The 56,144-nt window shown below is 33.6% G+C and overlaps 7 protein-coding genes across 12 annotated transcripts; 5 read left to right on the top strand and 2 right to left on the bottom strand.

The window, feature by feature from the left end:
- The first annotated feature begins 13,150 nt into the window (after window positions 1-13,150).
- Window positions 13,151-17,919, top strand: LOC105774783 (cyclin-A1-4). 3 transcript variants are annotated; one of them, XM_052632214.1, is made up of 12 exons: window positions 13,151-13,284; window positions 13,408-13,623; window positions 14,360-14,702; window positions 14,913-14,971; window positions 15,692-15,784; window positions 16,037-16,170; window positions 16,316-16,391; window positions 16,477-16,553; window positions 16,629-16,662; window positions 16,921-17,070; window positions 17,221-17,355; window positions 17,617-17,919. In XM_052632214.1, exons 2-12 carry the CDS (start codon window positions 13,420-13,422, stop codon window positions 17,680-17,682), a joined length of 1,371 nt encoding a protein of 456 aa, XP_052488174.1. In that variant the 5' UTR covers window positions 13,151-13,284; window positions 13,408-13,419; the 3' UTR covers window positions 17,683-17,919. The 3 variants fall into 3 exon arrangements, with proteins under 3 accessions (XP_052488174.1, XP_012452812.1, XP_012452811.1); XM_012597358.2 differs by having other exon boundaries at window positions 14,835-14,971; XM_012597357.2 differs by having other exon boundaries at window positions 13,157-13,284; window positions 13,413-13,623; window positions 14,835-14,971.
- Window positions 17,920-18,498: 579 nt separating this feature from the next.
- On the top strand, window positions 18,499-22,099 carry LOC105774257 (replication factor C subunit 4). 2 transcript variants are annotated; one of them, XM_052632136.1, is made up of 12 exons: window positions 18,499-18,668; window positions 18,749-18,827; window positions 18,948-19,027; window positions 19,376-19,498; window positions 19,607-19,671; window positions 19,762-19,840; window positions 20,010-20,130; window positions 20,215-20,277; window positions 20,681-20,740; window positions 21,073-21,198; window positions 21,278-21,380; window positions 21,800-22,099. In XM_052632136.1, exons 1-11 carry the CDS (start codon window positions 18,625-18,627, stop codon window positions 21,377-21,379), a joined length of 942 nt encoding a protein of 313 aa, XP_052488096.1. In that variant the 5' UTR covers window positions 18,499-18,624; the 3' UTR covers window position 21,380; window positions 21,800-22,099. The 2 variants fall into 2 exon arrangements, with proteins under 2 accessions (XP_052488096.1, XP_052488095.1); XM_052632135.1 differs by having other exon boundaries at window positions 18,502-18,668; window positions 21,278-21,361.
- Window positions 22,100-22,331: 232 nt separating this feature from the next.
- Window positions 22,332-23,765, top strand: LOC105774258 (uncharacterized). Its single transcript, XM_012596682.2, has one exon. It carries the CDS (start codon window positions 22,851-22,853, stop codon window positions 23,373-23,375), a length of 525 nt encoding a protein of 174 aa, XP_012452136.1. The 5' UTR covers window positions 22,332-22,850; the 3' UTR covers window positions 23,376-23,765.
- A 7,456-nt stretch (window positions 23,766-31,221) lies between these two features.
- Window positions 31,222-33,788, top strand: LOC105774570 (pentatricopeptide repeat-containing protein At1g77405). Of its 2 annotated transcripts, none has more exons than XM_012597104.2 (2): window positions 31,222-32,831; window positions 33,345-33,788. In XM_012597104.2, the coding sequence occupies exon 1, from the start codon at window positions 31,405-31,407 to the stop codon at window positions 32,749-32,751; it is 1,347 nt and encodes a 448-aa protein (XP_012452558.1). In that variant the 5' UTR covers window positions 31,222-31,404; the 3' UTR covers window positions 32,752-32,831; window positions 33,345-33,788. The 2 variants fall into 2 exon arrangements, with proteins under 2 accessions (XP_012452558.1, XP_012452559.1); XM_012597105.2 differs by having other exon boundaries at window positions 31,222-33,251.
- A 554-nt stretch (window positions 33,789-34,342) lies between these two features.
- Window positions 34,343-34,800, bottom strand: LOC128041671 (uncharacterized). The gene is made up of 2 exons (XM_052631955.1): window positions 34,786-34,800; window positions 34,343-34,666 (listed from the first exon to the last, which is right to left on the bottom strand). The coding sequence occupies exons 1-2, from the start codon at window positions 34,798-34,800 to the stop codon at window positions 34,343-34,345; spliced, it is 339 nt and encodes a 112-aa protein (XP_052487915.1).
- A 1,395-nt stretch (window positions 34,801-36,195) lies between these two features.
- LOC105771580 (metal transporter Nramp1) lies at window positions 36,196-41,737 on the top strand. Of its 2 annotated transcripts, XM_012593016.2 has the most exons (14): window positions 36,196-36,429; window positions 36,519-36,597; window positions 36,676-36,716; window positions 36,797-36,875; window positions 36,962-37,066; window positions 37,166-37,275; window positions 37,374-37,555; window positions 38,086-38,155; window positions 38,255-38,428; window positions 38,517-38,621; window positions 38,720-38,851; window positions 39,715-39,810; window positions 40,236-40,515; window positions 41,064-41,737. In XM_012593016.2, exons 1-13 carry the CDS (start codon window positions 36,250-36,252, stop codon window positions 40,485-40,487), a joined length of 1,605 nt encoding a protein of 534 aa, XP_012448470.1. In that variant the 5' UTR covers window positions 36,196-36,249; the 3' UTR covers window positions 40,488-40,515; window positions 41,064-41,737. The 2 variants fall into 2 exon arrangements, with proteins under 2 accessions (XP_012448470.1, XP_012448469.1); XM_012593015.2 differs by lacking the exon at window positions 41,064-41,737 and having other exon boundaries at window positions 40,236-40,754.
- A 1,246-nt stretch (window positions 41,738-42,983) lies between these two features.
- Window positions 42,984-50,908, bottom strand: LOC105771575 (beta-galactosidase 16). Its single transcript, XM_052631954.1, has 18 exons — window positions 50,747-50,908; window positions 49,540-49,635; window positions 48,652-48,764; window positions 48,505-48,571; window positions 48,322-48,414; window positions 48,091-48,234; window positions 47,772-47,866; window positions 45,912-46,017; window positions 45,650-45,734; window positions 45,119-45,237; window positions 44,852-45,016; window positions 44,582-44,763; window positions 44,435-44,523; window positions 44,234-44,337; window positions 44,055-44,147; window positions 43,869-43,973; window positions 43,256-43,401; window positions 42,984-43,168 (listed from the first exon to the last, which is right to left on the bottom strand). The coding sequence occupies exons 1-18, from the start codon at window positions 50,906-50,908 to the stop codon at window positions 43,042-43,044; spliced, it is 2,091 nt and encodes a 696-aa protein (XP_052487914.1). The 3' UTR covers window positions 42,984-43,041.
- Between the last annotated feature and the right edge of the window lie 5,236 nt (window positions 50,909-56,144).

Raw genomic sequence — 56,144 nt, 5'->3', positions numbered from 1 at the left:
AAACAGGTACAATGTGAATCGATTTCTGATTCAGAATTTCAGATTGGACCTGATGATTATTTGTTATTCCGACGCAGAATCTGTGTACTAAAGAATTCAGAGCTTCCACAGAAAATTTTACACGAAGCTCATTATGGTACTATGCTTGTTTATCTGGTGAGTAATAAAATGTACAATGATTTGAAAAAGATGTACTGGTGGTTAGGAATGAAGCGTGATATTTATAAATTCATATCTAAATGTTAGATATGTCAGTAAGTCAATGTTGAACATCAGGTACCTTCGGGACTCTTACAGCCATTCACAATACCATAATAGAAATGGGGAAAAATTACCATGGACTTTGTATCGAGGTTGCCCCTATCTTCGAAAAAGAAAGATGCTATTTGGGTAATCGTCGATCGTTTAACGAAGTCTGCACATTTTATTTTGGTACATACGAATGTCTCCCTAGATAGATTGGCTAAATTATATATTTTTCTAAGATTGTTAGACTACATAGAGTGCAAGTTTCTATTATTTCTGATAGAGATCCTCGGTTCACATCCCGATTCTGGAATAAGTTGCAAGAGTCTTTGGGTACGCAATTACATTTCAGTACTTAATTTCATCCTCAGACAGATAGCCAATCTGAATATGTGATTCAGATTCTTGAAAATATGCTCTGATCTTGTGTTCTAGAATTTGAAGGCAATTGGGAAAAATATCTATCTTTAGTCGAATTTGCCTATAATAATAGCTATCAGTCAAGCATAAAGATGGCACGGTACGAAGCTCTATATGGTCGTAAATGTAGAACTCCGTTGTACTGGAATGAGCTCATTGAGAAAAAGATACATGGAGTTGATATGATCTGTGAAACTGAAGAAAAAGTGAAAGTAATCCGAGATAGTCTAAAAGCAGCTTATGATCGTCAGAAATCCTATGCAGATCTTAAATGAAAAGAAATAGAATTCCAAGTTGATGACAACGTATTCTTGAAAGTTTCGCATTGGAAGAAAGTTCTTTGGGTTTGGCTGTAAAGGCAAATTGAGTCCACGGTTTATTGGGTCGTATAAGGTTATTGAAAGAATTGGACCTATTGCGTACCGATTGGCCCTACCGCCAGAGCTTGACAGAATTCACAATGTTTTTCAGGTGTCTATATTGCGACGGTATCGATTAGATGCTTCACATGTTATCTCCCCAACAGAGGTTGAGATTCAACCTGACATGACTTACAGTGAGGAATCGATCAGAATTCTGGCACATGAGACAAAAGAACTAAGAAATAAAAAAGTAGTTATAGTAAAAGCACTCTGGCAACGACATAGAATAAAAGAAGCTACTTGAGAATCGGAGGAAACTATGAGAAAGCAATACCTGATCCTCTTTACTGGTAAGATTTTAGGGGACGAAAATTCTTTAAGGGGTAGAGTTGTAACAGCCCGTTTTCAGTGAAATCAGAACAGTGGTTTTGAGACCACAAATTCGAGTTTGAAGGAAAGTTTATTTTAATTTTATTTCATGGTCTGCATTATGATTGAAATATCGTATGAAAATTTCGTAAAAAAATTTTACTGATTATATGTCTAATTAGATGGAAATGACCAAATTGTATAAAATGTAAAAGTTGAGTTCTAGTAGCTATAAGTATCAAATAACTATGGAATTCAAAATTTGATGTCTTTATATGTCAAATAGATCATTAAGAGGAGTTAGTAGATAAGTATGATGATTCATCAATGGAAAATTAAATAAAGAAAAGGATTAAATTGGAAAGATGAAATAATAAAAGATGATATTTTAATTAAATAAGAAATATCATCATTTTACATCATCTTTCCCAAATTAAAGACATAGAAACCCTAGTTATGGGTATTGAACTCAAGCAAACTATTTTGGCTTAATTAGGTATGTTTTCTTGTCTCGCTTTTTAATAATTTCATATTTTGATATCGTAATAGCTTAATTTAGCTATCTCGGAGATTAATTTGTGATGTTATCAATGTGTTAGGATTTTGGTATGGATGAATATAGTTGAATTATGAAATTTTTATGGTAGAAAATGAAAGGTTGTTGATAGATAAACAACTTCAGAAAGGGAATTTTGATGAAATTATGATTTATGGACTAAATTGAAAAGTTGTAAAATTCATGAAAAATTATGAATTTTATGAAATACATGAGTTGTTATTGAGATATGTAAAAATCAGCTAGGCTTGGAATAATGATTAAATTGCATGGATTTCATTTTTCGAGACTAGGGACGAAATTGTCATTAATTAAAAGTACAGGGGCAAAATGGTAATTTTTCTTAAGATGTGAATTGAATTGAATTCAATATGAATTGTATTAAATTGAGTTAAATTTATTCGTATAGATTCGGATAGACAAAACAAGGAATTAGATCGAGGAAAAAGGAAAGCGTCGGATTAGTAGACAACAAATCAACGAACACTTGTTAAGGTAAGTTCATGTAACTAAATTGTGTATATTTATATGTTTGAATTGAATTTGGTATATGTGAATTGTGTAGTTGCTAATTATATGAAATTGATTACATATCCGACAAAACTCGATAAATGTTAAATCTCGTTCGAATAAATGAAATTCGATGGACAAAGGATTTCCCATATTGGTTGTGGTCCTGCATATGTTGCGAACACACCACAGCTCGAAAGATCGTCCCGTTATTAGCCCTTTTGAGATTTCTGTTATATGGTTCTTGTGAGCATCCCATTAATAACTCCTCGAAGCATCCCGATTGGTTGTAATCCTGCATGTGTTATGGACACATCGCAGCTCTTATGAGCGTCCCGGTTAAAGGTTCTTCATGAGCTTCTTGATTAATGGCTTTTCGGAGCTTTCCGATATGACTCGCTTGAACTTCCCGATATATGGCTATCTGGAGCTTCCTAATTAATAGTTATTCAAAGCTACCTGTTATTGGCTCGCTTGAGCTTCCTGAATATGGCTCTTATGAGCTTCCGGTTATACAGCCCAGATAAGCTTCCCGTTATATGGCTCACATGGGCTTCCCGTTATATGGCTTAAGAGAGAGCTTTCTGATAATATGCTCTAATGAGCATTCTCGAATATGAATTGACGAATTACAATTTTGTACACTTCGAGTGTACTACTATGTATCCATCAATATTTCAAGTAAATTCAACGGCAAAAGTTCCATCATGGGATAATCTGAACTTGAGATGAATTATTATGGAAATTTACATGTTATATGAATATTTGATATGGAAAGCATATATATATGAAAATTGTTACATGATGAGCTTATCATTGTTTCTTGATATTCACATGAAGTACATGACTAACATGTTTCTTAAGATTATATGTGTTTAGGCAAGTTGCCAAATTTCTTTGGATAAATATTTGTATGCTTACCTTATGTGTGAAATAATAGTAAGTTAAATTTCATGTTATACGAACTTGCTAAGTATTAAACGCTTACTCTGTTTTATTTCCTCTGTTTGATAGTAATTCAGAAGCTCAATTTGGATGGAAGCTAGTCGGAACAACATCACATTATCCCTCGACTCATTTCGATATAATTAGTAAATTACTTTTGGTTATAATGGCATGTATATGTTGAATTAGGCCATTAATGGCATGTATGTGATTTTGGTTGTAACTAGGCATTGGAATGGCTTGTGATAGATATGTTTTGAAGAGTATATATGAGTCTATACATGGTTGATATGTGTTTGAAATGGAAGAGTGATAGAAATCATATGGATAAATTGATCAATGGATGAAATGGCATATTTAGATGAAGATGTTTTTATAGGTAATAGGTTAACTCGATGAAAATGAAGACTTGGTCATATGTATTAATATGTCATATATGATATTTGGTATTGGCTTGATTTGGATGTATTATATTGGCTTGTGAAAGTGTTAAAGTGTTTATGTAGGTGGAATACAAATTGGGTGAGAAATAAGCTTGGAAATGGTCTTATTTTGTCCATATAGGCAGAGACACAGGCGTGTGTCTCAGCCGTGTGTAACATACGGCCTAGCACATGGGCGTGTGACTTGGCCGTACGTCCCCTACATATTCAAAATTTCAAAACAGAATGCTCAGAATTGATCACACGGCCTGACACTCAGGTGTGTAGCTTGGCCGTGTGACCCCTGCACCTACACACGGCCTAGCAAACGGGCGTGTGACTTGACCGTGTGACCTAAGTCAGAGAATTACACGGGTATGGACATGAGCTAGGACACGGCTATGTGAGACATATGAGGGTGTCTCTTGGCCGTGTGAGATACACGGACGTGTCTCTTGGTCGTGTGAGACACACGGCTTTGACTACATGGGAGTGTGTCCCCTGCACCTAGGAAAATTTTTAGATTTTGTGAAAAATTCTCTGAGTACCCGGTTTAATCTTGACTTGTTTCTAATGTATATTTTGGGCCTCGAGGGCTCATAATAGGGGCAATATGATTGGTTATGAATAGATTTTGATATGATTGATAAATTATATGAAATGTCTGTTATACATTCTGTAAATTTCGATAATGCTCCGTAACCCTGTTCCGGCGATGGTTACGGGTTAAGGGTGTTACAGGATAATGGACTATGTATGCGTGACTCACATACTTTTACGTAAATAAAAGTTTGAGTTCAAATAGATAAGGAATTGAAAGCTGATGCATTAGGTATACGACTTTTATAGTACGTAGCATCAGTCACAATAACAGAATTCATAGCCTAATAAATGGGTAAATGATATCCTCTCATTGACATTGCATGATAGATAAAAAACAAACATTGCCACAGACCGTTTTATCTTTATGATGAATGTCTTAATTACTTTTTGATAATAATTGATTTTTCATAAAGGAAGAGATAGAAGCACCAAGATAGCGGACTTGATTAAAGCTACTTGAAGAAATAGAAGTACCCAAAGAAGTCAAGCCTCGGCGAGACCAGGCAAATTTGGTCTTTCTTAGTCTTTGCTCTGTTCTCGTTACGCGAAAACGAGCAAAGAAGGGCAGTTGTAGAAGCCCAAATTTGCTGGGCCCATTGTCCAAATAAAATAAAATACAACAAACCCAAAATTCAATCCCAACTACCCAAACCTTAAGCCCAAACCTAATAGCCCATAACAAACTTTCAGCAGCAGCAAGCCCTAGGGGGCCACCCTAGCCCCGCATGCCTCTGCCAGCCTCCCTCGCATGCTGCTGCCGCCATCATCGCCCCTCCACACGTGTCAGAAACCTGCAAAAACCCATAACACGCAAGTAGAAAACAACAAAGAAAAAAGTGACAGTAAAAAGAACGAAAAAAATGAAAAAGAAAAAAGGAAATAGCTTTAGATCGGCTATAAAAGCCGAAAACGAAACTCCTTGTACTCCTTCCGATTTTCACGCACATTAGAAATAAAAAGAGAGCAGAAACTTTTCAAAGGTTAAATGTTTTTACTATTTTTTTATCTTATTTAGTTATTTATTTGTTTTTTTAACTTGATTTTAACAAAAATCATAGAAATAAAGGAGAAGAAGGGTGACCTAAATCGCCGCAAGCCCTGTCGCCGGAAGTCCCTCCTTTGTCGCCGGAATCGGGCTAAAACGGGTGTGAGGAATCTTTTTTTCGGGTTTTCTTTGGATAAGAAGGCTTGGCCTTTGAGCGCGCCGTAAAACGGGGCTGAAACACCCTCTTGCGCAACGCCGGCCACGGCGGCGCTTCGGCAGCTCATGGCCGGAAGCCTTAATTGGATTTTGGGGGGGTTGAGAGAGAGTGAGAGACTCAGTTTTTTTGTTAAAAGAAAATGAAGCTAACGATTTTTTTTGTTTAAATTTTGATATTTATACGGTGTTCAAAACGACGCCGTTTTGATTGTAAGAAACAATAGCCAAAACGACGTCGTTTTACATCTGACCCGAATACCCAACCCGTTTAGCAGAGGATCCGCGCGTTTTGAAGGCCGAATGGGCTATTTGCGCTTTCGGTCCCTCCGCTTTGATGCTTGGTTTCAATTCGGTCATTTTGCCCTTTTAGCATTTTCAATTTTACCCCACTTCTTTCGCATTTGTTTCATTTTGGTCCGCGCAGAACGGTGTGTTTTAATATTGGGGAATATTTCCCGATCAGTCCCTTATTCTTTAAGCGCATCCCATTTTGGTCCCTGGCGACCCTTTTATTTATTTGCAATTTATACCCCGAATTTTAAATTCCATTTCAATTTCATCATCAGTCCATTTAATTTATTTATTTATTAAAAAATGTTCTTTCATCATTATTTATTTTAAGTTTTTATATTTACTATTTATTTGAAACAGTTTTACATATGATTTATTTAAATTTCTTTTATATATTGTTTATTGTAAGCTTATGTATATATTTTTCCAATTGTTATATATATATATATATATATATATATATATATATATATATCTTTAAAAATTGTTTTCTACGTTTATATATATTTTTATTTTAATTAGCTTCATTGTTATTTTAGTTTTTTATTCATTATTTGGATCATTTATTATTTATTTTAATTGTCTCTATAAATTATTTATTTTGAGTTATTATTTTCTTTAAATTGATTTATATATTATTTTGTCTCGTTTGCTTTGATTATTAATATTTGTATTTGATGTGTTGTGTAATTATTACCATCATGTGTATTATTTCGTTTACTCGTATCTACATGCTATAGTGATTCATTCGTTTAATATTTTGGTCGTAAACAATTTCTCCATGTTGTATATTATCATCCCATCGATATAACCCTTCATCTGCATATTGTTTTTAACATTACATCAATTTTTACCCAAATTCGTAAAAAAGAGAAATTTTGGAAATAAAGGCAATACTCGATACTTGGTATCTTCGAGAGAATTGGGCCCTAACGTGCTGGGTTCTAATTTTTTCGTTGAATCTAAATAATCGAGAATGCTCTCTAATAAAAAATAAATAAAAGCTCATTATCGGGATTTCAATATGTTGTGTCCTAACACATTGGATATGACACGTTGTTTTCTCGATACGAGGATTTTTCGAAAATAAAGGCAATATTCCATATTTAGAAAATTCGAGAAATTGTGCCCTAACTTACTGAGCTTCGACTTTTCTCGTGTTGATCCTAAATAACCGAATATCCTTTAAAAATTAAAATAAATGAGGTTTAAATAACAAAAAATAAAAGGCAAGCTTACCCTCAAAAAATACGATGTGTCGTGTCCTAACTTACTGGATGTGACATCTTGTTACTTCGAGATAAGGAAGCATTTTCCATTTTTATTTATTCGAGTAATTTTAAAATAGCAATATAGAGAGGTATCGTATTTTTTTATTTTCGATTTTTTAATTTTCGACACCAAGACATCAAGTAATCAACTAGGTACCAATTTTGGGCGTATCGAGGGTGCTAATCCTTCCTCGTGCATAACCGACTCCCGAACCCATTTTTCTAAATTTCGTAGACCAAAATTGTTGTTTTAACAAAAATTAAATCGTTTATTAAAAACAACCACCTTTCGTTGACCCGATCACACCTCATCAAAAAATATTGGTGGCGACTCCCATGTTCGTTTTTATTTTCAAAATCCAAGTCGACCCCGTTTTATCAAAAAAATGGTGTCAACAGACGTTTCTGAGTAAATAGTGTCAAAAACGCTTTAAGCAGGATGCTTTGTCAGCAGAAATACTGAAAGAAGCTCCCACGTGAACGCGCTTTTGCTACAGTAGCGCATGTTTGGCTGAGGCTATAAATGATGCAAAATTTTTTCTTAGATTGCATAACTTACAACAAAAAAAATTTAAAGAGGCTAAGAAGGATAGAAATTGAAGACGAGTGAATGTATTAGTGCTGTTATTTACTATGATGGTGAGGTTTGCCACACCGAGAACGGTGTTGTTCTTTTATCGGAGAATACAGTGCGACTAATTTTTAACTAGAACATAGATTTGACAGAATTTCGTAAAAAAATTAGGCGTAAAATATTTAGAACGACGCAAATGAAAGTTCTGTCTATTACGTATCGATTTTGTTCTTCTATTGATCCAGTGACATATGACTTGTTCGACATAAAAGGTGCTCGTAGCTTGGAGGCAATGGTGCAGACTCATCTCGTTAGTGGAGCACCCTATATTGAGTTATATGTACAATTTACATTGCCAAATGATGCACTTACGACTGGTGTTCGAGAGGTATACGTGACCCTTACCCGACACTCGGTTAGTGGGTTACAAAACACAAAACAGCCCGTGTTTGGTAATGGTGTAGAATACACAACCCCTGCACAACACTCTGTCGGTGGATGGGACATGTACCTCGGTGGGTCGATGTTTGATACTGGAAATACATATGAGAGACATCCACCGGTGAGGGGACCTCGTACGTTGCAGATGATGGTGGATTAGAAGATGACTCCGATGTGGATCCACCTCGAGAGCCCGGGCCCGATGGTGCAGAAGTTGCATTATTCTCTGAACCGGAGCCTATTCCAACCGAACCTGAAGATGTTGAAAGGGTTCAGATGAAAAAGAAGATCCACGATTCAGGGCATACTCACCTCCAGCCCACATGCATAATGTCGATCTATCTGTAGATGATGCGTTGGAGTTTCTAGATTTACCACACCGGTTGCGTGATCGTACAAGTTCGGTATTGGATTTTGGTGAATTTGAAGTTGGTAATCAGTTATCCAACAAGGATAGTTTTATTGGTGCTTTGAAACAACATAACATCAATAATGACGTTAACTACCACGTCGTTAAGTCCAAAACTGATAAGTTTGAGGCGAAGTGTGTAGTGCAAGACGGTACATGTTCATGGAAAATCAATGCCTCGTTGAGGAAAAGGACAGGGTTGTGGGAGATTAAAAAGTACAAAGGTCCACATACATGTGCTGCAGGTACAGTATTTAGGGTTTCTAAATAATACTGTTATTATGTAATGTTTGCATTAGTTAATGTACTCCGTTTATAGGTATTTCACAAGATCATCCTAAGATGGATCCAGCTATGTTAGCTAGCTTGATACTACCCACGGTGAAGGCAGATCCCATCGGTATTGCCTAAGGCACGTTGCTCCCAATTACTATAGGCAATATCCATCGAAGAGTGAATGACGACAAGTGACCAACATCGGTATTTAGTCTCTATTAATATAATTTCGTTTGTCATTTTAGATTTATTCTAATTGAAAGAGTGGTATGTAATATTTGCTATGAACTTATATTGGCAGGGTATGAAATAAATAAAGATCGTTTTCATGAGATGTTGGTAGTTTTACGTTCAATTAACGGTGAATGCGTGGACTACCTTTGTAACATACCTTTCGGACAGTGGGCATAAGTATACGATGACGGCCTACGATATGGTCATATGACCTCAAACCTGGCTAAATGCATAAATTTTGTTCTAAAAGGAACGTGTCATCTACCGATAACATCGGTTGTACGAGAGACATATTTTCGTTTGGCGACGCTATTTCCAAAGCGAGCAGCGAGTTATGCAGGCCAGATGCAGGGAGGCCATGTATGGTGCAGTACGGTAGTGCAAGAAATTAACAAGTCCAAGGCGCAGGCGAACACCGTGCACACAGTGTGTCACGATCGAGACAACTTATGGTTTCACGTGACAGAGTTTGACAGATCGCACCAAGGTGTTATTGGTGGGCAATATCGTGTACACTTGCGGAATAGGACTTGCGACTGTGGGATGTTTGACGCACTTCGTTATCCATGCACTCATATAATTGTAGCTTGTCAGAATCTCCGTCTGGATTCGATGAGCTATGTCAATGAATTAGAAAACATGTACAACGTCTTGAGACACGTATTCCCACCGGTCCCAGATGAACATAAGTGGCCGTCTGTATCGTTTGCTCCATTTAAGTTGTTACCGGATAGAAAATTACATCACAAACCCAAGGGTCGACCTTGCTCGACTAGAATATGTAACAATATGGATATTCGAGAAATAGCCAATCAACAGAAGTTGTGCGGATAGTGTAGGAACCCAGGCCATACAAGCCGATCATGCCCAAATCGCAATAGTTGAACGGTATTGTAAAAAACTTTATATTATTTACATTTTTTAAATCGAAAATTGGTACAACAAATATTCAGAATATTTACTTATTTAAAATAAAATCTATTTTATTAAAAATATTAAAGTAAATTGCAATTAATTTATTCAAAACAACGTTTTATTTTATTAAATGAAATAATATAGAAATATTCAACATATTGCAATACGTAAAATAATTTCTATTATATTAAAAATGTATAAGTAAATTTCTATTTTAGTACATGAAATAATATAGAAGAATTTCTATTTTATTACATCAAATAATATCAAAATATTCAAAATGTTTGTACAAATAAAAATCAATCTCCGTGCTCACGGATTCAAAGGCCACATGGCGGTTGTTAACGATTCTGTATTGGATTCCTCATTTTCCAACTTCCGGCGGGGTTGTGGTTGCTCATTACCGATTCAGTTCCTCCGTAGGGATCTGGTTGTCGGTGTTGGGACGATGAGCCACCTTGATAGAATAGTGAATGTGGAGGTGTTTGCATCACCAACGGTGAATCTGTTTGAAACCATACGGTGATGGGGTTTGGTAAAAAGAAGAGCTCTCCGACGGTTCCTTTTGCGATCCCTCGTGCGACGCTGGCCTATACATCGGCGGTCTACTCGGCGTAATCGAAAATAGAGATGAATCGGGCCATTGACTCAACCTGCCATAAGACTAGAAAAAGGAAACATATAAGGTTTATGATACATAAAAGGGCTACGATACGCACCTGGCATCGTATGAAAAGGCTGTGCCGTGGGTATCGTCAGTTGAACTACTGGGTCCGGTGACTGTGTCTGTGCTGTTGCTGGGTCTGGTGATTGTATGAGCATTGATGATGGGTTGGGTAAATGTCTGGTCCTCGTTGATGAGCTTGCGTCGTCGTTCCTTCTTCTTGGATTTAAAGGGCCATGTCGTTCCCTTTGGACACGCAATTGCCGCTGCCTCTCCTCTACCGACAGTAAATACGGCTTACCATGGATCCTAAACCATGACATGTATTCCGGCACGCACGCTAACTCTGGAACGATGATCGGTTCCCGAGTTGATATATAATCATACTGATCTTCCAACATTATCTTGGCCAATCCGTATGCAATTGATGTAGGTTGATTTTGTGATGGTCATCCAACACCTCAGGTGCCACGAAAATCGGTTGTCAGAATCTAAATTGCCGTAATACTCTGTCTGACTGGTGCATCTCCACAGTCGTAAAGTTGACCAATGAGACTTTCACATGCCAAGCGTTTGGATTTTGGAAGTACTCATCCAAAATTACTGCCCGAATTGCCGGATCCTTATATGGTGTCCATTAAAACTATATGACCATGATGGAAATATTAGTTATATACTAAATACGGGTTATACAAATCGACTATCTCATGTTGAAAATATCTATTTTATTTAATACTTACTTGTGCTTCCAACCGTTGATCCAATAAAAGCTGTATATCTTCAAGAGAGGTAGGTAATCAAGCATAACTTGTCGGATGGTTCCACCTAATTAAATAAATATTTAGCATTCGATTATATTTTAAATCTACGTAATAATTGTAAAATATAATATAAGATTTACCTCGTTATGAGTGGGAATGTATATGGGTGATCCACTTGATGACGTAAAAATGGAAAGCGAAACCGTGCCCATGACTGCAGTAGTGACAAGCAACTTTCGATTTTTGCTTTATTCGGTTGCGTCGCCCCGCACATCTCCCGGTACAATGTTGCCAACACAGCAGACCCCCGACTAAATTTACCAGCTGCTCGAAAATCAACGAGTTTCAGCAGCCATCTTAAATGTACGAGGTTCGGTGACAAGTCTGGCATCAAATAACTTTCAATTATCTGAAGAATGTATGCCTGAACATATCAGATTCTTTCTAGTTCGATTGAATCATCATCCGGATCCGGGAATGTGTCTCGTAACCAGCCCATCTCGATCCGACCTCCGTTAATATTCTCTAGAATAGCGCCCAAAAGCTCGTAGCATATCGCTCCCCAATCACCAAATTGAAGACCTGGGATCAAGCGTGCTGCCCACCAAAGAATCCCAATTGCAAATTGACATCTTCCAAAGTGATAGTGCACTCTCCACATGGAATATGGAATGTGTGCGTCTCGGGTCTCTACCTCTCAATCAATGCGCTGATAAGTTTAGGGTCCAACTTGCATCCCCGGCCTACCGTTGCCACATGCCAAAAACACGCATCCCGTAGGTAATTCTCTACCAATGGTGATGGAGGACCATGCATATTACGGATATAACATTGCAATATCCAATCTACAGACTTTTATAACAAATAATAAAATATTAATTATTTAAAATTGCATAACTAAAAAAATCTTAAATAATATTTAAAAATTAAATTTAACACTTATCATTTTTATTTGTTCGACAAATATATGCTTGTCATCAATTCTCCAACCATTGCTAAATTGGTACAAATTTTTACGATTTAAAAAAAAAATTCAAAAAAAAAATTAAAACTTTTTTAAAAATAATTAAAAAATTAAAGCTCTTTTAAATAGAAATTTGAGAGGAATTTGAGAGGAATTTGAGAGAATATTAGAGAGAAATTGAGAGAAAGGATTTAGTTATGAAAAAAAATGAAAGGGGGGTTTTATAGTTTTTTTTTACCGTTAGCGGGGGTCACCAACGGTAAAAAAAGTAGCCGTTGATACTGTTCAAGTGCGGGCAAAACGCGTCCTCAAGGGAGCACTTATGTGGTAGAAAAACGCGCCCTTGAGGGAGCGATTTCTGTCCACGTAGGCAAAACGCGTCCTTGAGGACGCGTTTTTCTGCTACGTCCCCTGACATCGCGCTGACGTGGACGCGCTTTAGAGGAATTGGGCCATTCTGGTAAATAATTATATATCGAACCCATTTCAGTAAATTAAAAAAAAAGGTTTTTTTTTGGACGCGTTTTTCTGCTACGTCCCCTGACATCGCGCTGACGTGGACGCGCTTTAGAGGAATTGGGCCATTCTGGTAAATAATTATATATCGAACCCATTTCAGTAAATTAAAAAAAAAGGTTTTTTTTTGAAATTTGCCCTTTTTAACTCTTATCATAAACCACGGTGAAAAAATAATACTCATCGGTTTTTTTTTTAACCTTTCAAGCAATATTTTTCGCGCTTTCTTCAGTGAAATCTTCGTCAAAACGCTCCCTTCTTATCTTCTTCAACAAATCCTTTTAAGCATCAGAACAAGAGAAAAACCCTACAACAAAATTCAATCTCAGATTAGGTGAGAATTTCTTCTCGATTTCTACACTAGTTTTACTCCTTTTTAATTGTTTTCTCCTGTTTTCTTGAGTTTCTTGAAACCCAAGTAACCGATTCTCGTTTCATTTTGTACTACCGTGTTAAGGTTAGGTTTTTGATGTCGACACGAAATCGGCGTTTGGCTTCATCGTCATCATCATCGACGGCGAAGAAGCCTTCGATCACTGGGAATCAGAGCAAAAAGATGGGTGCTGCGAAGACACAATTTAGTAAGAAGAGAGTCGCTCTTAGCGATATAACCAACCAAAGGAATGGGTTTCCAAGCGGGTCACGGGCCATGGTTACTCACTCAAAACCCATGGTTCGTTATTCTTCCACCACTACTTTCATCTTCTTTTTTAATGTTTTTATTTCCTTATTAATTTCTTTTTTTTTCCTTTGCGAGTTTCTTTCTTGAATTATAGGATCGAGAGTATTCTCGGTCAAGTTGTTACTTGTAGATGATGTATTTACAAGATTATGAAAAGGGATTTACCTTTTAGTTTTAACTTTTGGTTCAATAAAGCATTTTCCTCTGTTTAACCATAAACAGAAATGAGGTAATATGTTCTTAAGTTTGTAAGTTACTTGAAATTGGGTGTTGTTGGATGTTGGTATGTGTTTGATAGAAACATTTAAGATTCTCGATGTTTCTTATGTTTGAAGGGTCAAAACCGCATATCCGTGTCTCCTTTGAGGTGTTGAGTATCTGTCCAAAGCGTTGGTACTTTAGGAAAAAAATGAAGAATCGTGTTTTCAACATCATTCCTAAGTCCTAGCAAACAAAAGTCGGTTTTGAGGTCTGGGTTAACTTTCTAGGTGGATGAAGGTTGATGCATGATTGATCCAAAGGAATGCATCTATGTAATGCACATTTGTTATGACTGTATTTATCATTTTAGTAAATTACATTTGTTTGATCATTAATGTTTCATAACTTTGGATCTACTCGCCAACAAACTTCTATGTGAAATTTGTGACTTTATCATCGATATTATCTCCAGAACTCAATTCTTATTTCTACAAAGTCAGAAGGTTAATTACATTTGCTTTTGAAGGTTCCCTGTACCTCCAAAGTTGCCAAGAAGAAGGAAACTTCTACTTTGCCTACCACTCCGAGTTTGGAATCATTTGATGGTGTTTCTTGTATAAATACTATTTGTACAAGAGATGATCACCCTACAACAAAAGTTTCAGCACTTCCTTTGCCAAGCAGCATGGATATCTCTCCATGCAGATCACCTTGTGCTTCCGTTTCTTTGGATGAGACAATGTCTACTTGCGATTCCTTGGAGAGTCCAAAGTTTGAATATTTAGAGAATGAGGATGTATCAGCAATTGAATCGATTGAGACAAAGGCAAATGACAATCTGTACATATCAGAGCTCACACAGAAAGAAGGTCCTTTCCATATCTCATGATGAATATGTTAGTTTAGGCCTAAATATTTCAATCAATTGACTTGATTTGGAAAATAAAATTACTAGTATTAATATTTTTGGCCTGAAAATGCTGTTCTTTACGCCAACCCAGGAAAGATTTCCAAGACAAACATACATTTGGAGATGGGACCAAATGATGATGCTTTTGTTGTTGATGTGTCTTCCACAGATCCACAGTTTTTTTCACCCAGTGTTCATGTCATTTATAAGAATTCGCGTGCATCTGAGGTATACTGTCCTTTTTTCTTTTTCATCATGCCATTGAGGAGCTGTTTGCTTCATTGTTAGTTATATTCATACATGGAGTCGCTAAAAAAGAATCAAATATATTTTTATATTAATATTTTCAGTACCTAGAAAACAAGACTTGCATGGGTATTACTTTATTTCTAGTTGTCTTTCTAATAATCTTTTAGACTTTTACTTTTAGTTTATGTAGAACTGAATTTGCTTCTTTTTATGCCTGTACTTTTGGTATTGACAAGTGATAACAATCTCGTTTGTGGTTAAGAAAAAAATAGTGATTCATACAGTATGTACGGCCAGTTGTATTCTTGATTCCTCAAGTTCAAATAGATTATATTTCAGTTGATTAATGATTTATCTAACTTTTGAACCGGAGGCTATTTGAAGTTGAGGATGTGCATATCTATTATCATTTTTAAAAATTAAATATTCATATACCCTGGAAGTGACCCTATCAAAGTTGTGGCTATTAATTTATTGTCTTAAACTGGGATATTGGTCAACTGGATTATGGTGTAGTTTGTTGTTGTTAGTACATTCTTTGTTATGCTGTTCAAAGTGGGATTGACTGTATTGTATTTGATGCAGAAATAGCATGTATTTATATTTGTCGAATTTTGAATAACATGACTCTTCTTATGTTCTATGTTTGCTATAAGACTCCTGCTTGATATGTTTCATCCTATTCCTGGTGTTTTGTAGGCCAAAAAAAGGCTTTCTACAGACTTCATGGATATGGTCCAGAAAGATATTGATGCCAACATGCGAGCTATTCTCATTGATTGGCTGGTGGAGGTAAGTTATGGTAGGTTGCAAAATACTAGGGCTGTTTATGTAATCCAAGAAATTACCCTTTCGAGCTACTGTTTCAGGGATATCTTTGTATCCTAATGGCCACTTCAACTATATAAGTGGGATGCTTCATTGCATTAGGATAAATTCCACAGCCAATATTGTTAAACACCTGCAACTTAAATGTTATTGTGCAGTTTCCTCCCACCCCTCCTTTATATGAACAGTGATCTTACCTCATCATTTCAACTGTAGGTAACTGAAGAATACAGGCTTGTACCTGAGACATTGTTTTTGACTGTGAATTACATTGATCGTTATCTTTCTGGCAATTCAATTAACAGGCAACAGCTGCAGTTGCTTGGAGTTGCCTGCATGATGATTGCTTCGTAAGATTTCATGGTTCTTTCTTGAGAACTCAGTTCTGACTTAATGTTCCGTGCATGCATGTGCATTTTACGTCCTGTGTGTTTGTGTGGGTAAATGTAGCTTGGTGAGAAGAGGATTTTAACTAAAAAGGTTATTTCATGCCAGTAAATATGAGGAGGTATCTGCACCTCAAGTGGAAGAGTTCTGTTATGTTACTGATAACACTTACTGCAAGGATGAGGTCAGGTTCCATTTAGGATTATTTCCAATCTTCTTTATTCACCACAATCTACATGAACATGTTTTCCCTGCTTTGGCTGCTGCAGATTTTGCAAATGGAATCTTCTGTGCTGAATTACTTGAAGTTTGAAATGACAGTCCCAACAACTAAATTTTTCCTGAGGTAATGCCTCCCTCTGTTTCCATACGATGTGCAATTTATAAATTTATTATTGAAATGATTCATGAAAAATGCCAGGCAATTTGTTTGTGCTGCTGAAATGATCAATCAGGTATCTCTCTCATGGACTAACATATTTAAATTCTTTTTTATTTTTGCTCCACTACTAGGTTCAGTTTGCAATATATTTGGATGTAAACTTGTACTAGTAGATCTTTGATTCCTAGGTACCCTAGTTAAAAAATATAACAAGATGGGGGAACCGTTGCAGTGTTCAATTCATCACGCTTTGCTGTTAATCTCTGTTTTACCTAATGATGTGAAAAAACCGCAGTGATCACTGACAGTGATATTTGGCTGCCTTCTGTAGGTTCAATTGTTGCAGTTTGAATGTTTGGCCAACTACATTGCAGAGTTATCACTTCTTGAATACACTATGCTTCACTATGCTCCATCTCTAATAGCTGCTTCTGCTGCTTTCTTGGCCAGATTTATACTCTCTCCTTCAAGAAAACCTTGGGTATGTTTTCAGGCATAGTTTATTCGTTCTATACTATGTACTGACTTGTTCAGCTATATGTTTTTCTTATCTGATGGCGATTAACTTTGTCTAATTTGGTATAACTTCTGTCAGATGATATATGTCTCTTCTTTTTCATTTGTTGGACAGGATTCTATGTTGGGGCATTACACGCTATACCAGCCCTCTGATTTTGGGAACTGTGTTAAGGCTCTGCATCATCTTTGCCGTAATGGTGGTGGTGCTAATTTGCCAGCAATCAGAGAGAAGTATAGTCAACACAAGGTGAGTAGTTTCTCCATCTGTATGGTTCAAAAATGTTTACGACAATGCTCTACACAGTTGAGGTAAGTTTTCAGTAAAGTCCTACAATATGAACCTGTAAACATGCACTTTATACATATACATATACACACACCTTGTGACTAAGAGATTGTGTAACTTGTAGAGAAATAGATTGATTAATTTCATCATGTTAATGTGAACCTGATATTTCATTATTCTAATATCTGATATGGTCCGACATTGTAATCTTGTCTGCATCAGTACAAATTTGTGGCAAAGAAGTACTGCCCTGCATCAATACCGGAGGAGTTTTTCCAAGATGTGTGAGCAAGTAGTAGAGTGTTTCATTTTTGCTGGATATAATAGTTTTTAGATGTAAAAACGTTGAATTTTTGAAGCTTAGAAAATAGGATCTTTATTTCGCTTCCATTTTTGGGAAAAAGCATCTTTGATGCTGCTGCTGAGCTAGTGAAGTACTTCAATTCCATACTCTTCTCTTGTCTGAAAAACAGTTTCATCATGAATTTGTTTGTTAACTAAATAGTTTACCGCCTCGATTCCGTATGTACATGATCGACAACATCTATGGAGTTAGACTCGGGAGGATTTATAAATTTTTTCCTTTGAAAATAAGAATTTATTGAAATTTTTATTTGCCAATAAATAAGAATTTATTGTAAATTATTATAGAATAAATTTTATAATTCTGTAAAAAATGTAAACGTAAAGCTCATAATCACAGATCTTATTGATGCCATTTTTTCAAAAATTTGCTTCAAAATTTTTTATTTATAAATTTAAAGTTTATTTGTTTCTTAATTTTTTAACTATCTAAAATATGTTTCTAATGAGAAATTAACTTTTAACAGGGTTAAATTATTTAAAACATGTTTCTAACAAGGAAGAATCTTTTAAACTTAATTAAAGCAATCTATTTGATGCTTTTTAGATATTGTGAAAATAGGATTTAAACCTAAAACATTATAATTTTTAAATATTTTGACATTATCATTTTAATCAAAATTATATTTCATTATATATTAAATTTTTAAAATTATTTCATATATTTTTCGCCCTAATTGTAGATATGATATAATTAGTTATTATTATTATTTCAATAGCAACCATCCTTCTATCTATCTAATCCCCAAACCCAACCCAAGAAGCGGGAAACAGAAAAGGAGAAATAATATATAAAGGAAAAAGAAGAGGGAAAAGAGAAGTCGCTTTAAACGCAGGCAAGGCAAGAAACAGGCAAGCAAGACGAAAATGGCGCCAGTACTGCAGAGCTCCCAACCTTGGGTTGAAAAATAGTATTATCTCTTACTCTCTCTCACTTTCATTATTTTTTATTTTATTTACAAAAATGGTAAAGATTTTAGTTTCGTCTCAGTCGGCCAAAGCAAGTGAGAGATGTGGCACATCAAGACGAGGTTGTTCGAGTTCTCACCAACACCCTCGAGACCGCCAATGTAATTTCTCTCCCCTTTCATTCCTTTTAAATATATATATATATATTCATGAGTTCTTTTTTTTTTTTCTTTTGATTACATTGAAAAACCCTAATTCAACATTATTTTCCTTTTTGGTAGTGCCCGCATATGCTCTTTTACGGTCCGCCTGGCACTGGCAAAACCACTACCGCTCTCGCCATTGCCCACCAGCTATTTGGGTACTCTTCCTTTATTTTTTTGGGTAAAATTGTTGTTTTACGGAAGTGAAACTTTGACTTAAACCCTTCATTTCGGATTAAGCTTTTTATGGAAAAATTGTGAATTAGATTAACTATTAGTGTTGAATTGAAGATTACTCATTGTGAACTTTTAAGTTTCTGTTATTAATGTAATGCTTCACTGTAGTTTTGCTGATTTATATGTTCCAGACTTTTTACAATTTTAAACTTAATAGTTGTTGATTGTAGAGTTTATGATGATCTTTCATTTCATTTTACAATTTTATACAAGATTTTTTTTTTTTAACTTCAGTTTGTCTGAATCCAACTGAAACCCAATTTTTGCAGACCTGAACTCTACAAATCTAGGGTGTTGGAGCTAAATGCAAGCGATGACCGTGGGATCAATGTTGTTCGTACAAAGATCAAAGATTTTGCTGCTGTTGCTGTAGGATCTGCTCAGCGTCAGGGGTATGCCCTCTTATTTTCTGGTGAATAAGATTTCTAGTTTGATTGATAGTTGTTTCTTTGCTTCTTTTTAGTGTAACAATTATGTTTTTCTTCCCTTTTATTCTCTAGGGGTTATCCCTGCCCACCATTCAAGATCATTATTCTTGATGAAGCAGATTCGATGACAGAAGATGCTCAGGCATGTTTCTTTTTTCTTTGTAGCCCTTGTGATATTTTTCAAGTCATGTTGACACATGTTAATTTCATTTCACTTAAAACTTCACTGCAGAATGCCTTGAGACGTACCATGGAAACTTACTCAAAAGTTACACGCTTCTTTTTCATATGTAACTATATAAGCAGGTATATTTTCTTTTTTTATTTTTTCCTCAAGTTTCTTTTTACCCTTTTAACCACAGGTTTAATCTGGTAAATTTTTAGCACTTTAATGCTACAACTGACTTGTAAATCACAATGAAAATTTGAGAATCGGAGGGGAATTCTTAGACATTATGTTATTGAATTTTCATAGGATCATAGAGCCACTTGCTTCAAGATGTGCCAAGTTCAGATTCAAGCCACTTTCAGATGAAATCATGAGCAGTCGTATATTGCACATATGTGACCAAGAAGGCCTCAATTTAGATTCAGAGGTATGAACTGGTGTCTTAAAGCTGTTGTATGAGTGATTGTTTGTTAAATGGCCTCTTTACTAAACATATGATGTTTCACTGTAGGCGCTTTCAACATTAAGTTCCATTTCACAGGGTGATCTTCGTCGGGCTATTACGTATTTGCAGGTAAGCCTTGGTTTACAATACATTCTCATTATTTCTGGAAATATGTTGTTCCAAGTCTCATTGCTCTTCTACTGTGTTTTGTTTTGACAATATGATTGTATACTTGTTGCAATTTGATCAAGTTTTCTCTTACTGCCTCGTGTGTTGGTCTTTGGTTTGTTTTGCTGCCTTGTAAATAATACTTTCCCCAAGAAGGGTTTAGCTCTCAATTCCTACTTTGCAGCTGTAATGGTTTAGGTCAAAATGATGATCTATAACTGATTCCTGGAACCATTAGAAATAACAGTTTTATCATGCTCATCTCCTATGATATGTTCCTTGTATTTGTTTATTGGTCATGCTGGTCAACTGGAATCTTTCATCCTGTTGTTGATGCTGAATTTTGTGTTATGAAACATTTCAGGGAGCTGCACGCCTATTTGGATCATCAATTTCTTCCAAAGACCTACTTAGTGTGTCGGGGGTAAGTTATATGATTCATTGACACTTAAGTTTTGCAGTGGCAGTGCGTATTCTTAACTGGGGCCTCCTTTTTTATCATATATTTTCATACTTTTGTCCGATTTAAAATTTGGACATCTATACCTTCTGTCACTCTGTGTTAGCTACCTTTATTGATGAAACAACTAAGAAAGTTGTCCTTTGATGCAACATTTTCTTGCTTGAATATTTTAACTCCCTTTTTATGAAGAAAGCGAAATAAAAAATTTACAATAAGGCACCTTCTCTTTTTCAGATTTTTGTTCTATTTCATTGACCTTGGCATGTCTTGATGCTTAAATTTCTATATATCAGGTTATCCCTGTGGAAGTTGTTGAAGCACTTTATGCTGCATGCAAAAGTGGTAACTTTGATTTGGCAAACAAGGAAGTCAATAATATAATTGCAGAAGGCTATCCAGTTTCTCAGATGCTTTCTCAGGTCTGATTTTTTTGATCCATGATTCGTCACCATTTCTAATTTGTAGATATATCTGATACTAATGTAATGGTTCTTGCAGTTATTTGATGTGGTTGTTGAGGCAGATGATGTACCAGATGAGCAGAAAGCTAGAATTTGCAAGAGTTTGGCTGAAGCAGATAAGGTTACTTTTCCTACATAAGGTTGCTCGTCTACATTTCTTAGTTTTGGTTGTTATAGAAACAGAAGTGAGATTACTAAATTGCATGTTTTTTCTCTATAAAAATCATGCTTAATGTGAAAGATGTTTTTCTTGGGTTGTTTAGCATTAGTCAGCCATGAAAGGTAAGATATGGCAGGGGCGTAGATTTTAAAATTTGTTTGCATCCGCATAACTCTGCTATCTTTAAGGAAATCTGCTTGAGTTATACCTTCCATTATATTTTAACTGATTGAAAATTGACCTATTAAACATGGCTAACTGCATTGTATTAAAAGAGTACTTTGAAAGGTGGCCATTCAATATATTTTCTTCCCCTCTTGTCCATTGTTTCTTTAATATTTACTTGTATGTATAATCAGTTTATTGGTATATATCTTATATTTCATCCTTGGCATGCAGCGTCTAGTTGATGGTGCGGATGAGTATTTGCAGCTGCTGGATGTGGCCAGCAACACAATGCGAGCTTTGTGTAACATGCCACAGGAATTCTCTTTTGAAACTTAGCGGGAAAGCCCAGTGTGAGATGGCAGATACTTTTGAAGACAAGGAGAGATTCTTCAACCCTTTGGACTGTAAACTGGTACATATTGCAACAAACCTGCTTTTCAAACTTTCTGTCATGCCTGATTGTCATAGATGGGTCCATCCTTTTGAATCTCTTGTCATTTAACATGGATTTTGTGTTAGTTCTCTATTTAACTTGTCTCTAGTCTATTGCTATAGACGATGAGTCTTTAGCACTCCTTTTTGCATGCCAGAGTAATAAGATTGTTCTCCATTCGAAGCTAATCCTACCGTTTGCAACAGGCTTGTCACAGATATCATAGCATTTGATGACAAGTACTGACATTTTGAAGGGAAGAACAAAATATTATTAGTGGAGCTCTCAATTATAATGTCTGGTGGAGCCCCTAAAATTCAAATCTCCATAGCTCATTACCACTGTCCCGGGTTTGTCAATTGGTCTGGTCTCTGATGCCTAAGATTGCCCCCTTGCAACATAGAGATTTGAGAGTTTTTATTCTTTTACCATTCTAAATTGACAATTCAAAAAGAAACCCAGAGTTCCAAAGTCCACAATCCATCCCAAATCAAAGCAAAATATCCCTCCTATTCTGGAATTGTAGGCTGAAAAGTCGAAGTACCGACTGATGTTTAAATCGTATACCTCAAGATGGTTGAATATCAAATTGAAATTTTAAAATAAATGAGAGATTGTAAAATAAACTGGTATTTAAATGAACCAGAAAGGGTCAAATTCAAATAAGCGGTTGGACCCATCAAGCTTACCAGCCCCACCTTCATGCCTTTAATCCCTCTTAAACGTTGTCCTTCATCACCCCAACTTTATATATAAAGGTGAAACACCACCACTCTGTATATAATCAAAGCTCTGTTTTATATTTTATCAAGTCTCAGTTACTCTGGGTAGTTATTTTCGGTTAAAGAAATGGCAGTTTATGATTCCTTCATAAAGCCAGGGGCTGTTCCTTTTAAGTGGGAGATCAGACCCGGTGTTCCCAAACAACCACAGAACCCAAAACAGCAACCTCGGCTGCCTCCATTGCCGCCGCCACCACCACCCTCACCTTTTATAAACAACCAGCGTTCATCACCAAATTTATCAGGACCACTTTGTCCTCCACAAAAGCTTAAACCTCCACCTGCTGGATCCTACTTGCTCCTAACTTCGGAGCCCCAAACTCATTCTTTTAGGTCTACACCACGTTCCCATTCCGAGCGTTGGCGGTTTGATCGACCTGTCCAAGTGCATCTTGAATGTGTTTCACACGGATGCTTCCCCTCACCATTGCTTAGGCGAAAAGGAAGCAAGAGGAGGAGCCAAAAATCTGAACCTGACTATGTTTCTGATCTTGAGACACTGTCGCGGTGGTTGGTGTCAAGTCGGAAGTCACTGTCACCGTTCTATGGCTCACCGATGTCTTCCTTTTTATCTTTTAGGTCATCGCCCTGACTCGTGGCTGATGTTGAATGGGCTAGGTTTGCCCTTTTTTATGGGGAAAAGAAGAACAAAAATAGAGTTGGCATAGCTCTTCTTCAACCAATCATGCCTTGCATTAATTAAGGTTTTATGATTCTCTGTTAAAATTGGTTATCATTTTTCCATATAGGTAAAAGTATTATAGAAGCCTTTGTATTAGAAGTTAGATTGTATTTTATCTCATTTGCTTAAAAAATGAGCAAATTAGTATTTATACGTTAAATCAAAAAATAAATTGGTCCTTTTTGTTATAAATTTTATTCCTTTGTATTGTTAAAAACTGACATGACTGACAAATTAATTAGACAGTGACGCTTGGCGTGTCACATGTACCTCATTCAGATGTACAAAAATAAGTTTTTAACAGTAGAAATGAATAAATTTTTTAATAGAAGACCAATTTATTCTTTAGTTTAATGTACACTGATTAATTTGCTTATTTTTTAATTAAAAAACTAAAATATTATATCAAATAGCCAATGATACGAAGCCAAGCAAAAATCCAAGATGGAGTAACTCCAAAATTTAGATGATATCTAATAATGAAAATCCTAATATATTTAATGATGGAATTTGAAATATGATGTTAACTATTCAATATCGTTTTGACAAATATTAAAACATATTTTATGGTCAAAAGTAAAGATCCTTTAATAAGAACTTTGATAAAACGGAAGTATAATTTAATAATTTAAACATGGGTATTTATATTTTTTATCAATTTGATTATTAATTTTCTAAAGTTAAACTTGACTTTTACTTTTAATAAAAAGTCGAATTTGACCATTAGCCATTTAAAAAGAGTTAAATTGTTGGCCTTTTTAAAGGAAATAACGACAAAAACATTAAAATTCTAAAAACTACATCTCGAATGACAATCCACATGTACTTCATGTTTTTTTTTTGAGTTTTTATGAACTTTTTTATAATTTTTTTTGAATTTTAAACATGTAACATCCCTGAAGCCCCCTGACACAGGAATAGGCTAATACAAAACCACACGTGTTAGAAGTTTTGAAATAAATAAAATAGAAATTATCAATGTTAAATAGGAAGGTAGTTGGATACCAGAAGGAATTGAAGATACTTGTGTATTGAGAAAAACAAATCTGAAGTATTAACTAAATTTTAAGAAAGTGAAAAGTGTTGGGCCAAAAGTGAGAAAACTAAAAGTATAAAAGATTAAATTGAATTGAAAGTAAATAGACGAATGATTAGAGGTGTAATATACCAAGAAAGTGTCGTAAATGAAGGATGGAGAGAAAGTTCAAGGGCAAAATGGACATTTCATAAATTGATATTTATGAGAAAAACTCTCATAAATTGTGGCACATTCTAAGCCCTTGGATTTTGATGAAAATTATGAATAAATATGGTCCATTGGATGAAAATAATTATGTTCGGATTTTTATGATATATTTTAATATTTTAATTATATAATGGATTTTTATAAGAGAATATAATAGAGTTCTCTCCATTTTCTTCTCTTCCAACGCCATCATCATTTTATGAAAGGAAAGTTTTCTTTCTTTTATAATCTGACCCTTTCCACCATTTTTAACAAAACCAAGCAAATCTTTCAAAATTTTCTATAGATTTTTAGTAAAATCAATAGAGAAACTTTATGACAAGTTTGGTTTCATGAGAAGAGAGAATATGTTCATCTTGGAGGAGAGAGAAAATATAAGAAAAGGTTTGAAGTAAAGAAGCAAGGCAAGACTGGTGAGGTTTTGTCACGGATTTCCTATTACTTTCATTCAAAGTGTGTGAAAATAATATTTTTTTTATAGAAAAGAGAAGGTACATTAAGCCTTAAATCAACATATTACATGTAGGAATTCCTAGTTTATCTTCTAAAAGCAACTTTCTAACAGAAAACATGGGAAAAGCAATGATTTCAAGTTCAGTCGCACTAGACAGACAAGTTCGTGCCAGCCAATCAGCCACCATATTATCTTCCATAGGGATGTACTGGAATTTAATAGCTTGGAAATAACTACACAACATCTTAACCTTTCGAGCAACATTCAAACTTATGTGTATGTGGTATGTTAATAAAGTGAAAGAGAAGAAAAGTGATTGTCAAAGGGTTGATGAAGGAAAGAGGTAGCAAAGGAGTGAGAGAAGGAAAGAGGAAATAAATCCAAAAATTTAAGTGTAAGTACTCCAAGAATTTTGTCTTACCCAATTAAATCTAAGTGTAGGATATATTTAAGTTGTTATAATGATTGTATGATTAAATTATTTGAGAATATGATTATATTTATTATGAAATTAAATAAGAAGTATTATTGAAATGAAATAAATTTCAATGATAAAGTGAATATATTAAGTGTAGTGGAATTTTGGTAAAAGGGACTAAATTGCAAGGTGTACAAAAGTTTTATATGTGAAATAAATAAATATGTTAGTGGACTTAAATGAAGTGTTTTATGGTAGCGAGTTGAAATTAAAGTGATATTGAAGTGGATTTATAGTGGTTATGAAATTTCATATTGCTAAAGACTAAATTATAAAATATTCAAAAGTGATCGTGTACTAAAATATTATAATAAAATATTTAAATGAAGTGATATATGGAAATGAAATGTATTTTCAAGTGAGAATAAAGTGATTATTGAATTATATGTTAGCAATGACTAAATTGAAAAGATTGTAAAGTTAAGTGTAGTGAAATTGATGTAAAGATGACTAGTTTGCAAAGAGTGTAAAAGTTAGAAGTGTGAAATAAAAATAATTGAATTGAGAGTTTAAATAAAGTGTTTATGATAGTGAATTTAATTCTAATTGATATTAAAGTGATAATTTAATGAATATTCATTTTCATGAAAATAAGGACTAAATTGTAATGAGTGTAAAGTTTTATATGTTATTAATTGATAAGTGATAACGATGAAAATGACAATATAAATGCCCAAGTAGACAAGATACGAACATGTTGGATATAGATTACATACAATTAGGAAACTTTCAGCGTGCATAGTGATAGTAACAGTTCGATGCAAATCAGTGATAGTGGCATTTTGGTGCAACTTAATGATCGTGGCACTTCAGTGCAACATAGTGATTGTGGCTCTTTGAAGCATTTCAGTGATTCTGCGCTTCGGTGTATTTCGATTTTCTTTTTGTATATCTTGTAATACCCCTAACCCATATCCGTTGCCGGAATAGGGTTACAGAACATTACCAGAGTTTACAGATCAAGCACAAACATTTCATATTATTTCTCATTCATATCAGAAATCAACCATAATCAATCATATTGTCCCTTATATGAGCCATTGATGCCCAAAATACACTTTAGAATCAAGTCGAGACTAAACCGGAACTCAAGAAATTTTTCGCAAAACTTTAAAATTTTTCCAAGGTGCAGGGGACACACGCCCGTGTGGCCAGGCCGTGTAGCTCACATGGTTAAGAGACACGCCCGTGTCTCAGGCCATATGGGCATTCGAAGTAGGGCACATGACCGTGTTCCAGCCTGTGTCCAAATTAGGGTGCTCTCTAACTTGGGTCACACGGCCAAGCCACACGCCCGTGTGCTAGGCAGTGTGAACAATTTTGAGCATTCTATTTTGAAAATTTTAAGATGTAGGGGACACACGGCCAAATCACACGCCCATGTGCTAGGCCTTGTGTCACACACGGCTGAGACACACGCCCGTGTCTCTGCCCATGTGGACGAAAATAGGTCATTTCCAAGGCCACATTTCTCACCCGAACTTGGCATCACCTAACCAAACATTTTTGGACATCAATAGACCATAATAAGGTATTCAACCAAACCAAAATTAAGCTTATTACTTAACATATTACCACAACCATTCAAGAATCTTTACTTACCAATTTTAAACCAACCATCAATATGTTTATAAATTAACCATCATTCAACTATACTAGCACACGTTAAACTTGATAAGGCCATTACTCACATCAAAACATGTTCATCACAAGCCATTCCAATGGCTAGTTACAACCAAAACATTTTCATGCCAACATTGGCTAATTGACCTATACATGTCATTATAACCATAATGGGTTTATTATATGTATACTGAAACAAGCTGATGGATAGTGTATGATATCTCCACCAAGCTTCCAATCCAATGAGCTTTCGAAGTACTATAAAACAGAGGAAATAAAACAGAGTAAGCATTTAATGCTTAGTAAGTTCGTATAATGGGAAATTAACTTACCATTTATTTACATATAAGGTAAGCATACAAAAATACATCCAAAGCAAATTGGCTAATAGCCTAAACACATAACTTTATCAAACATGTTAGTCATCTATTTCACTTGAATATCAAGAAACATGTATGAGCTCATCAAACATCAAATTCCCAAGTATTTCGAGTATATACAGATAATGATTCATTTCGAATTCATATATTTTCTCATGTCAGGATTTTGCCTGTTGAATCATTTAAAATATCGATGGATACACGGGTAGTACACACAAAGTGTATAAATCTGTAATCCAGCAATTCATATTCGAGAATGCTCATACGAGCACATAATGGGAAGCTCATGTGAGCCATGTAACGGGAAGCTCCAGAGAGCCATTAATGGGAAGCCATAGAGAGCCATTAATGGGAAGCTCATACGAGCCAATATCGAGAAAGTTCAAGGAAGCCAATATCGGGAAGCTCCGGAGAGCCAATTAATCGAGAAGCTCATGACAGAGCCTTTAATCGGGAAGCTCCGAAGAGCCATATATCAGGACACTCATAAGAGCTACGGTGTGTCCACAACACATGTAGAATCACAACCAATCGGGATGCTCCGAAGAGCTATTAACGGGAAGCTCGCAAGAACCATATAACGGGAAGCTCATGAGAGCTAATAACGAGACGTATTTTTAAGTTGTGGTGTGTCCACAACACATGCAGGACCACAACTAATTTGAGAACCCTGTATCCATCGAATTTCATTTATTCAAATGAGACTTAATATTTGTTGGACATTGTCAGATATGTGTCTGATTTTCATACATGTCAATTTCACAACACACATACATAACATTCAATTCAAACATATAGTTATACAATTTAGTTACACGAACTTACCTTGACAAGTGTTCGTGTACGCAAAATCTACTAATCCAACACCTTTTCTTTTCCTTAATCTAACTCCGTATTTGGTCTATCCGGATCTAATTGAGCCAAATAAGTTTGCTAGAGCTCAAGCTCTCATTAGGGTTTTTATGTTTTAATTTGGGAAAGATGATATAAAATGATGATATTTCTTATTTAATTAATTTATCATCTTTTATTATTTCATCTTTCCAATTTAGTCATTTTCTTTATTTAATTTTCCTATAATGAATCATCATACTTATCTACTAACTCCTCTTAATGGTCTATTTGCCATATAAGGACCTCCGATTTTGAATTTCATAGCTATTTTAGCTACTAGAATTCAACTTTTGCATGTTATGCAATTTGGTCCTTTTATCAATTAAACATATACATTTCTATCATAATGCAGACCTAATATTAAAATAATTTTCCTTCCGGTCTCGAATTTGTGGTCCCAAAATCACGTTTCAATTTCACTAAAAACGGACTGTTACATATCTTGCTTGTTCAGTTCAGTTTACTATAGGGAAAACGAAAAGTGTTAAGTGAAATCAATAGTGAATTGGTAAGTGAAATATGGTAAGATTGCAAGTGAAAATAAACATTTAATGATTATTTAGCTAAATTCATTATGTTATATTTAAAGTATTGACATGTTAAATTTAATTAAGATAATGGTAAATTTAAATTCTCGATGTACTTACTAAACTTTTACAAGCTTAATCGTTCTTTTCTAACGCGTAGGTGAAAAGATTAATTTGAAGCATTTAGCGAGGATTCAATTTCAACACATCTCATCACATCTCAAGGTCTAAAAGTGAATATAAAATATTTATTTTGGAATTAGTTATAACATGTACATAGGTATTGTTAGGATATTTATGAGTATCAGTGAAAGAAACTTAAAGAAGCTTGAAGAATATGATAGTGTAGGAAATTTTGTTTGGTTATGTCTTGAACATATGATGATATATATATGTTACTTTGAGATGTTTTAAGGTTTAAATTAGTTGATGGATGTTTGGGAATGAATTGGATTGATCATAGCATGAAAATGAATGTTTTGGGAATGATTTAGGTCCCTTACAAAGAAGTATCGATACTTGTATAACTTGTATCGGTACAATTTCTCCAAAGAGAAAAAATGAACAGTGTCAGTAGTGTTGTACTGATACTTGGAATAGTGAGTATTGATGATGTAACGACTCAATTTTCAGCGATGTCGAAAAATGCAGTTTCAGGACCTCATTTTCGTAAACCAAGTTCGTAAATATTAAATAGAAATATTTACGAAGTTAGTATGTTGATGAATTGAAATTTGATTTAGTAATTTAGCCGAATTTGTGACTAATTAAATTGAAAAAGTTTAACCGCTATAGATTTTTAATTAGAATAAGGCTTGGGGACTTAGATATCAATTATCCAAAGGATTAAAATGACAAATAAACCTATTTTAAATGGATGATAGTGAGATGTGATGTTAATTGTCATTATTTTAAGTTAATTAAATATTAAAGCCTAATTAAGCATGATTAAGTTAATTAATCAAAATTAACCATAATATAAATAGGAAATGTTAGTGGAAAAAGATGGAAATCATCATCTTCTTCAACCTTTCTCATCGTCCACCATTGAAGAAAGCTTAGAAAAACCTAAGTTACATTCGACCTTAATTACAAGTAAGTCCTAGCCATTCCATGGATTAATTTGATCAATTGGTGAAATTTTAGTAAGTTGCCAATGTTGAGAATTGAATGATTTAAATGTGAAATTGATAGAAATTAAGCTTAGTTTAAGAAAATGACTAAATTATAAAGCTTAATTGTTAGTTTCATACATTAGGGACTGAATTGAATAAAATAAAAAACTATTATGAAATGTTGGTAGGAATAGAAAGTAGAAGGTGCCTAATGAGTAAATGTGAAATCGAATTTTAATCTGAAGTTTTAGATTGGAAGTTATGCTTGTCCCGATTTTAGGGACTAAATTGAATAAATTAAAAAAGATGTATAAATTGATATTTGGTTTTGAATTGACTGGAAATTGATTATGTGATATGTTTTATGAATGTACGTAGCTAACGTCAACGCGGAACCTTTGAGAGGGAAAGGAAAAGTGAAAACGAGTAATCGAAAACTCTGGTTTGTAAATTTATGATTTATGGTCGTATTAATTGATTGCATTCTCATTATATCTACATTTGGGAATGTCAAGGTGTATATAGCAATAATATGACCTATTGGATTGAGTTGGAATGTGAATTGCTGAGAGCGGGGACTTAAATGAATAAAATGTAAAAAAACATGAATTGCTTGAAAATGTATTGAATGTTATGAAATATATTTGATATGTTAATAGATTGGATTGTAATAGTGAATATGATTGATAAATGATATATGTATTAAATTGTAAATAGAATTGAACATTGATGTCCTATTAACTAGTCAGACTGAGTTAGATATAATTGAAGAATTGGTTTGTGTACATGTTTTGTGCTTAATGCACCAAAATACAGCTCGTGAAAATCAAATACTCATTAAAATTTTATACTCTTTTTAATATCATGACTTAATTCATTTAAAATGTCAAAATCCAAAACTTAACTAATAAAGCAACTAAATCTAACATACCAATTTTTTTTTTTTTTGATATTTTAGGTTTAGATTTTTTTTACAAACACCAAAATAAAGCTACCCTATAAGTTGTAACCCAGTATGGGCTTTTATCTTCACTGTTTAACTTCAAACATTACACTGCTTTTATGTTTCTGCCATGCAGCTCCACAAGATTTCTATTGCAATGCATAATAAGTCTCATTCTTTAGCTGTTATGTGAAAGAAAAAAAAAAAAAAAACTCAAACACCCACTGAAGAAATTGAAAGCAAAAGAACTGAATTTGTTGAGCAAACTTCAGTAGAAAGATGTTTCCAACAAAGCCTTTGCAACGCAGCTCCGATGGCATAGTCCACCAGGTAATGTCAATGATGGTTCAAAACCGACCCTTCGATGCTCAACTCGCTTCTTCAACAATTTCAAATCCATGGACAACTGATTCAGTTTCAGATATCTTAAGATCCGTTCCCAAGTTCTTTTTTCAATCCCTTCGTTCCATTGGCCGTCAAAAAGGCTTCCGCCACCGTGCTCCTTTAAAGCAAAGAAACCTTAAACAAGAGAAATTTAAGATTTCCCATAATGTTCTTCTCCTTGGGCCTGCTGCTTATAGAGACCCCGAAAGGGTAGCTTTAGGACTAGATAAAGCAATGGAATTCTATTTATGGGTGGAAAAGTTTTTCGGGTTTTCTCATAATGAGAAAACTTGTAAAGAAATGGCTTTTGTTTTGGCTAAAGGTAATAATTTGAAGGGTCTTTGGGATTTTCTAAAGGAAATGTCTAGGGTTGATAATGGGAGTCTTGTTACTACTACTTCTATCACCTGTTTGATTAAAGTCCTAGGTGAAGAAGGGTTAGTTAATGAAGCATTGGCTTGTTTTTATAGAATGAAGCAATATCATTGCAAACCTGATGTTTTTGCATATAATATGATTATTCGTGCCCTTTGTAGAGTTGGGAATTTTAATAAAGCAAGGTTCTTGTTGGAACAAATGGAATTACCAGGTTTCAGATGTCCACCCGATGTGTATACATATACAATTTTGATAAGTTCTTATTGTAAGTTCAGTATGCAAACAGGATGTCGAAAGGCAATTCGAAGGAGGCTTTATGAGGCGAATCACTTGTTTCGTGAGATGTTGTTTAAGGGTTTTGTCCCTGATGTTGTGACTTATAATTGTTTGATTGATGGTTGTTGTAAGACGAATCGAATTGAAAGGGCTTTGGAACTTTTTGAAGATATGAATAAAAGGAATTGTGTTCCAAACCGGATCACCTATAATTCTTTCATTAGGTACTATTGTGCTGTTAATGAGATCGATAAAGGTATTGAGATGATGCGGAGGATGCAACGGATGAATCATGGCGTAGCAACAAATAGTTCGTATACTCCGATTATACATGCTCTGTGTGAAGCTGAAAGGGTGTTGGAGGCCAAGGGTTTTCTTTTTGAGTTGATCAGAGGGGGATCTATCCCAAGAGAGTATACATATAAGTTAGTTTGTGATGCACTGAATTCAGTAGGAGCAGCCAATTTGATCGACGACGAGATGCATAAAAGAATAAGAGATGGTGTCGGCAGCAGATGTAGACAAGTTATGAAAGTGAAACATATAACAAGTCACATACGGACAACGAGGATGGTGGAGGAAGTTTAGCAATCAAGGAAAGCTATTTATGCTCAACCATGTAAAGCAAAGCAGACAAGAAGTCGGTTGATTGTTGGGGCACTCTGGTGGTAAGTATTACAGAGTGAATAACGAGGATGGTGGAGGAACTTTCTTTCCGCAGATTTTGAAGTTTCAATTTATAATTGGTTTTACCTACGGTCTTATTGTTGGAGAATAATGCTCTCATTGTTGCGGCTCAGGAACCTTTTTCACCTGCAAAACATTCATGCATTTTGGTTTTTCATATCAGTTTCTACTGAGTTCCCCTACTTCCAAGTTGTCCATCTATTGTATGGTCTTGTATACTACAAAATATTTGTGTACAAGAATTTGAACTAAGTATGTCAAAACCTTTGATGCTAATTATGGGCTGATGGCCAAGTTGAAATCACTTCAAATATTAGGATGTTTAGTTGGCTTCATCAAGACTGTCATTATTTCATATATCTTGTTGCTTGCACAAAAAGAAACTATACTTCAAGCCCCCAGTAAGAGATGAACACATTTGCCATTTTTGTTATCTCTATTTATTTTATTTTAATATTTACTTTTGTCCTTGTAACTTTATTTTTTATGGTCAGTTTTCTGCTTCATATGCATGTCCAAGAAAAGTGAAAGCACTGGTGACAACCGTGGAGGCCACTGCATGGTGGAAGTGTTGCTAATCCAGGGGCAACCATTACTGCAGTAGGTGTAAATGGTGGCACGACAGCTGGTCGTGCTTGTGGGGCAGGCGTTAACAATGGTGAGGGTGGCTGCAGTGGCTGCAGTGGCGACAGTGGTGGTGGCTATCACTAAGTATGCTACTGGTTTCCCAAGGGGAGGAAAAAACAATAGAAGTGCTGTTATGGGAATAGAAAGGTGTAAATGTTTCCTTTTTCTTGCTTTTCTCCATAGCTTTTTGATATTATGAATTCTAAATTTCAATGGAATTAAACTAAAAAAATTGTGGTTCTTTATATAAGTTGAATTATTGTTTATAGATTAGGTGAAATTAGCAAAGATTCTGATAACTTTGCGGGCCACTAGTACTTGATTACCTGTATGTAAACTCTGTTTTCTTGATGTTCACTTTCACTGCCTTAAATTCCTCAAAGAAAATTTTCAGGCATAATTTGATCTAGGGCCTTATTTATTTCTGGCTTTACCTTTGATTTTCTTTCACTATATGTGCTTCTAGTTGTTCTTCACATATCAGGTGTAACCGCTTCAAGGTTATTCATTTTTCTGATTGGACCTCTGGATTTGGTAGTTATATTGGGTTTTGACTAAATAGAGGACAAACTCTCTCAACGCATTTGATCCACAAGACTTGAGCCATTGCTTAAGGGACATCTTACTACTGAAGACGTTTTGAACAAGTTATAGATGATGACAATATTTTTTTTCATTTGGTCGGAAAAGTAAGATATTTATTAATAAAAACACTAACATAGAGTTTGATACATAATTACCCTTTGAGCATCATCTAAATGAAGACGATGTAAACAGTCAGGAGGATTAGAATAGACATAAAGAAACTTAGAAACATGGAGTTCATCTAATGGAAACAACAGATGAAGGTTATTGCCCACACTCGCTAAAGTATCTGTACACACTTATTCCCTTCCCGAAATATATGTTTCCAGCAGGTAGAACTCATAGAATAAAAGAGCTTCTTGCACTCATCAACCAAATGAGATAACAAAATATTTCGATTAGTAGAAGACTGCATAAAGTAAAGCACAGGAGTAGCATCTGCTTCAATCTCACGGAGTGCCCAAAGCTCAACTTCTACACTGGCCGCTCTTCGTATATGGCGATAGGCATCGATCACCCAATTGCCATTGTGGTCTCGAATGAGAGCGTTGGCCCCTATTCTCCCCGGATTATCCAAAGAAGAACCATCCGCGTTTAGTTTGAACTATCCTAATCAGAGAGGCTTTCATAAGATAGGGACCAAATCTAAAAGCCCTCTATATTTTAGAGGGAGGGATAGAGCAGTGAATTCACAAGCATTAGAAAGTACAATTTGGACAAAACCTTCAAGTGACCCATTCTGATTAAAGATGATGAGAATATTTTGCAGCATATGAATTAGAATATACAAAATTATCTACTCTCTATATCCAAATACATAAACAAAGCTTTTTATTTTTATTTTTTTTAGATTATGTAAGAAGTATCAAATTATAGTTTTGGTCTTTATATTGTGCTCAAATTTTAAATTTAATTTTATGCTGTAATTTTGACATAATTTAGTACGTTATTGTTAATCTGAATACTTCATTTGGATTAAAATGTTGATGTATACATACTTTTATTTAAGATTATATAATCATGGTTAAATTTTAATTTTGGTCTCTATATTATGCTCAAATTTAAAATTTAATCTTTATATTTAATTTTGACATAATTTGATACCTTACCTTTTATATTGTTATAGTTAGTCTAAATGTTTTATTTTGATTAAAATGTTGACCGGTGCCCAAATACACAACTTTTTTGAGATTATATAACAATGGTCAAATTTCAAATTTGATCCCTATACTATCCTCAAATTTGAAATTTAATCTCTATACTTTAATTTTTACATAATTTGGTACCTCAATCTTTTTTGATGTCATTAATTATTCTAAATACCTTATTTTGATTTGTGAATTTTAAGAATTACCAAAGACCGTTAAAACTATCTCATTAAATTCAGTCCATTATAATATTTTTTTATTACATGACTACCAAGTGCTTATTTCTCAAAAATTCATCATATCACAATAGTGAATTTAGCAGGTGAATTTAAATAATATTAATATAATTAAATTTAAATTTTAAATTTTAAAAATAAAAAACTAAATTCTTAAAAATAAAAAAATCGAGATTAAATTTTAAATGCACCAACCATTTAAATTTTTATAATCTAAAAAAATCATACTAATGAATATGAAAGGAAGACATGTTTAATTATAAAAATAATATGGGCAAGGGGAATAGCAGCATGAGACGCACACACTTGTATATTACCAAATGGGCATTGCCGCCATGCTAAGTAACCAATTGTCCGATTCATGCAATCGTACATAAAGCTACATTGGCTCCAAATGTAAAGCAGAAACATCCCATGCATGCCATTTTTATTGGGTCCTAATTTACTTTATTATACTAATTTACACCTCATCTGGTTTGTTAATTAAGCACATTGACAATGACTACGCAATTTTTTATTAATTAATTAATTAACAGAGATGAAGTGGCATGAACCTGTCCTCCTTTGTATAGATACATCATAACAATTGGCATGTCATGATATCACTAATAAAATTGAACAATTTTTTATTTGCATGTTATGTAAAGATAGTAACTGGCTAGTCAGCACCTCAAGAAAAAAAACATGTAGGCAAATATTGGATAAGTTGTACATATTGCACTATAAATGCAGTGTTTCAGTTTCTTCAATGTGTGTCACTGTAACTATACAGTAATCAGTAAACTTAAAAAGAAAAAAGAGATATGGGAAGTTTGCAGCAACAGCAAGGAGGCGATGTTGCAGTAATTCCTCAATCATGGGGTGGAGGAAGCAACCGCATAGTTGCTCTCAATGTGGAGCCCGGCACCACCACCCCACAATCCTTCTCTGGTAACAACAGCAAACGTTTCAATGATAAACATGATGACCCCAATCATGATCAGGTTTCATTTCTTTATATATATAAAGAGAGAGAGAGGGAGAGGGTGTTTATTTGGTTTGTGATTGATGTTTCTATGGGATTATTTTTTAGAAACCTGGATGGAGAAAGTTTTTGTCATTTATAGGCCCTGGTTTCCTTGTTTCATTAGCTTATCTTGATCCTGGAAACTGTAAGCCATTTCCACTCCTTCTCCTTTGATTTTAATGTTTCCTTATTTGATCATAATCTAATTGACGTCATGTCACAGTGGAAACTGATTTACAAGCAGGAGCCAGCCATGGATATGAGGTAATACTTAAGTTCAAGATAAAGCCTTTATATTTATAATATTCTTAAATGCAACAACATGAAACCTTTGCAATCTTCAGCTGCTGTGGGTGGTTTTGATCGGATTAGTCTTTGCTCTCATAATCCAATCTCTTGCTGCAAATCTTGGAGTCAGCACTGGTAATTGATTATATACATATTTTATACTAATAATTAACAAAATCTCCATTTCTGATGTTATAATTTAGCTTTATTTAACTTTTCAGGCAAACACTTATCAGAATTGTGTAAGGCTGAGTACCCAAGAATGGTGAAATATTGCTTATGGATTCTAGCAGAGATTGCTGTCATAGCTGCTGATATACCTGAAGGTTTCTTGTTATTTAAGTCATCATTTACATCATGAGTAAATAGTTCAAAAACCAAGTACTGAAAACAAGATATATGATGCATTTATATATATGTGGCAGTGATTGGGACAGCCTTTGGATTGAATATACTGTTTAACATCCCAGTATGGGTTGGAGTTTTATTGACCGGTTTAAGCACTCTCCTCCTCCTTGGCCTGCAGAGATATGGGGTAATTAATTTGTGTTTGTATATGTAAATGTTAAATTAGAGAAGGTTAATATTTGCTAATGGTTTGGTTTTGTTGAATATGATGTATATAATGAAAAGGTGAGGAAGCTAGAAATGCTGATAGCAGTGCTGGTGTTTGTAATGGCGGGATGTTTCTTTGGGGAAATGAGTTACGTAAAGCCACCAGCATCAGGTGTGGTTAAAGGCATGTTTGTTCCTAAACTTAATGGCCAAGGAGCCACCGGCGACGCTATTGCCCTCTTGGGTGCCCTTGTTATGCCGTAAGATGAACATTATAACATCAATCACTTTCTACTTTACTTTTAAAATTTTTATAAATATTTTGAATTTTAAAAATTATTTTAAATTATTTTGTAATTTTTGTTGAGAGAGAAATTAATTTGTTCATTTTCAAAATTGATAGGGACCAAAAGAGTATTTACACCAATTTGTTATTCGAATTATTCGAATTGCAAAATTCAACCCGACTTGAACTTGAAACTCAAATTTGTTATTTGAGTTGACTCGAATAACTCGATTTGATTAATTCGAAATTCAATTTTTTTTTCAAATTGAATCGAATTTTGTTCGCCCTACATATATTGTTATATAATTTCTTTTGAAAATCTTGCGGATAGAAAGGTTCCTTAGAAGATTTTCATGTGCACTTCACATGAGCCACTAATAAACTCTCATAAAATCTTCGAAACATTTATCACTGACTTTATAACAGCAGGACCAAATCTCATTATATCACATTTCAATAAAGCTCTTAATGAATTCTAACTACAAAAAATGGTGTGAATTACAGGCACAATCTCTTCCTTCACTCAGCTCTGGTGCTCAGCAGAAAAGTACCAAACTCTGTTCGAGGTGTTAATGTAAGCCAAAGTAAACAATATCATCATTGAAAGTTGAATGCTATAGTCCTAGTTTGTTAATGCATGCTAAGTTATGGTTGCTTTCATTGATTTGGTCAGGATGCTTGTAGATATTTTTTAATAGAGAGTGGCATCGCCTTGTTTGTGGCATTTTTAATCAACGTGGCGGTTGTCTCGGTATCCGCCGCGGTCTGCACAGCTGATAATATTTCCAGTGCTAACCAGAAACGTTGCAACGATCTTAATCTCAACTCAGCTTCTTTCCTTCTCCAGGTCCAAAATTACTAATTAAACATACTAAAACTTTTCATTAGCAAACCAAAATTGAAGGTAAGAAACTGTGTTTTGGCCAATATTGCAGAATGTGTTAGGGAAATCTAGCAAAGCCCTTTATGCCGTTGCACTTTTAGCATCAGGGCAAAGCTCTACCATTACAGGGACTTATGCAGGACAATTTATCATGCAGGTTTTGCAATTTAAACCCTTTTTGAAATGTTGTGTTAATTAATCATTTATCTAATGACAATTAATTAACTTTATCATATGATGTTTGTTTCTTTTTAGGGTTTCTTGAATCTTAAAATGAAGAAATGGGTGAGGAATATAATGACTAGGTGTATTGCCATTACACCTAGTCTCATTGTGTCCATCATTGGTGGATCTCAAGGGGCCGGTCGACTAATTATCATTGCATCGGTTAGAATATATCTAAGATCAATTTTTTTTAACAAAGCATATCGCAACCCCAAGGGATTCTAAATAACGGAATCGAATCCCAAACTTATTAAATTCTCGGTAAACCTGTTTATGGGCTGGGTCACCTGCTTAGGTTTAAATGTCTGTTCGAAAAATAGGAGGGTTTAGATAAAATACAAGGCCTGAAAAATGGATTTGGCTAAAATTTAAGGCCCGTTTTTTATATGGGTTTGGCCTTGAACAAGATTTTTTGACACGACCCTGGCCTGGTCCAAATATTATGTTATAAAATAATATTATATTAGTTATATATTATAAATAATAATTATATATATATTTATATTTATATTAAATCACTAATCTAATTATGATTAAACCCATTGTCCATGACCTAAAAGAAACTTATTCAACTAAATAACTCAACCCAAAATATAAAATTCTAAAATTTATATTTAATATAATAAAATATTTATTATATTTGTTTGTGTTTTTAATATAATACATTTATTATATTTATGATAGTACGTTTTTAATATAAATACTTTTTAATTTATTAGAAAACTTTTATTTTAAAATTTTTTAATGCATTTAGTGTATTATATTTTAAAAAAATTTAATTTTAAATAAAAAATAATCTAAAAAATCAAATATGGACGGGCTGATTGGAGTTTACTTTCCTTAAATCAGGTTGAGCTTAAGCAAAAATAAACCTATTTTTCGAGTCGAGCCCAAAAAAAAGTCTAAATTCCTTGAATAGGCCTAGCCCATGAGCACTTCTAATTCGATGATCGAAGAATTATTTTATCAATGAAAATATTTTAAGCTAAAAATATTACTTGTAAATTTGGTAATGGATTTTGCAGATGATTCTTTCATTTGAGCTACCATTTGCTCTAATCCCACTCCTTAAATTTAGTAGCAGCTCAACCAAGATGGGACCTTACAAGAACTCCATAATTGTGAGTTATTTCTAGATAAAGTATAATAGATGTTCCTGTATTAAAAATCAGATTGTATATTTTCCTATTTATTAAAAAATAGGTAAATTAGTCTCTATATGTTAAATCATGGAGCAAACTTGTCATTTTGTTAAAGTTTCCATCCATATTTACTATTAAAAACTAGTCCCTATACATTAGCATGAGTTACACATGACCAGCCATGTGTTATTGTTTGGTTATTTCGATAACCATGCCAGTTTTTAATAGTAAAAATGGATAAAATTTTTAACATAAAGAGATCAGCTCTTTGATGAGTAAAATGCAATCTGACTCCTAATATAGGAGCCTTTAAGATACTTTTACTATTATTTCTCTCTTTAGTATCTTTTATTTTTTGCTTATTTATGTTCTTAGCTGATAATTATATTTTTATTGCATCGCAGATAATAGTGATTTCATGGATTTTAGGCATTGGAATCATTGGCATCAACGTGTACTATTTAATAACATCGTTTGTAGACTGGTTGATTCACAATGATGTACCAAAAGTAGGGAATGTATTCATTGGAATCATTGTGTTTCCTTTAATGGCGATTTACATTATTGCAGTCATCTATCTAACATTCAGAAAAGACATTGTTGTTACATATGTGGAGCCCCAAAAAGATGAAGCAGCAGATACCCAAGTTGTTTGATTTGAATGCAATGATATTGCCATATTAGGTAGTTTCGATCTCTCAATTCAAGCTTAAAAAAAAATACTATTATGTTCGTTGAAGTTAAAATATGAATCTTGGGTTAGATTCCCTTCTTTTGTTTTTTTGTTTTTAGGTTTGAAACTACCTTCATTTGTAACCTTTATGAGCTAAGATATTATACTTGTCCAAAAACATGTCATAATGCTTTGTTATATTCTTGTTGTTGGTAGTTTAAGTTAATGAATAAAGATGAACTCTTCATCACTTGTTCCAAGTGTGTTTAGCAATAGAAACTATAAATTAATATGCACAATTTATGGTAGAAACCATAACAATTTTTTATTAAAATTGGACAATAAAAAGTTTGGTTTAACCTAAAATTAGGGTGATGGAGTGAGGTCGGAGTGAATATGGTCAAATCTATCGTCTTTCAATTGTTAGTTGCTTTATTTTAAATTCTGTTTTGTTCCGCTATGGATATTGAAGTTTGAATGCTATTACTATTTTTTGTGAATGTTAGATACATTCATAATCGTCTCATTTCGTTTTACCCTATCGTTTCACCCTATTTAGGAATGGCAAAATTTGAAAAGCCTGAGAAATTTTGAGTTAACTTGCCCGATCGATACAACTGGAACCGGTGCGAACCAACCACCATGAGTTAGACAATCATTTGAAAAGGAAGTAGTTATAGAGAACAAGCCTGAGTCGAATTCTAATTGGGAAAACATTGCTAAAGTTGAAGCTCTTTAACCCATCAATCCCTCCACAACTGTTGAAAAACTCATCTGGGATTGAGTTAAACAAGTTGCTGGAAAAGTCAAGCGATTGCAAAGAATCAATCTGGCAAAGCATGGGAAGGAAAGTGGAGTTAGAGAGACCAAACCCCGCCAAGGAAAGGGAAAGTATGGAGTTGTTGAGGGGGGAGTTGCATGTAACTCCTCTCCAATGGCAAAGGTTTGGCTCCATTTCCAACATTCTAGGATGAAAATGGGGTGTCTAACTCAAGCTGCTTAGAAATAGTGATCATCGTCTTCCTCTGGTTTGAAGCTAGCTGACACAACACCAAAGGAAATATACAGAACAAGGAGGATAAGCTGAGAAGGAAACTCCTAATTTTAGATGTATGGGAAGCTCTGTGTTTTTGCTATTATTTTAATTTAAAATTTAATTAGTTGCTTTTTTTTAAAAGTTTTAATAAAAATAAATCAATTAAAATAAAAAGAAAAAAAATAAAGTAAAAATAATTGAAAATATAAGTTGACAAAACAAGTGGTTGGGTGCAATGATAAGACACATTGCACTTTTAAAGGGAGAATGTAGGTTCAGATATTGGAGACAATATAGTTGAGAGGGGCAATCTCGAACCCTGAACATAGACTGTAAAATGGATATGTATAATATCAAAAAAATTGTTTACATAAAAGAACATTAAAAAAAAGGAAATCCAGTTTCTTAAGAAGATAATAAAATCTCATAATTTATAATCAACTCAATCAAATTTTTTGAAGGACAAATTCTCACATTTAAATTATGTGTTAGAGGCACTAAAACCTCATCCCATCCATCTAGAAATCTTAGTTCAAGCCCTTTGCTATTGGGTAAAAGATGCTTCTTCTTTGCATTTGTTATTGTTCTATCTCTAATTTGAAGAGTTTTATTACTTCAAAGAAATCTATTTCGAATTTTAATCCAAGATTATTCTTGTTTCCATATAATTTTCATGCATGTGAATACGAATTCATTTTCCTTTTCTCTATAATCAATCTTCTCATTTATGATCAACATCTTCCAAGTCTTTCTTGAACGATTTTTCTTTCTATAGAAAAATAAATTATCTTGTCGAAATCTTTTATAATGATTTTCAGAACAACATATGGTTGTTCAAAGACTCTTTATACATTTGATTAGGTATCAAGGAAAGTCAAAGGATATGCCTCTTCATATCAATAAGTGGAAATATTACTTTGTCAATTTATGACAATATTATTTATACCTATGGTCTCAATATAAATCAATTATCTAAGAGGCTCAAAGAACATTTAATTGTTCATTGTGAGGAACTAATTTTAGTGCAATTACTTTGTAAATAAATTGTTCTTGATGTTTGTTTGCAACTTGGTAAGTGAGTTAAACTTAAGTCACATATTGTACTATAGATTGATAATGGATTACTCGCTAGTAAAGATCTCATGAACATACGAAAGTCTTCTAAACGTGTAATCTAATTTTTATGTCTGACCATATTTTTACTCTTTCGATTGTTATTTTAATTACAAACAGATAAATTAAAAAATTTATGATTTTGGTTGTTTGAATTAAATTTGGAATTATATAATAAGAAACATTAATCAATCATAATATAATTGCAATTAATTTATGTTTAATATGCTAGTTTATTTTTTTAATCATAGTATTCTCAATTTCATTTATAATTTTAAGAATTTATTTAAGAAATTAAGTATTACAATCATCAACGTTTTTCCCCTTTCACATGCATACACTTGTAGTCTCAACATACATACATATGAATACATAAAAAAAAGCACTACTAATATTTAGCATCTTTTGTAATTGAAACACTGTCCAATGTGATCCCCAGAGGATCCCCATATTCTTCTTCCACTAAAACTAACTGGTTTTCTTCAGGTTTCAAGAAAGATCGAGGTATATTGTACCTGAAAAAAGAAAACGAAAAACATAATTCGAATCTTGAGTTTAACTCAATCGGTTCATGTTTCTATTAAGACAGAAACTTTTAGTACCATGTTTGTGAAGGTCTTTGTTGTGGTGTATGAATTGAGACCCAATATCGTCCAATGCTTTTGCCATTCACCCACACTTCACCCTTTCCCATTGAGCCAAGGTTCAATGCTAGTGGATCATTTCCACCAGGTGCATCAAACACAGTCTGCAAAAAAAAAAAAAAAAAATGAAAGTATCATGAAAGTTTTTGCATTAAGAGTTAGATTGTATTTTTTTCCTCTACTCAAAAAGTAGGCAAATTAGTTCCTGTAAGTTAGATTAAAGAGCAAATTGGTCATTTCTTTTTTAAATTTCATCTCTTTATACTATTAAAAACTGATGTGACTGACAGAACAATCAAACAGTGACATGCCGTACGTGTACCTCCTGTTGACGTGCAGGACCAGTTTTTAATAGTAAAAATGAATAAAATTTTTAATAAAATGATTAATTTGCTTTTTGCTCTAATGCGTAAGGATTAATTTGTCCAACTTTTTGAGTATAAGGGCCAAAATGTTCTCTAACTTCTAGTATAGGGGCATTCATGATATATTTACCAAAAAAATAACAAGGAAATTGATGACATCATAAATATGGTTAAACCCCATTTGAATAACTTCATTAGTTAATTACCTTATACCAAATTAGCCGACTATGTCTGCCTTGGAACCTACTCCATTCAACTTTATTCCTTCCATTATCAGTAAATATGCTTAAATTTTCTCCTAATAACCCAATCTTCTTCAACAAAAAAACTTTCATCAAAACTTATGTAGTAACAAACAGGTAACATCATGGAGAAAAATGTAATTAAATTACCTGATATCCCCATTGATAGTTATTGAGGTATCTGTTTTGAATCCTAACACTTCGTATGCCTGCAGTTTTACGTTCAAGATATGCTCCCGAATTCTATACACCACGATCCATTTAGGTGATTATTGATCATCAAACTTAACCGAAACTTTGAGTTTTTAGAGATTTGGGATTTAAAGTACCGGAAATCCAACCATTACACTAAGTAAGGTGATGTGATTTGTTCCATTTTTCAACTCAATAGGATTCTCCAATGCAGAGTTGTGTTTCCCGCCGTGTGCGTATCCTAGACACCGAATAATATGAATGGTTTTCGGGTTTAAATGTTCAAATCTTCAGCTAAAACCGTGAAAAAGGAGGTTAAAAAGATGGATGTGGTTCACCTTTGTATGCTCCGTTGACGAATGCATGTACAACATGAGCGTTGGATACTACAGAAAGTTCGGCTTCAGCATCGGATTCATGTTGAAAGCTGCATTTTTCGGGGATCAACTGCGGTTCAAAACAAACAGTTTGTGATCGAAGCTTACCTGACAGTGTACCAAAGGTAATCCGATGTATCTTTCGTGGTACTCATATGATCTAACAATGCATTAGCTTTCAACAAAGTATTCGAAAAGATCGGGATAGGCTCATTGAACTCTTCCCATCTCTCCATTGAATCAAACTTGTATTTCACTGTCCTTGACCTTGTATTGTACTGTGTGCTTACCTGTTAATATAAGCAAAGCTTGAACTGTGATAGTATGATTTGTTTCTTGTAATGAAAGAAACCGAAGACCGTGAATCTCGAGTCTTACTTTCGCAGTATTAAAGGCTACGTTCTTGCAGTCGGGAAGGATGCTTATCGACATTGAAGGCAACTCGAATGAAATATTCTGGAAACGAACTCTAGCATTTGAGGTATTGTCATTGTTCACCAGAAATGCAGCACATTTCCCTGATTTTCCTTTGAATACATAAGCCTTTAACATAACAGATGAAACAATGTTTCAATTCAATGCATATACATACAACCATACATATGTGTATATATATATATGTAATACACTATGAAATGTACTTACAATTTGAAGATGACCCAAAGAGGAAGTTTCATAAGATCCAGCAAGGAGAGGAACTTTGCATAATTTTATTGCAGCATGCAATTCCTTAAGGTGACCCCATAAAGGTTGCCTAATTAAACCTGAAATACTAATTTAGTTTGAAGCTGAAAATTATGGGTTAAATAAATAGAGGTTAAATTATGCTCTAAGTCCCTATACTCTTTATACATTTGAAATTTAGTCCCTCTGTTTTTCAAATTTAAAATGTAAATATAATTGTAAACACCGTTTTTTGTCAAATTCATGTTCATTACAACATTATTTTTGTTATATGGCTACAAAGTAAATTTTTTTTAATTTCAAAATGTCACTCGAATAAATTTCACTGAAAATTTTAAAGTGACACTAACACTTGGACCTAAATTTTTAATCTAAAATATATAGTGACTAAATTCTTAAAATTAAAAATAAAGAAATTAAATTATAAATTAAAAAATATAGAAACTTCAAAGTATATTTTAACTTAAATGAAAATTTAAATTGGAAGCATACCATATTCATCAAGAGGGGCTTGATCGTAGTAACTTGTAATTACATTTGCAGCAGCTGTTCTTCCAAAATTGGTTCCTCCATGATACTGTTTAAACAGTAACAAATATTATTGGAAAGATTGTGACATTTGGCATTAAGCATATATTATTGGGACAGCTATCAACAGAAGACTTGAGAAATGTAAAAATCTTATGAAAATATTTAAAAATTAATTATAAAATGTAAAAATCAATTTACAAAAGATTAAAAGAAATGTGGTTACCATATAGTAATTTACATAAGTTCCATTTTTGGCAACGAACAATGCAACATGGAAAGCAATATCTGCGGCAGACCTTATGAACGGCTCCTCACCATACCTTTGCACGCTGAAACCGAAAATCTAAAAAAAGTTACTTGGTAATGATTGTGTATTAACTCGATTGACATCAATATTGTTGTTAATATGGGAGGACGTGAGCTCGAATGTGTTGAAACACATTATCCTATTATTTAAGAGTTAGGGAGAAGCTATAAGTAATTCTAAGTATTGTATCAAAAAGATTAGTTGATATTTCTTCCTGGCTAATATATTAATTAAACCCTTAAAACTTTTATTCGAGTATATCTTCTATATATTAATCACAATTTATGTTGAATTGTTTTTGACCCAATTTAATCAGATCTCTAATTTATGAATTGTTTTATTTATTTCTTAAAACTTTTAAGTGCAAACTTATTTTTTCAAATTAATTTTATTTTTTCCTAATAAAAGGTGAAAAAATTAAGGTTTTATAGAAAATTGCATGGATTTTTATAGGAAAATCATCTTACCTTTTCAATTCTTTTAACTTTTTTTAGAATTAATTTTTATTTTTATTTCCTATAAGAGGGGAAATATAGGTTTTATCGAGCATTGAGTTATAAGGAAAATTTTAAGTTTCATTTCGCAACTAAATAACTCGATTTTCTGTAAAAACTCAAGCTTTTAAAAAAATAAAATTAATTTTTAAAAAGTAAGTGAGTGATGATAATGAAAATTTATTAAAGTTGGGTGACTAAAATAAAAATAATTGTTAACGGCAATGCCCAATTTTTTTAATACCTAAATGAAAACTTATAAAATTAGATGACCAACAATGTAATTTACCTATAAAATAAGTATCCATTCTTTAATTCAGAAAATGGTCTAATTAAAACTTTCAATTGTAAAGGAAAAGTTCAAATTCTATTATATATACTATTTAAATTTCTAATTGAGTTAGTCTCACAAGTCAATCAAACATCAATTCGATTCGAGAAATTGTTAAAGTGTCTTTTCATATTTAAAATAGGATAAACTACAATAGAAGTCAACGGATTATTATTTTTGTCCCCAACTATGAAAAGTTATAATAATCATCCAACTATTCAATTTTGTCTTTTTGAACGCTAGTGACAAAATTAAATAGTTGAACGATCATTTTATAATATTTCATAATTGGGTGATAAAAAATCATAATTGGGTGACTAATAATTTAGTTTATCATTTAAAATAAGTTATATTGTTACAATGATACTTTTTCTTATTATTTCTTAATAAACCAAGAAACATCTTACATGTTGCGAGATTTAAACTCATGTCACCACCAACATTTACAAAACTTTGCCTTTACTATTTCAACTAAAATTTTATTTTAACATATTTTATACATTTTAATATTATCGGACAAACATTTTCAACCATATTGTTTATTTATATTGATAATATTGTTGATCGAGTTCTTTACATATCAACTTGAGACCAACTTAAGATTGATAAGATAATTTTTTTCTTTTAAATAATTTAACACTTTACCTATGATTCAATTGTTAAATAAACCTTTTATAAATACATTAAATATTAAAATTTTCTTTCACCAACATGATGATATTTTTTATAACATGTTAAAAATACTACCTAACATGATAATATTTTAATGCTCTATAGAAAAATGGTATCTGAGCTTAAAAGTAATTGGAGTTCATTTAATATTCTTAATCACATGTATTTAGTTATTTAAATATTATATATATATATATATATAAATCATATTAGTAGATTCTTAAAATCTAAAAAAAAAAAAAGAAATCCTTAAAATTCTGAAAAAAGAAAAAAACGTACAAACTTGTCCAGTTTTCAGTCCACAAGGATGGCTTATTGGGAGAGTTGGGGCCTTCGAAATTTACTCCACACTCAAAGCCATTGCATGTGTTTATCTGCAAATCCCAAATATTAGTGTCAAACTGAAAACAGATGAAACCATATTATTATTTCTCTTTTTGATTCATGGACGAGTAATCATTGCATATTGGTTGAGGATCGATGCTACTAATGGTGATAATGGCTATTCCTTCTCTGTTGCTGTTTCTTGCCCACCAAGTGTTTGTAGGAATTACAAGCAATGAAAACATTAGGAAAAAGAAGAGGAAGAAGCAAATACCACAGGGTCAGGAGCGTCTTGCTGGCTGCACATTATCCAGGGCACCCCTGTTTGAAGTCCCACAGCCAAGCCTGCAGCCCACTGAACATAACGTGATCCTTTCCCATTGAAAGCTGATTCTATCCTTTGATACTCATTCTCTATCTGAAATTTGTGCATAAATCTTCTCAGATCAACCAAAATTCCAAAACTAAACTTTGTGTTTTCTTTCTCAATCCCAAAAAATCAAACCTGTGATAATATGATTGGCCCTCCTTGTGAAGCATATAGTTTCTCTGATTTCATCATGTTTACCACTTTTCTCACCCATTTTTGCATATGAAACTGTTATTAAAGAGACAAAATTTTTCATTTTTGTTAGGTTGCTTTAATCTTTTAAATTATTTGTATCTCAAGTTTGGTTTGCACTTTTACCTTGAATGGTCCATTATCGGATCGAAAAACAATCCCAGGGACATCGTGCAACCAAAATGGCAGTCCCCTGCACCCATCAACAATCAGTTTTAGCATAAAATGCCGATGAAGAAGAAATGAATGAATAGCAATGGCAATGGTTATTACCCGTAAGTCCATTCACTTTCAATGAAAGGTCCAATTCTAAGGCAAACATATAAGCCATGAGCTTGAACTTCTCTTATGAACCTTACTATATCACGGCTTCCACTAAAATCGTACTGAAAAATTGTTGAATTTCAAAGCTTGAATTGAATCAAAATTGACTTTTTCATGGGTGAGAATCTCGCTCAATCCCTTAGGCTCACCCTAAATTTTTCAAATTGGACAAAAATATTTAGGCTAGCCTTGGGTAGTTTGGAAGTGCATCCAAGGGGCCAAATCGTTTCATTATAAGTAGGAAAAGAAAAAAAGAAAACAAAATAAAAGGGGCCTTAATTTTTTATTTTATTACTAGCATATGTTTTTATTTTATTGTATTGCATTTTATATTTTTTAAAAGGGCCCAATTTATTATTTCGCTAAGACTCAAAAATGTCAAGAACGGATTTAAAAATATTAGAATGGACTTGAGTAAAAGATAAATCTATTTAAAATATTGGTTGGATTTGGGCTCGAACTTTCTAGATTTGTAATCTATTATATTATATTATATTATATTCATATACTATATAATTTGTAACACATAAATGATAAATCTATAGTAATATATAATACTATAATGTAAAAATATTAAAAATGTTAAGTTACTTATCATATATAAAATTATTAAGTATTGAATTAAAAAAATATATAAATATTTAAAAAAAATTTAAAAATAACATGGGTGAGACTAAAATGTACTTAAGTTAGCAATTTACAAAAATGAGTGAATTTGAATAAAATTTTAAGTTTATATTTTAGATCAAATCGAATTTAAACAAACATAAAACGTATTAAGATGATACTTAAATCCAACTCCATCCATCAATACGTCTAAAGCAAAATTAGCCTCACCTGTCCTTGTTGGGGTTCGTGGAGGTTCCAAAAGACATAAGTTTGAATCACATCTATCCCTCCTAGTTTTGCTTTGGATATAAGTGATGGCCACATCTGTAATTAATGGTTATTTTTTATTATCAAATTACAAATTTTATTTTGGAACAATATTCTAAACAAGCCCTTAAACTTTACCACCTTATTTAGATAAAGTCTTGTATTTTAATTACACTCAAAATAAGCCCTTAAACTTTATTTGGCACCAAATAAGTTCTTAGACTTTTATTGAAGAATAATTCTTTTTATCTATTAATCGTGCCTCAACCTTAAAAGATTCAATTTCAGTGTCTATAGTTTATTAAAATATAAAATTCCAAATATGGAAAGCATTTAGCAAGATTTTTGTACAATACAAATAAAATTTATTGATATATTAGACCAACGGGTGTAAAGGTCAAGGGACGATCATTCTAATAATAAGATTCCCTAAAAACGTTTATCTTTTCCTAAAAGCAAACGTTTATCTTTCAGTTTTAGGTTTGGAATATTCTTATTACAACCCAAAATGAAATGGACTGACAGAAATTAAAGTACATGTGTACCTCAATTTGGATGAGGTTTGTTTGTAGAATTTGTCTTATATGTATATAATTATATAAAAAAGAAAAATGGCAATGTTTCAATTTTGGTCCCCCTTTTTTCACCTTAAAATGGTAAAATGTTAAGTTTGGTCCTTATGCTATACTCAAATTTAAGATTATATAACAATGGTTAAATTTCAATTTTGATCTCTATGCTACACCCAAATTTAAGATTTAGTCTTTGTACTTGAACTTTTTGACAAAATTTGGTACCTTAACTTTTACAATATCATTGATCAGTCCAAACACTTTATTTCGATTAAAATGCACATGTAACTTTTAAGAGTTGTAAACACGGTTAAAATTATTTGTTAAATTTAAATATAAGAGAATTTAACGGTGTTAACAATTGGATCGGGATTTTAAATTTGAAAAATAGAGACTAAATTCTGAAAAAAAAAGTATAAAAAGTAAATATTTTAATCTTCAAACATTCACTCTATAATTTAGCTCCGAAAATAATCAACCAGCGTGAAGCATGATGGAAACCATACTAGTAATATTCGTTTTTGTTGCGATTCGATTTCAAATTGTTTTAAATTAAAAAAATAAAAAATTGAATTTTAATAAATTTATGTATATACCTGAGGAGTGCTACGAGGATAGTGAATAGAACCGGAGAAAAGAAGCAAATGTTGGCCGTCGATCATCAAGGATCTTCCATCGAATGTTACAGGTTTGCTATAACCATAACTGTTGCCAAAACCAGCAGTAGCTAAAACAATAAAAGTAATGAACCCCAACATCTCTTCTAAATTTTTTGCGCTTCTTTTGCTTTCTGTCTTAACTTGTATATATAAGGCATAATATTTTTTTTGGCCCTTTAACTTTATAAAAATATTATTTTAGTATTTATTTAATTTTTCGTCTTTTAAACTTTTAAACTCCTGTTTTTGTCAAATCACTCTAAAACAAAAAAAAAATTATCATTTTCTAAATTTGTTGATGTGGCATGTACATGGATTGTCATTTAATCATTTAATTAATTTTAAAAATATTAAAGAATAATTTCTTTTTCATTTTTATACTTTTTTTAATAATCTTAATTTTCTTGAATTTTTAAAAATTTTAAAAATTAGTTAAATGATGAAGTGCCATCTACATGGAAATTTATGTGTATGCCACATCTGAAAAGTTAAAACGACGTTAATTTTTCCATTCAAGATGAGGTGATTTCACAAAATACAAGCTTAAGAACTTAAAAAATGAAAAATTAAATGAAAGATTAATAAACCTTTGGAGGATTTTATGGAGAAAGAAATTTGACAATATTTAATTATATGGGAAAATTTTATTTTTGATAAGTGTGCACGAAACTATCTTCTGGAAGTACGTATATTATGTTATTTAATGGTGAATGGCAGAGGAGGAAATGACAGAATTATTTGGCCAACAGAGACTAATGGTAAATACTCAGTGAAATCAGGGTATCATATTTTGAAAGAAAGTATGGATGATAGAGTTGTAGAGACTGCATCATCTTCTCGAAACATTGATAGGAATGGTTTGGCTACAAATGAAAATTTGTGGAAGAGAAAAATAAAGGTTGAACCTATTTGTCAAATCTGTAATCTAGATGTAGAATCTGTTTGTTAAATACGAATAATAATCAACTTGGAACTCGGATAAGATTTGGGTTGTCTATCCGTGACCCTACCGGGCCTCACCAAATGGATATGTGTGAGGCATACAGCGAAAGGGCAGCCAATGGAGCTTGTGATCCCAGCTCGCATATACTCAAAGAGTTCGCATGTAGGGGACCGCGAGGTCTAGTAAGCGACTCAGAATGGTACACGTGTTCAACATGCCCAAAGCCTACTCAGAATGTCAATCTTATGAATAGTGGGGTCAAGTCCATGAGTAATAAAGTCAAGTCATAAGCAGTGATAATATGTATAAATATTTGAGTCAATGATTAACTATAAATTAATTACAATTGATAATTTTTAGTCACTAATATAATTTATTTATGAGAAAAATATAATATCGGTAATGGCAAAATATCGCAAAGAAAAAGAAATAGAAAAATAAACAACACACGGATTTTACGTGGAAATCCTTTCGGGAAAAAACCACGGGCAGAGGAGAAGAAAATTCACTATGCCGAATTCGAATTAATTACAAGAGGAGTAAACTATGCCTATTTATAGGCTTGTAAACCTTATTCTAATAGGAGTGAAACTCCTTATTCAAATAATATCAAATGAATGGAGTTTAATAAAGTTTAAAAAATCTTATTCTAAAATAAAATAAAAGAAATATAATTCTATAGGGACTTTACTTTTATTTTATTTTACCACAGTATTTTATTTAAATAAGGATTTGGGTCACTTAATTCTAACAATCTCCACCTTGACACGAATTCTTAATGAACAAGTTCTTCATCGCGAACTCTCAACGAACAAGTTTCTCCACCTCTTCCATAAAACCCCTTAAAGGTTTATCTTCAACAATGAACACCAACCAAGTCTAAGCAATGCTCAAACTTGGTTATAGGAAGTGACTTAGTCATCATATCTGCAGGATTTTCATGAGTACTAATTTTGCTCACAACAATATTACCACGAGCAATAATATCACGAACAAAATGATACCGAACATCAATGTGTTTTGTTCTCTCATGAAACATTTGATCTTTTGTAAGGAAGATGACACTCTCACTGTCACAAACTACTGTATTGATATGAAGGTCTTCATTGAGTTCACTAAAGAGTCCCTTCAACCAAATAACTTCTTTACAAGCCTCAGTAATCGCCATGTACTCAGCTTCAGTGGTAGACAAAGCGACTGTAGTTTGCAAAGTGGCTTTCCAACTAATTGTACAACCTCCGATTGTAAAGACATAACCTGTGAGAGATCTTCTTCTATCGAGGTCTCCAGCAAAATCAGCATCAACATACCCAATGACTCCATCTCTAGTTCTTCCAAACTGTAAGCAAACATCGGTAGTACCTCGTAAGTATCTTAAAACCCACTGAACTGCTTTCTAATGTTCTTTACCGGGATTCGCCATGTATCTGCTAACTGCACTAACTGCATATGATAAATCTGGACGTGAACAAACCATGGCATACATGAGAGATCCTACTGCACTAGAGTATGGAACATGTGACATGTACTTAATCTCATCATCTGATTGTGGAGACAAAGCTGATGAAAGTCTGAAATGGGCTGCTAAAGGAGTACTAACAGGCTTAGCATTCTGCATATTGAATCTGCAAAGAACTTCCTCAATGTACCTCTTCTGACTTAGGTACAATTTACTTGCTTTTCTATCTCTGAGAATCTCCATACTAAGTATCTTCTTTGCTGGTCCCAAGTCTTTCATCTCAAAATTTTCACTTAATTGGGCTTTAACCTTTCTTATCTCTCCTTTATCTTTCGCTGCTATCAACATGCCATCAACATAAAGGAGTAGATACACAAAAGAACCATCACTGTTTTTCTTAAAGTAAACACAACTGTCAAAGCTACTTCTTTTAAAATCATGAGAAGTCATAAATGAATCAAACCTCTTATACCACTGTCTTGGTGACTGTTTCAAACCGTAAAGGGACTTTTTCAGCAAGCAAACATAGTCCTCTTTTTCTGAGACTGTAAAACCCTCTAGTCGTTGCATGTAAATATCCTCCTTAAGTTCTCCATGCAAAAATGCAGTTTTTACATCTAACTGCTCAAGCTCCAAATCATGCATGGCCACAATACCAAGCAAAGCTCGAATCGAACTGTGCTTTACAACTGGAGAGAACACATCTGTGAAGTCCACTTCTAGAATTTGACTGTAACCCTTTGCAACAAGCCTTGCTTTATATCTAGGTTCTTCAACTCTTGGAGTCCCCTATTTCTTTTTAAACACCCATTTACAACGAACAGCCTTTTTACCTTTAGGAAGTTTCACAAGATCCCATGTTGGATTTTTGTGTAGTGATTCCATCTCCTCTTGCATAGCAAACATCCACTTTTCTGAGTCTTCGTAACTAACCGCCTCAGAATAATTAGATGGCTCTTGGTTTGCATCTATATCTTTAGCCACATTTAAAGAATAAGTAACTAGATCAGCCTCGTCATACTTCTTTGGAGGTTTAATTTTTCTTCTAGTTCTGTTTTTGGCAATAGAGTATTGTGGTGAAGAAGCAACTCTATTTTGAATTTTTGTACTGGCTTTAGTAGTCGACTCTTTTGTAGATTCTAGATTAATCTGATGCTCCACCTGCTTTTAATTTTCTTTATTGGAAGAGTCTTTAAGAGGTAAGTTAGGTAGCATAGCAGTTTCATAAAAAAACATCTCTACTAATCACAACATTTTCATTTTCAGGACGCTATAACTTATACCCTTTTACACCAGCTTTATAACCAAGAAAAACACATTTAATAGATCTTGGTTTCAATTTTCCATTATCAACATGAGCATATGCAGGACAACCAAAAATCTTTAAATCAGAATAGTCAGCAGGATTACCAGACCATACCTCTTGTGGAGTCTTTTTCTCAATGGCAACGGATGGAGATCGGTTGATTAAAAAACATGCAGTAGAGGCTGCTTCGGCCCAAAATGACTTTGGTAAGTTGGCATTTGACAACATACATCGAACCTTCTCCATGATCGTTCTGTTCATTCGTTCTGCAACATCGTTTTGCTGTGGAGCATGACGAATTGTCAAGTGCCTCACGATCTCTTCTGACTTGCACAATTTATTAAATTCATCAGAATAGAACTCTAAGCCATTGTCTGTGCGGAGGTATTTTATTTACTTTCTCGTCTGTTTTTCAATCATGGTTTTCCAAGACATCGCTTTTCTGCTTCAGGAAGAACGCCCGCACTTTTCTGGAAAAATCATCAATAAAAGTTAGTATATAATTAGCTCCACCTCTCGAAGGCACTCTGGATGGCCCCCAGAGATCAGAATGAATATAATCCAATGTTCCCTTCGTGTTATGGATTCCTCTGGTGAATCGAACTCTCTTTTGCTTCCCAAAAATGCAGTGCTCACAGAACTTCAGTTTGCAAATTCCTTACCCATCAAGAAGTCCTCTTTTGCTCAATTCTGTCATACCATTCTCACTCATATGCCCTAGGCGCATATGTCAAAGTTTAGTAATATCATCATCTGACAAGGAAGAGGATGAGACATCATCACCAGTAACAGTAGAACCCTGCAAAACATATAACTTGGCAGTCTTTCTCTGCCATTTCATCACAATGATGGAACCTTTGGAAATCTTCAAAACCCCACATTCAGCTGTGTATTTATACCCTTTTGAATCAAGAGTACTCAACGAAATTAAATTTCTCTTTAATTCTGGAACATGTCGTACGTCACTTAGTGTTCTGACGACTCCATCAAACATCTTAACTCTAATTGTTCCAACACCTTCAATTCTACATGAAGCATTATTTCCCATCAAAATAATACCTTCAGACACTGTTTCGTAAGTTGTAAACCAATCTCGATTGGGACTCAAGTGGAAGGTGTAACCCGAATCAAGGATCCACTCCTCGCTCGCTTTAGAATTATTGACAAAAGCGACTAGAAGTTCACCATCGCTGTAGTCTTCTACAACATCAGCTTTACCGAAATTTCTAGTTGTTTTTCATTTTGATTCGCAGCCTCCCTTTTGATCTTATTCTATAGCTTATAGCATTCAGATTTAATGTGCCCTTTCTTCTTGCAGAAGTTACAAGTTTTACCTCTGTTTAAAGACTTCGATCTACCCTTAGATTTACTGCGAGGATTCCGTTCATGTGTCCTTCCACGATCATCATCAGCATTTCGATCTTGTCTCCCACAAACAATAAGACCCTATCCCTGAGAGTCAGTTTTAACTACAAGATGCTTCATCTTATCATACGAGGTTAAAGAATCATAAACCTCATCAACTGTGAGAGACTCGCGGCTATATAAAATCGTATCTCTAAAGGTTGAATAAGACGGGGGAAATGAATAAAGTAGAATCAACCCTAGATCTTCCTTATCATACTGA

Source organism: Gossypium raimondii, chromosome 6 (assembly GCF_025698545.1).
Source record: "Gossypium raimondii isolate GPD5lz chromosome 6, ASM2569854v1, whole genome shotgun sequence".
NCBI classification, from domain to species: Eukaryota; Viridiplantae; Streptophyta; class Magnoliopsida; order Malvales; family Malvaceae; genus Gossypium; species Gossypium raimondii.
Note: the sequence above shows the minus strand (reverse complement) of the source record. Positions and strands in the feature narration are given on the sequence as shown.

Excerpts from the sequence above, each read along its gene's own strand:
- LOC105774783 (XM_012597358.2), top strand. The coding sequence starts at position 13,420 with ATGTCGACACGAAATCGGCGTTTGGCTTCATCGTCATCATCATCGACG. Across the intron at positions 15,785-16,036 it reads TCATTGATTGGCTGGTGGAG|GTAACTGAAGAATACAGGCT; the intron begins GTAAGTTATGGT and ends TTTCAACTGTAG. Across the intron at positions 17,071-17,220 it reads CTCCTTCAAGAAAACCTTGG|GATTCTATGTTGGGGCATTA; the intron begins GTATGTTTTCAG and ends TTTGTTGGACAG.
- LOC105774257 (XM_052632135.1), top strand. The coding sequence starts at position 18,625 with ATGGCGCCAGTACTGCAGAGCTCCCAACCTTGGGTTGAAAAATA. Across the intron at positions 19,499-19,606 it reads GGATCTGCTCAGCGTCAGGG|GGGTTATCCCTGCCCACCAT; the intron begins GTATGCCCTCTT and ends TTTATTCTCTAG. Across the intron at positions 21,362-21,799 it reads GTTTGGCTGAAGCAGATAAG|CGTCTAGTTGATGGTGCGGA; the intron begins GTTACTTTTCCT and ends CTTGGCATGCAG.
- LOC105774258 (XM_012596682.2), top strand. The coding sequence starts at position 22,851 with ATGGCAGTTTATGATTCCTTCATAAAGCCAGGGGCTGTTCCTTTTAAG.
- LOC105774570 (XM_012597104.2), top strand. The coding sequence starts at position 31,405 with ATGTTTCCAACAAAGCCTTTGCAACGCAGCTCCGATGGCATAGTCCAC.
- LOC105771580 (XM_012593016.2), top strand. The coding sequence starts at position 36,250 with ATGGGAAGTTTGCAGCAACAGCAAGGAGGCGATGTTGCAGTAATTCCT. Across the intron at positions 37,556-38,085 it reads TTGGGTGCCCTTGTTATGCC|GCACAATCTCTTCCTTCACT; the intron begins GTAAGATGAACA and ends TGTGAATTACAG. Across the intron at positions 39,811-40,235 it reads CTTACAAGAACTCCATAATT|ATAATAGTGATTTCATGGAT; the intron begins GTGAGTTATTTC and ends ATTGCATCGCAG.
- LOC105771575 (XM_052631954.1), bottom strand. The coding sequence starts at position 50,908 with ATGTTGGGGTTCATTACTTTTATTGTTTTAGCTACTGCTGGTTTTGGC. Across the intron at positions 48,765-49,539 it reads ACGAACCCCAACAAGGACAG|TACGATTTTAGTGGAAGCCG; the intron begins GTGAGGCTAATT and ends ACAATTTTTCAG. Across the intron at positions 45,238-45,649 it reads AGCCCCTCTTGATGAATATG|GTTTAATTAGGCAACCTTTA; the intron begins GTATGCTTCCAA and ends TTAGTATTTCAG.